General features: G+C 38.6%; 1 protein-coding gene across 1 annotated transcript; it reads right to left on the bottom strand.

The window, feature by feature from the left end:
- Positions 1–25,166: 25,166 nt before the first annotated feature.
- On the bottom strand, positions 25,167–54,444 carry SLC17A6 (solute carrier family 17 member 6). Its single transcript, XM_017826801.1, has 12 exons — positions 54,178–54,444; positions 50,968–51,220; positions 49,660–49,778; positions 37,038–37,152; positions 35,407–35,494; positions 35,216–35,302; positions 34,146–34,288; positions 31,947–32,096; positions 29,733–29,865; positions 28,923–29,033; positions 27,624–27,751; positions 25,167–27,297 (listed from the first exon to the last, which is right to left on the bottom strand). The coding sequence occupies exons 1-12, from the start codon at positions 54,261–54,263 to the stop codon at positions 26,965–26,967; spliced, it is 1,746 nt and encodes a 581-aa protein (XP_017682290.1). The 5' UTR covers positions 54,264–54,444; the 3' UTR covers positions 25,167–26,964.
- Positions 54,445–67,869: the final 13,425 nt, after the last annotated feature.

Raw genomic sequence — 67,869 nt, 5'->3', positions numbered from 1 at the left:
TTTTTTTTTTTTGCCTTTTTTTGATGGGTGTGCAGCACCTTTCCTCCAAAAGCTGTACAGAAAATCAGATGGAAATTTTTTTATCTCCTGTATAACTTAGGATTCCACAACTGAGAGCAACTGAGTCTTCACTGGAAGATTTTTGTCTTTTTTTTTTTTTCCCAGCTACTCCAATCTTTACAGTAAAAGAAAATGCCAAAAGTTACATGCCTACAAGGGTATCTGCTGTGCTGCCTGATGCAGACAGGCACTGCCATGCAATGCATGTATATTGGGGCATGCAATGGCAAACACAGAATTATTTTCATAAATACATGAGGTAAAACATTCTCGTTCAATGATGCTATCAGCACCTGTAATGGTCAGGGATGTGGCACTTGAGGACCCTGAAGGCCAGATAGGTTGTGCCTGAAGGGCTTTCTGGGAAGAGGGAATTGGAGATCAGGTATTGAACTACATTGGTGAGTCAGATCCAGCCCAGAGACAGAGTGTGGACATCCATATATTGCCAAATTTACCCGTAAATGTTGCACTACTCATTTAAGTAAAGTTACACAAATATATGTCTGAGCAGTCACATTATTTTTTTCTTTTTTTCCTACAGTGGTCAACTTCTAAGAGTTTTGTTTTCTTAAGTAAACATTTTAATAACCAAATGCCTCCTGCAACACCCAATTCTGTGTACAAAGGCACATATTTTTCAAATTCATAATGAATTCATTTTTTTTAGAGCTTCTGGTTGCATAGACCATTGGAATTCTTGGTCCATACTCTCTAAAATAGACCCAGTTGGGCAAAAGCAGAGAAGCAATCATGCATGGATACACAATCAGATTTTTAAAGTGTTGGCCAGGATATGCTTAACAGAAATACCATAAACCTGTAAAAGACTTACAGCTATTCCTGGTAGCAACAGTAAAACTTCAAAAGCCTTTAGTCTACCCTTGTCCTACGATTTCATCTTCTGTTTTTCCTTTGTGTATATTTCTCAGACAAAATGCTAACAGTGAAATCATTCCAGACATGTGTCTTCTATTAACTTGTTGAACTCAAGAAACTTATAACACTCCATTAGAATGATTTCCCCTCTCCCTAAGATGCCCTGCCACAAATCGTGGAGCAACTTTAAGCATTACTTGCTCATACACGAAAATACTGTAGTCCTGAAAAAAAAAATTGAAAATCCCTTTCTAAAAAGAGAAATTCAATTCTGAACTGCGGCCCAGAGGCACTGCAGGCTTCTGCTCCGAATTATGGCAGATGAATTCCATAGCCTGGGGTTGTGTTGGTTGTGATTGATTGAAACATCAGTTGGGTTTAATCCTGCTGCTTGGGAGAAAGGAATATAAATTGCAGGCAGAATGGTAGCCCGGAATGAGATGATCAATACATAAGCTCTCCAAAAAATCTGAGGTATTACGTTTTACATTAAATTATTTAATAGAATCTGTGCTAAAATTACTATGATCCGTATCAGGAGGGAACGATTCATATTTTTATGACTTTATTAGAGTAAGTTTAAGTTCATTTTTCAGAACCACGATCACACTTGCTATTTTTATATGGCTCCTTGAAAGTGTTTCCTCAGAATGAACCCCATGAATTTTCTTTTGTGTGAATGGAAATGGGCCTTCTAGTTAAAAAATGATGAACAGTAATTAGAACATAAATTATTTAAAGGTCTTGTAGTTTAAGCAGACATAAAAACTGGCAGGCAATTAAATTCGTGGCAAACTCTAGGGGATACTGGTGGAAACAGGTGGAAGCAAGTATTTTATGAGATCTCAGGACAAGCTTGAGGGCTCAGGAGATGGTGATGTGTGGATGAAAACTGGCATTTTTCAATCTAATGCTGGCTTAACAAGATGTATGGGAAACCTTATTGCACTGGTGTGAATGTCCCCTGTGGGCCAGAGCCAGGCTAAAGCTCCACATTTCGAACTCCAGATGGGAACAGCCAGCCCCCCCCCTTTGCAAGCTTTCCCTTGCTTCCATCCCTTTATATGCATAAATATCCGTGGTGTGCATAGGCTTTGGGACCAGTTTCACAGCTACTGTGCGATCAAGCGGAGCAAGGAGCGCTCTGACAAACGAGCCAGGCTCGCCAGCATCCAGGAATTTAGAAGAGTAGATGCTGAGGGCTCTAAGTCATTGTACCTACCCTGCCCCCACGGCAGCAGGAAACTCGGGATAAGTAAATATTGCCAAAATCTCTCTGCCTAATGGAAAACAAACCCAATTAAATTTTCAGCAGCAGAAAAAGTTGTTTAGTATTCATTTGCCTTTTTATGCTACAACCAGCTATTATTTATAGTTTTGTAGAAAATGTTTGCAGACCTAACCTATATTTCTTTTGAAGAAATGTGTGACCATTACGTTGAACCACAAATCTCTTTTCATTAGCTGCGTGAACATGCAGTATGTACAAATCTATATGTCTTCATTCTCCTTACATATGTTTTACATTTTTTTGTAGTAAGTAGCATGAACTCATAGGTGTGGTCAGACAAGCTAGTTTAATAAATGTATATGTATTTAGTATTTTCTTTGTACATTGAGACAAAGATTTCCTTTCATCACCTTATGCTACCTGAGCAAGCTGAAGACACAGAAGAACTAACTACAGGGCTATCATGAGGCCATAAAATGATTCTCTTCAGGTTGCTGAGTCTGTCTTGTTATTTTAATATATCTCAAGACACCATTGCTTGGTAGGTCTGTTTGTTTGTTTTTATTCTCTGAGCTTTGGGCCTGCCAAACAACAAGCAGTCATCTAATATAACATGGCAAAGATCTTATGGCTACCTAATGTGATAGCATTTTTTAAGCATTATCAAGACTCTATTGGATGTGTTACTGCCTTGATGCAGTTTTTTTTTCATTCTCCCAGGAGAGTGAAAATTGCAGCTCAATAATACAGGTTTTAATTGCTTCTCAGCACACCAATCCAGTGAGGCTGTAGACCAAAGATGGGTTTTTTTGAGAAGGTGGAACACTTTGAATGCTACACAGAAGACAGAAAAAATAGGTAGAAAACCAAGAAGATTTCGGTAGTTATTCTTGTTCCATTTAAGGGAAAACCATCTAAAATTTGGATTTTCTAAAGTGAAAAACACAAGACACAGGTGTTTGGAAACGCTCTATTCCGCGTCCACTCTGTGTGTAAAAAAACCTACAGACTTTCAGTTCAGACCTGCCAAAACAGGTTGCTTTATTCTTGACACCTCTTTTGATTTTCAACCGAATGATACATCAACAATACCAGAGTGTTCCAGATTTTGCAGAGAGAAATGCACTGTTATGCAGCATATTTCAATTTTTTTTCTTTTTCTAAAAAGCAATTTCATTTTTATTTGGTTTAGTTGCCCTTGCCAAAAATTCCCTTCTCTTCAATGCCAGGACTCTGCCGCTAGAAGCAACCTGAAAAAAGCTTTGGCTCCATGGAAGGTGTCTTCACTGGACAGCATTAATTTTTCTGTATTGCTTCTGCTTCCCTGCCTACCCAGAGCTGGAGTCCTGAATCATCTGTGAGTAACTCTTTGCAAAGAGTGAGCTTTTCCTTTGTAAAAACATTTTCCCAGCACGTCTACAGATTACTGTATATCAGATATCCACACCAGGGGCAGACTTGACAGTACATCACAGGCTTTAGACTCAGCTCTGTGATCACCTCTGTGAGAATCCCAAACTTTTGTTGAAAACAAAATACCGATTTCAGGTCCTCCTACACCTGGAAGGAAGCTGGTCAACATCATGTAATAACGTTGTTATGATCCAGAAAATAAAAAGCAAACAATAAATAAAAGGTGAACAGCTGATTAAACTAATCTTTGGCTCATGAAAATTATTACTTTTTCTTTTCTTTTGCCTCCGAACCCCCTGTTTTTGAGGCTTGACTAATGCTTCGTGAATGTTAAAGGGGAGATATTAAATTCTGGATCCTCAGGTTCCACACACTTAAATGTTGCACTAAAATATAGTGATCCTTAATTTGGTGGGGATTTCTTGGGAGTAGTAATCCCTCCCTTAGTAGAATGGCCCTGGTTCAATTCCAGGAGGCCTCTACACTTTTGGAACCAAAGGTGTACTTGGCCCGTGTGAAAAACCTGCTGTGTTGCACAGAATATGCTAATACTGGACATGTCATTAAAGTATTCTGTAGCCTGAAAATTTTTACAATAGCTTTCTTTATGTTTTGAGCTATTTCAATAATGTTAAATCAACAAGGACACATAGAAGGGGCAGATTTTGGCACTCTGTTATGGAGTGTGCACATTGAATCGTACAATTTCATGATGTAAAATAATACTGGAAGCTATTAGGGCACTGTTTTCTGTTTATAATCCACATCAGATTTCTGTACTACAGAAACAGACTTAAAAGCTCCAGAACTCCCTTTAGAATTGATTATTTTTAGGTCTTTGGAGGGTTCGTGCTCTTTAAATCCAGCCATGTTTCTTTAACTAAATCTGGTTGTGTGTAACCGTTAGTAATAAGGAACTATTTTAAATACCTAAAAAAAGCTTTTAGTTTGCATTACAGCTTAGCAGAGAATCCACAGCATATAGCTGAGCAAAAGTAGTTTTACCACTAATGAAAACAATCCTATATTTGACAGGAATGCTAAAAGATGAAGTCTCCAGGCTTACCAATATTTTTTTTCTTTGCTGAAGAATGAACATACAGCTAAATACAGAGATAAATAATGCACATTATTGCTGGGGGAAACAATTTCCTTTTCAGCTTTTTGGACGTTGTCATAAATCTTAAGATACACTTTTCAGAGTTGCACAGGGTATTTGACTATTTCCTTTTTATTTATTATGGGAAATGAACATATAAATGCCACAGGCCTGGATTTTCAAAGCACCTTGAGGGACTGCTGATTTTATTCATGTTTCTTCTTCCCATTTGTGGAAGAAAATATTTGAAGTGAGTATGCTAGCAGTGGCATCCAGAAATGCCACAATTTACAAGTAAGGCAGAAAAACATCATAAAAATGGTGGTGACTAAAAAAGCTCATATGTAGATAAAACAGGTGGTCATTACACTGCCAATGTTTCTACAGCCTATAACCATGATTAGGACCCCACTACAGTAATTGCACATACAGTGCAAAATAATCCATATCCCAAAAAAAAGCATGAAATCCACACAGAAATGCAGCATGAATGAAAGCATCACCATAATAAACTATACATGTGGGAAAACTGTGTGGAGACTCTTAAAACACTATATATTAGAAGTACTTATTAGGACTTCATCCTTTTTTCCAATATTTACTTCATCTGGGAATTTCCCATGTTAAAAAATTATTTCCTTTAAAAATAACGAGCCATTTTATTTCTGTTTAGTAAGAGTCTAATAATTCTGACTTCTCTGTTCAACCAAAATCCATAGGATTTTCAGTTCCATTTGGAGACTGCAGGGGCAAGGGGACCTTGGGTCTCCTAATGCCACACCTGGCAGATCAAACTCATTTGCTTTGCCACTGTGGGGACACCAAGTCCCTTGGGCCTGGCACAACACAAACACAGCCAGGCTTAGTGATGATATGTTGAGCAAAGGCAGGAGTTCTGACCAAGGAACTGTAAAAGGCCAAGAGGAAATCATTATGAGAAAGGCATAGCTTGAACTCATCCCCTTTGCAGGAATTAAAAAGCTGACAGTCACACTGATCCATTGCTTCTCTCAGTTCAGTCCCAAACTCTCCCTGGGAATCAACCATTTCCACTTTTTTTTCTGAGGTGAGGCCAATCTTCTTTCAAAAGAGAGCAGGAGCAGGTGCTCCAAAATTTATCTAATAACTTAGTAGTACAAAGACTAATGTGAACTTACAGCCTTTAATTCAGCTCCCTCTTTTGTCTAATAAATATTAACTTCTCCCTTCTTTTCCTATTCCCTGCCTCCTTCCCTCCCACCTCTCCTGCCCCCTTTTTTGTTTCTCTCTCCCTCCTTTCCTTCTGGTTTTAGTCATCAGCCAGTAAAATACTGTAGAATAATACATTGTCAGTCCCTCCTGCCTGAGCTGCCCCACACTGTGTTAACAATTAAATATTCATGAAGGTCTGCAAAAGAGAAGGCATGTTTGAGACAAGGGACAGAGCCTACAGCCTGGGGAGAGCATTCACTCAGGAAGGGTGAGGTATGCTTCTTCTTTCCAATCAATAAGTAATATAAGAATTTAATTATTTAGTGAAGTAGGTATTTGGAATCTGATCTCTCTCTTCCACGTGACACCGATGTGTTACTATTTCTGGTTCTCATTTCTGGGGTAAATTATTTATATATAAACTATGCGTGAGATTTTCAGTTTATTTGTGTGTAATGGGTTGCAGAGGGGAAGATTGTCCTACCTTCATATATAGTATGGTGGGCTATGAGATGAGCATTATTATTTAGGAAACAGGCATTGAAATCATAGCATAGAGATGTATGCTAGGTCCAGCACTCAGCAAAGGTCAAAAAGAAAATAAAACATTAGGAATCACTAGAATAGGAAAAGATAATGAAAGAAAACTGCATTATACCACTGAATACATCCATAATTCACTGACACCAGAAATGTCATGGACAGTTATGGTTCTCTGAGCTCACAAAATATATATAGTGGAACTAGAAAACTTTCAGAGATAAGGAATTCAAAAGAATGGAATGAGTGTTACACAGAGAAAGATGGCATAGGCTACCAATCTTCAACATGGAATTAGAGACAAGTTAATCAAGACAGAAGTCTTGATCATCAGTAGGACAGTGAGCAGTCGTTTGTCTTACCCAGCTCAAGAAATCAGGACTATCAAATTAGGGTAGGAGGGGCTGACAGAAAAAAACCAAAACCAAATAAAAAAACCAGCCCAACAGAAAAAGAACTTCACTCAAAACCAAACCATAAAAAACAAAAGGGAAGTTGTGTTAGGCCTGTGGAATTTGTTGCTTCAAGGCATCTGGGAATCTCGGATGACAAAATATATTGTGCCAAGAGGGGACTAACAGATATTTGGAAGAGAGATTCGTCAATTATTACTTAGTAGACAAATACCAGAAGGCTTTGGGAATTTTCCAAGCTGAAAATTGTTGGAAGCTTGAAGTGTTAACAGGAAACTCCGCATATTTCTACCTTGTCTGTGCTCTTCCATAGGTGCTCGCTTTTTTTCATTGTTGGGGTCAAAGCAGTAAGCTGTGGTCTGACAAGTGTGGTGATTCTGTCATCCTTCCTTGCATGTGGAAGTGCTTCAGCTGTAAAGATGAGAAAACTGGAAACAAATATCCTCACACAGAGGAGAAAGCATAGATATCCTGCACCACATTTGAATGGCTTTTCTGAACACGCACAAGAACACACAAGAAGCCTGTATGATAACATGGGCCTCAATTTCAATCTTTCAAATCTCAGAATAATTCTCTACTCACTGCCCAACAGAGTTTGTTAGTGAAACTTCTGTGAAATCAAGGACATAATGTTGTTACCTGCTAATTTCATAGCCATGAAAGTTAGAAGTGAAACTTCCTGGCATCCACCCACGTGTTCATTGAAATGTGTGTGTGTGTGTGTGTCAAATGATTCATCTTGATCCTCACAGACCTTTTGATATTCTTGAAAGTTAGAAGATGCATTTGGCTATTTAGACAACAAAACTTTTTTTTTTTTTTCCCCACAACCAGAAAACGTACGGGGGAAGAAGAGAACAGATAGTGTTGTACCTGTCAGCCTGGAACAGCAGTTATGGAAAGCTGCCTGGTGCTACCACGCTTGATCTAGAGCTGAAATCCAAATGGACACATATATGTTACCTCCAAGGCACTAGCAGACCCACTTAACAGCATTTTAATAATGGTCAGTAACGTTTAGAGCAAGCCTTATTCAGTCTGAAGATTAATTTATATCAATTCTGCCGCAGAAATCTGCTGTAAAAGAAAAACAAAGGCTGTTATCTCTATAACAGAATCCAGCTTACTAAAGAAAATAATAATAATAGCCTGATATCGTGGATATGAAGTGCTGTTTAGGCCTGCGCTAAGAATATTTCCCAAAGGCATCTTTTTTCCCTTTAAAAGTAATCTTACATGTTGTTGCAAGGACCAGAGACAAACTTGTGAATCCAAATATGTACTCTGCTGCTATTCAGGCAAACACATTGCATACACACTTCCATAACATGATCAAGTTTCGTCTTAAAAGTATTAGGGTTTCTTCCCCTCAACAACTGTGCAGAAAGTTGTTTTAGGATCTTGTTGGTCAGATAGCTGGACAACTGGTACTCTAAGTTTTATAAATTATGAGTTTGTAATTTAGTCCTTATCTTACATTGTCCCAGGCTTCAGACATTCCCCGGATTCTGGTGATCTCACTTGGGGATATTGATATAAGACAGATTTTCAGGTTTCTACAACAATAGAATATATTCCTAAACATCAGTGAGTGATGAATGGAGGGTCCCATTTATGCTCATTTTTAACATAAATATTTCACCACTTTTTCCCCACAGTCTTTAGCACCTTAATGTTCACTGTGGCTCATTTTAATGTCTTCATATGATAGTTTTATCGTATAGTTTAATCTAGAGGGTGTTTAGAACCTCTGTAGAGATTCCCAGATATATCTCTGTAGAGTTCTGGCTAATATATGATTTTTTTTTCCCATTCTTTAAGTTTTAATTTTGCTTTAGGTGTAAACCAGTTACTGTCAACATACAGAATCAACAGGCAATTCGAAAAAGAAAATATTTCAAACTTTCTGACATGCCTTCTGTTAGTTTTTATCACTTTCCCACTAGCTTGTAGCTTAATCATAACCTTACTTTTTATTCTGGTAAGCTGTGGCTCTCTATCTTTCAAAGAGCTAGAATGAAGTACTGATTATATCTGACAGGTCAGTGGCTTTTCCTCTTTCTGCAGGGTTCTCAGGATTGGAGTTCACAATGGAGGACCTCAGAAGCTTTTTTTTTAGATTCTGCTCAGGTTTTAGACCCACCATTTATTCTAATACCTTCAAAATTATCCTCGGGCATGTCATTACAATAATAAATACTTTACACTGTCGTCATCAACATTACTATATTCCATTTCTTTCACAATCTGCTTTGTGGTAAAGAAAGAAAGGGGTAAATCCCCACCCCTTTTTGGTGTTTTTCAGGAGTAAAGCTGGTTTTCCACATTGTCAGCTGGCGCTGACATTGTGCAGTGCTTTAGGAGGTGTTCTTTTTATGGACAATCCCCTGGTGACACACCCCAGCAGCAGCAGAAGCAGCTGAGGTGGTAGCACATTTTTTAGTGGATGAAACAGAAGAACTTGCCAAACCTGTGAGAATGTGACCCATAGGAGAACTTGTTGCCAGCTTTCTCTCTTTTTTATAACTTTTCCTCTTTCTTTCTCATTATATTTGACATTTTCCTGAGACTGAATTCTGTAACTCCAAGTGCCTTATGGCAGCTAACAGGGGAAATGGGGCCTGCTCTGATATGGAAAATAGAAAAAGAAAATATGCCCAAAAAAAAAGTTTCAATTGTTGGAAAAAGCATTTGTGAGGTGCTTATGGCCCCTCCTTGTCTTCAGATATTGGTAGAAGCTGAAGTTCCCCGTTCCTTGCACAGTTGCTTGTACAAAGAATCAAATATCCATAATTTCTATCCCTAATTTTTTTGTTTTTCTTTCTCAACCCTTACTTGACAAAGTGTGTCAAACCAGTGTTGGTTTTGAAATCACCTGCACTGTTTCAGCTGGACTCCACTGATTTGTAGGTATTTTTCCTTAAAATTAACTAAAAGTTCTGTAAAAGTGAAAAAAATTAATTACTGAGCAGTGCTTTTACACCAAACTTGTGTTCATTACATGTGCTGGCTTAAATCCAGGTGCTAACTTTCGCTTAAGTGGCCTTGAAGAGTCTAATAGGGGGTGTCTAACAGACTAGGCATGTAATATTAGTTCCACTTTGGGAGAAAACCAAAATTTTTTTAGTCTTTTATGGTGATGGGATCTGATCAACAGCAGTAGATCCATGTGGAATGCACAAATGCAGTGTATAGTGTTGTGTGTAAGATTTTAGTGGCTTTGAAAATAATTTTAATAATTTTCCTTCTTAAAATATGTTCCAAAGTGTTATAGAGATGCTGCTAGATCTTGAGATGCTCTAGGATGCAGATTATGAGATGGGTTCAGACATCAGATGCAGAGAAGTGATATATTTAGATAAATTGGCTTTGGGATTAAAAGGCAACCATTGGATCATCAGGAGATCAGAGATCATTTAGTACTTTTAAAACTGTGATAAATCCTGGTGGCAGCTGATAGTGGCAATACCACTTCAGCTGTTTTGTATTAAATTGTTTCTGTATCATTTGTAACTGAGAAGAGGCCAGACCTTTCTACCAAGGACATCTCTCTACTCTTTTTTGTATGTCTGGCCCAATGTGCAGAAAGGTTCTGGGAAATACCACAGTCACAGGTTGTAATTGATGTGAAGTAGAAAAAAGAAGGAGCCCTGTTTGCCTCTGTACTGCAGAGAACAGCAACAAGGCTGCCTAATGGGCTTTGCTGCTCTCCATGTTATGAGTCACATAAAAATCCAGTATTTGCATTAGTGAAACAGAAAAAGGATAAATCCGTGGCCTCCTTCATCTTCTCCCCTTGTTACCCCCACAGATGTAAGCAAAACTTACAAAGAAGCTCTTTGCATTTTTTCCATCCTTTTGTGTCCTTCCCTGGTCACACACCAGGAGTTGCCTCAGGTGAACCCAAATGAGAATTTCAGAGCTGCTTCAAAAGCAACAAGAGCTCTGTTCTCAGATGTTGGAGATAAGGCAAGGACATAATCCTAAGATTGAAATGCTTTTTTCTGCTTGAGTAACTGGGATATTTTCTTCACCCATTTCCCTTTAGGTTGTGCCCAAAGACTAAAACACATGTTAATTAATGGAAATTATTACTTTCATATTTGAAAAAAATCCCAGAATTTCAAAATCAGATTTATTCTGCTTCTTCTCTGTGACTGAATGAGTTTAATTTAACACATGCAGATACCTTCTTATCATGTCTATCAAGTGCTTTCAGGACTTTTTTACAAAGGAAATAATAGGTTATTTTTGTTACATTTATTTTCAAGGTATTTGCAACAATTGCGTGCAGTGTTGAACAAAAATTTTCTGTCCTCAAGTTGTAAAATCTAATCATTCATCTGTGCCCACTGAACTAGTCATGGGCAAGTATGTTTTCACTGTTATAGGTGTACAGCTTGGGAAATCTTGACATGATTTTTTTTTCTGTGGTAACATTTTCACACCTGATCTGATTTAAGGTGTACTGTACAACAACGTTTACCTGAAGATTTTTACCTGTTACCTACGTGCACTTCTGCATGCTTCTTTAAGAAGATGCTCTATAGCTCTGCAACAGTTTATGGCTATCATGTGATGCAGGAATTGCCATGGTAACTACCTGTGTGCATTTTTTATTGAACAGCACAAGGAGAAGGTAAGAAGAGCCATGAAAGTTGTTGGCAACACAAGTTACCCTCGATTTGTGTAGCTCAGTCACTCACTGGGATAAAAGCATTGTCATTGTCTTAGGATTGAATGTCTGTGTTTTAGACACATCCAAAGGATGCACATTTTATTGGAAAATTCATTTGATTCTTTGTATATTTGGGACTTATGGCACAGAGAAATACATTTTCTCACATTTAGGACAGAAAGTAAAGAAACCTTTTGCTCATTTATCTCAAGAATAAACTATTGGGCATTCTGTATTCTTCTTTCACGTTTGTGCAGAAAGGAACATAGTTCTCAAAGAAAGAAATTCACAGACTGACACTCCTTGAGGAAAATATATAATTCGTGTTTAATTCTTTTTAAGGAGTATGAATTCAGAAAATTCAGTAAAAATGCATTTCCTCACATAGGATTACTGGGCTTGTTAATGCTTTTTTCTTTGAAATGCTACGTTTTGAGAGGTGGAGGACCTGAAATGCAGATGTTGTTTTTTAGGAGATAATAGTTGTATTTAGAAATGTACACGGCCTTAGTAATATAATTCTAATATCTTCCTCTAAACTTCCTCTGAATGCTACCAAGACAGACAGCAGCAGTCTGTGGCATGTACTCTCATTCCCTGGCATTGGCTCTCATCCTTCAAGAAGCACTTGTTACTCATTCACTGCATGTCTGCAAAGCTAAGAAGCTTTTCAAAGTGGTTTATTGAAGTGCCCAGTAAACTTTTGTTTCTTGCAATTCCCTGCTTCCAGAGGAACAATAGAAAATAAGTAGAAAAACAAGTCTGTGCCCTTGAAGGGAGCCTTCAAAAGCAAGATAGAGAAACATTTTTTTCCCATCAAATTATTTAGAACTAGTTTTAAATCCTGTAAATTGCTGAACATCATAAGCACTCACAGCCTGATGTTACAGAAGTCCCACTTGCAGAAACGAAGGTAGAGAATTGTTAAGTGTAATTCCCAGCAGTTCAGACACAATTCCCAGACTCTGATGAGTAAAGATCAGAATCAATAATTAAATTGTGCTGAAATTAATCAATCCAATTAATCCAAGTATGTGTCTATTTTTAATTCTTCACCAAAAAGGAGCAGAGTTCAACAGTACATTGAGGATAGAAACTGGGTTCTGTTCCTAGCTCTGCCAGGAGCAAACATGTCCTGCTCTTTTCAATTTGCTGTCCTTGGATTTTCCTACCTGTAAGAGAGCACAATGCTTTCTGTTCTTTGTGAAGATCTCTCTGAGATCACTCAGGTAACACATAAACAATCAGTAGCTTTGCTGACATCCTGAAAAAAAAATATTAGATCAGCTGTATTGCAGCCCCATCTTTCTTCTTTGCTCTCTGCACTTCTGCTCACCATGGTGGACCCAAAGAGGTGAATCAGCCATTCTGCACTGTCACAGAAGTGAGATTGTTGAACCTTTGATGATCTCTCTGCCCAGCACATTCCACATCCTTTCTCCAAAATGTGTGCCAAGTGACCAGCCATTTCACATAACGGGAGAGGTGCCAAAGGAACGCGTTCCAAAAGCAACACAAAGAAATAAAAACTGTTTATATTTTTTCCAATATTCTTTTGAGGAAAAACATTATGATAAGTGCTGCATTCACAGTGATTTGTGCTTGTACTGGTGGTTTTTTTCTCAGGTTTATCACAATTTCATGTCTGCAACTTGAAAGAAATTATAATAATAAAATTTAAATATCCCAGGTTCCAGAGCTGCCACACCTGAACCTAGAAAAATTGCCTCCCTGTAAATTCCAAACTGGCTGAGGGCAAAGGAAACAAAATAAGAAAATATTACATCTTCCTGAGTTTGAACAGAGAATTCTGACTTTAAAAATGAACTAGCTTTTGCTTCTAGTCTTTCTCCTTGTCAACATGCCAGTCTGCCACCTGCTAGATTAAAAAGGCTGCATTATTTTCCAGAACTGAGACATGGTCTGCTGTCACTCCTTATATAAGACCACAATCAACTGAGTTTTCTCTTGAGGTAGCTCCAGTAGTGAAATTAGCTGTGCTGACAGTGCCCACTGCACACGTAGCTACCTCTACTCAGGGGTCTCTAATATGCATTTCTTTCTATGTATTTCTCTAACAAGTATTTCTTTTTCCAAACTTGCATTGAATTTTCTTTAGAGAAAAAGATATTACTACTAATTAATTATTTTTTACCTTCTGCTCCCACTCAAGAATTGTCAGAAATCGTGACATTGTGGGAATTTTTCAAGCATTAGGTTACGTACACCATGTGCTAGTGCTTTAAGGAGAAGAAACAAGTGAGATGTGTCTGATGTTTTCTACAGTATTGATCATCCTCTGAGTGCTGCAGGGACCTCTTGGCAGGCTCAGAGTGATAAAAGCATGTTTCTCTGGATGAAAAAGCTTTTACTGAATATCAATATAAAATATTGCAAAAAAAAAGCATGGAAAAATGTATTAAAAATGCCATTTAAGTAGAGAATAAGTTAGGTCTTCAAATATTTTAAAAAGCAGAATTTGAAACAGCTTTTGAGCTCTTAGCAATGTTGTCTTTCTGTACATTTTTTGTATAAAATAAATGCAAAATGTGTCAACTGATCCTTGAAAAATATTACCATACACGTACAGAAAGATATACAAATTGAAATTTCAGAAGCATCTATAACTCACATACTTCCCAAATGTCGAGTTCTCAGTTAAAATGCTCTTTCAAGAATATTTCCATTACATATTTACTTGATATCAGGTACCTTTAAGAGGAAACAGTAAAACTCAATTATATTGCGTGAGATTTTAGCAGACCTTGGGCGGGGTCAGGGGTGTGTAAACCCTTGGACAGTACATGGCTGCCACTAAAAATTATATGTGTTGAATGTTGCTATCCTGAAAGGGGCTCAGCCTGAGCAAAGAGGGACTCAGCTTTCTTCTTCTCTTGCTAAAGGAACCGTGTTCTGCTGGGCACAATGGAATTGTTTCTTGGTGATATCAGAGCATAACCCATTTCCCAGTCTTGACAGAGGCTCCCAGCAGTTTCCACAGGTTCTGTGTATCTGATGCTGCTGGGATGAGAGTGCAGATCTATTCCTAGGCTGTCCATGTAGTAAAATTAGTTGGCTAATTATTACTGGTGGTTGCCAATGTTTGACTACAGCAGAAAAATTAAGATTTTATAACAGTGAGTGATTTGGGTAAATATGAAAATAATTTATGAACAGAAGAAAGAAAACTTGTCTAAAGATTTTCCTCTCCATGTAATTAATGCACCATCTAATTATAATACTTAATATTAACGGCATTTTCTTTATTATGTTTCATAATCTTTTCTAAAGATTGCTAAATGCTATTTCAGGTCTATCATGTATATGATGACTATGTTATCTGTATTTTTATATATACTCTGCATTAAAGAGCACCCAACTCCAGAACTAAAACAGTGATGTTCACATAACAGCAGAGCCACGTGGTAAAGATCTGTGAAGATACATTTTGGAGACCCATCTCAAGCTAATAACCTTTCACCTCTCCCCATTTCATCTGCACTTTGGCCTCTCATCTGCCTCCCCTGGGACCAGTATTCATATTCCAAACCATGGGGCAGCTGTCAGAGAGGGCCTATTATTATAATTTTATCTTTAAAAAGGCAACTTGCCATTAAACAAGCCAAGTATTTTTGAATCCTCATGTGAAAGGAGTGATGAGTAGCAGACACAAGGTTTGAAGGCACTTCTTTTCTGAGGAATCCTTAGTTCTCCCTCGCTGCTCCAGTGACTAATCCTTTCCCTTCCAAATGCCAAATTTGTTAGCAGAGCATACGATTGGTGGGATGGAGAGGAAGTCAAGCATGCATACTTAATTTTGATGGTGAAGATTAAAAAATAGGTTGCTATCTATTTGCAAGGTCTTTTTATGCCAGAGTCCTGACAGTCAGATTTTGAAATGGAGGAAAGGGAGGAAGATTTAGTGTCACAAATTTTTACAATTCAGGGGAAACAAGTGCTTGTGAGAGAATAAAAGTGAAACTCAACACACTTTCCATATTTGATGTTGAATGGTGTTTAAAATTTTTGATCAGGAAATTATTCCTCTTCATAGCAACGTAGCCTATCTGAAAACCTTGAAAGTGATTCATCTCGCTGAAAGGAACATCCTAACAGTTGTCATCACATCAGGTTCCTACCGTAGAATCATGGAGTGGTTTGGATTGGAAGGGACCTTAAATATCACCCAGTTCCAAGTCCCCTGCCATGGTGCTTGTTCTTGGGGTATATGATCCTATATCTAATCAACTTGACGTAGGGTGGGTGGACCGGCCACTTCCAGGAATGAGAGATACAGGATGTGGGACACATGTCAGAAGTGTGCAACAGTAGGAGTAGGTAGAAGTTGAAGAGTTTGAAGATAACAGCTCATTTTTGCTGTTTTCTAATACAGTAGCCACACTGGTAGTTTTTGTATTCTCAAGAAATGGAGCTAATTTTCTCTTTAAAAGTAGTTGTTTGGAGAAACAGATATTATTAACCAAAAGACAGAGAGGCAACTCAGAAATACCAAAGACAGATAGATGACATAATTCATGCCTCTAGCAAGCAATTCATTCTCTATGTAAATAAAGGACTACATCTTCAAACTATGTACTTCACCACTAGACTGGCAGCTGCGAGATAGAAAATTATTTTTGTATTCTCAGTTGCTATTTATTTTATATTCAGTAGTTTTCTTAGTATTTGGATGCCAAAATGTTCTTTGTCAGTTGTACAGTTTGTACAATTTCCCCCTTTTTCTCAGAACCATTCACTGCCTGGATTTGACTAACTATATTTCTCATGAATTTACAAATAACTGAAATTTCTTATACTCTAGTGGCTCCTTGTGGAGTTGCCTTTTTTAGACTGAACTGCACATGATTCACTGTTTGTTCAAGGGTTTTTTTTCCTGCATTTGCTTTAATGTGCATAAAGGTTTTGATTTCTAAGTAAATAGCTAGGAAAATTCTCCCAAATATTTGAAGACAGAAGTCTTTTATAAAGTAGTTTGGCAGTTTCATTATATGCATTTTCAAACTGATTTGTTACTTGGTTTTTTGCCTGACCTTTTATTCAATGTGTGTTAACTCATAAAAAATGGGCATAACTGAAATCTTCCAAAATTTAAATGGCAGATGTACAGGGGACACACTTACTTTTATTGAACTGGTCTGAATCACCTGAAGACAGCAGAGCTGCTCTCCCAGAGTTGTATGACTATCTCTTTGCAACCCTGTTGCTTTGTTTCTATCAACATGTCCCATTTTGTTTTATCTCTTTCTGCAATACACATGAAAAAATGACGACATTCTTTCACAGATTAAGAAACAAACCTCTCAGAAATTGGTAATTACTTATTTAGACAATTAAATCAACATGCAATACTTAAAACCTTGAAGCTTTTGAAAGCATGCTTTGAGGTATTTTGGCTCCAGAGCAGCATGTACAATCATTTGTCTACTGAAATTCAGGAAAAGTGCCCCACTTCATTGTACTCAAATGCAGGAGTATTTATCTGCTTGCAGAGTTCCAGCTCAGGGGGAATCCCTGTGAAAAAGATTCCATGAGTGATGTAGACCTTTATGGCTGCTCTTACCAACCACAAGGAAAGACTGGGTAGATAAGAGACAAAAATTTTGCTGTCCTTAACCTCCGGGTTAAGGAATCAAATGAAATTAAGGTCGTAGATTTGCACTGGTCGTTGCAGTTTACAGATTTGGGCTGATGGATGGTGAGTCAAGGAACACAGACTGGGTGTTGGGCACTGCTGTTCTCATAAGATCATTGATGGATTACACAGAAAATGGTTTCTGTAGGTGAAAAAAAAGCAACTTGTTGCATCAGTTGAAAAACGTGTGGTGACTGAGGCAGAGGATTGTTAGCCACTTACTAGGAAGGGGAGATGATGTTTTACTTGTGGCTGTTGAATGCCACTCCAGTGAAGTGATTTCCTTCTTTCTTATTCCAAAACTTCTAGACTGAAAATAAACAAGCTATTAAACAAAAAGAAGCAGAACATATTATAGATATTAAATATTCGAGGAGGATAGAGAAGAAACAGTCTGATTATGCTCAGATGATGCATCTGATTGATGGCATCAGAGAATTTGTAACTGCAGATGATATGGAGGCTATATTATAAACTTTGGTAGTTTCATTTATCACCAATTGCTCTTAAAAATCAGGATTAAAAACTCCCCAATTAGTGCCCTGTAAATTAATTATAATTTTCAGGGTTTGATCTTGTTTCCTATTAAGTATGCAATCAAAGCCCTCATATTACACAGGTGCTGAGGACATGGGGATCAATGTCTGGAGCACCAGGACACTGCAGTGATGAGTCCTACTGAAGAGTAATCAAGGAAAATAATCATTCTGTCTTCAAATCAGGACTTAAATGGGGTGATAACACTGAAGAAGGAGAAGAAAACAGCATATTCAATAGCTGCTTATTAGGTTATCTTATTAATTTGTGTATTGACATGGAGCTCTCCTGGAAAAATACATTAGTCCATTGTGCAGTTTCACAGTGTGTGTGGAGAAGGATTGTACATGCAGATTTTAATTATGATGTCTCCCAACTGCTGGTACTTGTTTTTGCAATCTTCAGACTTTACATACACACACACATGTATAAATATATAAACACAGAGTGTAGCAATCATAATTTTTGGAAAGTGTTTGTTGCACATGCTCGGTTTGAGGTCTGAGCATCGTCTGGAGGCAGCAGAAGGCAGGAGGAATCACAAGGAGAGTTTATTCTTCTGTCTGTGGACTTAAACCTGCTTCAAAGCCTCAAGAGAAAAAGGAGAGATGATTTTCTGATTTTCTGTTCTTTAAGTTATAATAAATCCAAAAACATTAAGTAGTGAGGTAATAGTGAATGTTAATGCAAAAACCATAAGATGAATTTGGTTAGCATAAATAGAACTTTAAAAGTTGCAAAGAAATTAGAACTGTTATTTCATGACAACCTTCATTTCTTCTGTTTAATGGGTAGATTATGTCACACTTTGGATGTCATATCATCTAAAATACGTTGCTTTTAAAAATAATATATAAATGAATTACAGAATCACAGAATCAATTCAGCTGGAAAAGATCTCTGAGACCACTGAGTCCAGCCTTGGACTGAGCAACACCATGTCAACTAGACCATGGCACTTAGTGTCACATCCAGTCTTTCCTTAAGCACCTCCAGGGAGATTTAGGATTAAGATTAGTAAGAGGATCCTGCTGACAGATGACTCGCTGTAAAATCTAGGTTTGCTTGCTTGGTAATGTGGCACTGTTACAGGTTACTCAACACCTGAGATCAAGTCCTAGTGGTAAAGTGTGACTGTATTTTCTTAGTAAAGCATTTTATCTACTGCAAATCTAATATTAGTCTATTGCTAAATTTACCCCAAACCCTGACTGCTGTCAAAGTTGTTACTGACAACCTCTGCTCCTTTTACAGATACAGACTAAGGAGGAGGATGCCTGCAATCCAAAATGTCCATTCTTAAATGCCTTATTAGGAATATGATGCTGGTTTGTTGTCATACATTCAATAAATCACAAGAACAACAGAAGACTAATTAAATTTGTTTTTCTTATTGCATGCAAGACAAAGAGTGCTTTAGAGATTAACTGTAAACCTGTTCTAATTAGTGCCCAAAAGTAGATCAATAATTCATCTCTGTTTCTTCCTGGACTTTGTTATTAATCTCAAATTAATGGCCACACACAGCAAATGAAATTATGGACTCCAGCATTTTTCCCTGGGAGATGAACACCATTTCACTTTAGATGACACAGGGTCTTGGTGGCTCCTGCACTGTCTATTCAGGCAACAGAAGCAAAGCCACACTTAATGGGATGTCAGGCTTCAAGCCACTCTGTAAACACTTTTTGTCCATATAAACTCTAACATATTTACTTAAAAAAAAGCTTTTTAAGGAAATCCTAACTCCTAAAGAAAATTACATAGACTTTTTATTCTGAAAGCGAATGAGGTTGCCCAAAAGTGTTTGAAGACATAACATGTTCATACTCTGTTATTAAGATAGTTAACTTTCACACATCAGCACTTTTGCTAATTGAGCTTATTGTATTTTCTGCTGTTTGGTTTTGCAGCCTGTGTTGATGGTGACCTTTAAATCTCTCCCCATAGTCAGCTGGAGGATTGTCTTCCGTCTCATTCTTTCTCACACCTTTCTTTTTCTGTATGCCTTTGGGATTATTTTTGTGAGATTATTCCAGGATGAATCACATGTTTTGTGATTTCATTGCAGAGCAAAGAAAGCCAAAGTTGCTCGAAATGAAAGAAGCAAGAGAGGAAATAGCAATCCCACAGGGAATGGTTGAAACATGCTACCAAAATACTGCTGTAAATCAACCTACATATGATACACTGTTTTATTTTTATAACACAATTGAAAGTCATATATTCACAAGATTAAATCAATCAATAGCTAAAAAGAAAATAAGCATTTCCAAGCAGTGCCTTCAGGTTTGCTTATTAGTCATCTCAGGGGTTTTTTTCCTCACATGCCTCTAGGCTGTTTAATTAGTTATTTCGTGAGAATGTCTTTCTTGTGTGACTAACCTTTTTCACGACTGACAGCAACTTAAGTGAGCATTCAGGTGTATTACTTAACTGATGCTGGAGCCAAAACATCTGGAACATCTGCTGTGTGGGCACCAAGGCAGGCAGACACGGACACATCCCTCGGTGAGCAGGAACCACGTCTTGCCCTGTCTGCCCTGTGTCACAAAGACTTCTCTTTTCTTTGCTTCAAATACTCTCACCAGCTCATGCTAAGTAAACAGTAGAGATCAGGAGATTGTAGGAGATCAATCCAGCGGCAGAAGGATTTGAACGTTTTGCTGGGATGTGAGAGACTCGTTCCCTGCAGCCTCAGCCGTGGCCCAGGACTCCTCCCAGGCTGACCCGCTTCACTGTGAAGTCCCGTGTAGGTACAGCTTTCATTCTGACAGAGAACTAACAAATCCAGGACCTCTGAGTCTGAGGAAAACATAGTAAGGGCCTTCCCTCTGCTTCAGCCCTTCCATCCTTTTAAGTGGGGATATAGGCTGAAATCCAGTGAGAAGAAGCACTGTGGGTAAGGTCCTGCCTGGTGGTGGCTGTTCCAGAGCAGAATCGCGGTGCTTGCAGAGGGGCTGTCACACAGCAGTGGTCAGCCACAGGCATGACAGTGACAATTTTGAGGAACTTGGTTTGTCTTCATTGTAGTAACATCAGTGTCTTCCCAACACATTGCCTCACAGGGAGCAGAACTGGGTGTTTTCATAGAGGATAGCACACAATTCTCCAAAGTATCACGGTCTGAGCATCGAAGTATCACTTAGGGAATAGATCTTAAAAGAGTGCCAGTTGTTAAATGCTAAATAGTACTGGTATTTCAATACCACAAAAATTATTTCAGCTTGTATGTTTTCTGCTAAGTAGTTTTTGGGTCCTCTCAAGTCAAATTGATGCACAAGAACAAATAAACCACAGATAATCCCAAAAGATTTTATTCTAAATAAAACATGGAGTACTTACATTCAGTGATACAAAGAGTAAATGATGGTTTGGCATTGTATAAACAAGTTTCTAGGCTAATAAAGATATTCCAAGGACAAAAAAAATGAACTAGAAAATGCTTTAAAAAAACCCCCAACCTTGTATTTTTATTCATATGAAACACAGACACACACGAAATGTCCTTTGAAGAAATTGGACCAATGAGGTTGTTCTGATTTCTTAGATTTTAATTTGTCTCATTCATTGCTGAATGTGTTTGTTATATAAAAATGAGAGAGAAATGGTTTTAATTGGGAAATATGATTGAGTTATACTGAGAAATGTGGGAAAAAAATCAAAAGTATGTTTCCTGAAACACATATTTTAAAATGACATGTAATGTATGTAATTAATTTTTTAATGTATTTCATTTTCAGGTTCTTTAAAATGAGCTGAAAAGTTTTTGGAGGATGTATTCAAACATGTTATATGAATTAGCCCTTTTTTAGATTTTTGCTGCGATTATTATTATTCTTTTGTTATTAAAGGGTATATGTCAGTAGTAACTGGGATTTGCATGTTCATGCAATGGAGAATACCGACTCATAAAGCACAGACAATCCACTTCATCACAGTCCCACCACATCTCCAGTCAAGAAATAACCATTGTGAACCCCCACCTTTAGGACTCCCAAGGCAGAATTAGATGGGCAGTGCTGCCTTGTGATTTGCTCTGTGAGACTTGTGCATGCCAACAAATACCTTTTCCAACACCACGTTTAATTTGGTGCTTCACCTGTGCAGGGTAAACAGTTTGTGCTTTATTGACCCCACGACCAGACACAATTGCACAGAAAAACACGACTGAGAAAAAAAGTTGACGTTTTCTGTATTTGATTCAATTTTAATTCCACAAAGCAACACTTACAAAAAAGAAGATGACACGGGAACACTTCAGATTAAAACTGAAAGCACTTAACAGTTTTGTTTGTTGTTCTGATGTTTGCCTTGAAGAAAATTATCATGCCTTCCTCACAGACTCATTTAGTCAGGGCCATTGGTGGCACCTAGCCAGGGCTGGCACATTTAATTGATTATACAACACAAACTCTAATTAAAAGGCAGCCATCCAACTTTAACAATGCAATACTTTATTGTTTAAATGCTTTCTTATCTAGTTCATTTTCTGCTTCCAAGCATCATTGTTGTTGGGGGTGCAAGTGGGGGGTCCCAGAGCAGGAGGCTCAGGGCAATGAAGGCCTGTAAGTGTTTTTCTGTTCTCACTGTCCCTTCCAATCCAAACCTCACTACATGGAAAAGTGAGATTTATCAGCTCTTCTGTAAGCTTTTCCTTAGATTTCCTAAAATGCTTTATTTCCTGTAATTTCTAACTTAGTCATATATTTTATGTCTGACATTACATCTGTTTCATACTTATTCTCTACCTGCTTTCCTACAGATAAGAGCCTTCCACAGGTTGAATTCTTACTCAAAATCTGATTTTTTATTGTTTTCTAATGTCTCACCTATGGTGTTCGAGAGAATGTGGCTTCATCTAAAACAAAAATTGCAAGAACTATATGTTTATTATGTTAAAAGTCTTACCAAGGAGGCATTTGCCAACAATCATTTTGTGACAGTAATTCCCAAACATGAAAGATGCTGCCTAAGCACTTGACCTCAGTATAAGTAAGTACACAGGCTTCTGTAGTGGTTCATAAGCAAATATATAATACCTTTCATGCTTTGCTGTGCTTTGGTTTACAGCTGAGTGAGGAGGTGTTAAGCAAAGCTAGAATAGTGACATCAGACACACTAGCTGGGTAGAGAGGATATACATAGATATCTAATTAAAATATCTGACTCTAGTTCTAGGTCCTTTGATTATTTACTCTTAAAACTCCCAGTGCAGTGAAAATTGTTCCACCAAAAAACACAGACAATTTCCAAATAAGTACAAAAGAATCTGCTGTTAAGTAGTTAATCTAGACTGAGACTAGCCTTTAAATTCTTTCACAGCTTATCATGAAAGGAACAAAACATTTCATCTTTCAGAGGCAGCAACTGAGACTGTGATGTTATCTTTCTCACAGTACAGCTTTGAACTGTGACATTTATTCTGACTTCCACCTTCATTCCTATTCCTAGCTTCACGCTGAAATAGAATTTCATTCATATTTGCAGATATTCTTTTGTAACTTTTATTCAGCCTTTACCTTGAGGCTTTCTTTTTCCCCATAGAAAAGTGTTTTTATGAAATTTGGTCAATTGAATTTCATGATCACCTCTGAAAGCAAAGAGCACTTTGTGATGGCTTTATCTCTGCAACAAAGAGTATGTGTTAATAGAAGGGATCCCACTGATGGAGATTCAAATATTTTAAAAATTGTCACCATTTGACTGGTCCTGTCTATATGGAATCATTTGAGGACATAAAGGTGAACATCTGAGGTATTATTCTAGCTCATCTGACTGCAAAGCTTTTCCAACAGTTTTAGTGGAGCCTGGATTCAGCTCCTTCCTTTTACTTACGGTTCTTCACTGAAAAGATAAGTAACCAATAAATAAAAATGTGAATAACAATTCTCTTCCTTTTTTTTCAATGTAGCAAGTGAGCAGGGAGTACCAGACAGTGGAACAGGACAGAAATCGGTGACAGGACAAAACCACCAAGTGCCTCTGAACACAGTCTGATAAACGGAGGTGATTTGAGCTGCTGAGAGTCCCAAAAAGGGAACACGGCACTGGACAAGTGCAACACGCTTGCAGAGCAAGTCTTTGAGTCTGAGTGCAGAAAGGGCACAGCTCAGAAGAGGCTTAACAGGTATATTTTAGCAATGCTGCTTTATAAAACTGAAGAAGCAAGGCAGAATCATAAAACCTCTTTACTGAGAAGAAATGAAGGAGTTTAGATGAAGGGTCAGGTCCCCTCAACTCTCCTTTTCCCTGAAGCAGATCCAGCTGTTGCTTCTTGTCTTTGAAGAACCCAATTATTTTCTTCATTTCCCCCTCCTTCTTTCTCAGTCATGTTCCTGATGATTTCTTGCTGTATTTTCACACGAATAGGAGTTGGTGAAAAAGTAAAAAAACCTATCAGGCTCCTATTCCTTCCCAGAAGAATGGACTCTTCTGCTCTGCCAATGAAAGAGGAAGCAAAAGAGTAAAAGCAGAGAGTTAAAAAGAGGATGTGGAGGTTCCTAGAGTAGTATAGCATTTACAGGCAAGTGTTGAGTTCTCACTGAGTGGCAGATGCTGAACAGTGCAGTGTCTGATGCCTGGGTTAAAGTCTCTCCTTTGTTCTAAGTGATTAAAAGGTGTCAGGCTAATAAGAAAAAAAAAATTACCTGCACTTAATGAAAGGAAATTATTGAAACAATTCTAAAATTAACAGTAATTAATTCCAAGACTCTAAGATTAGACTGAAAATTAAGACGAATGGATTTTAATTTAGTTTGCATTTTCTGAGCTGTCCACTCACCACAATAAATACGAGTAATTTTACAGCCCCTATTTATCCCACTTTTGAGTCTTTCAGCAATCTCCATGGCAACATGACACCAGCCCAGCAAAAGAATTAGCAGTAACTTTGCCTGTTAACTGACTCAGCATCTCCTGATAATCAGCCTACGGGTGAAAAACGCTGGGCCTGGCTTTGGCTGGAGTTTTGAAGCCTTCTGTTCAGTTTGGTGTTTTCACATTGTTCTACTTGGTGAAAGAAAATCATTGAAAAGAAGAAATTTTAGTAGAAAAATACTCACTTTTGCTACAGGATTTCTTAGTCACTGAGTGCTGTAGTCTTTATCTAAAAATGGATGGAAAGTAACACTTTTCAGTTAAGGAGTCTTGTTGCACCATCAAGAAAAGGGAAAAATTCCAAGAGCAGTGGTCTGTGCTGGTTTTCTTTTTCTTTAGAGAGTGCTGATCTATGCCAGCTCTTTAGCTAACACAGACTAGTCTGTCTTTCCCAATTTCATTGCACTGTCTGTCACACTGATCCCCTTCCTCCTTTCTCTTCCACACCTGGGCCAAGCCTTCCTCACAAGAGGAGGAACAAGCAGAATTTGATATTTGATGGAATCTGATAGCAGAATTTGTTCTGCAGTGACTATCACTTTGATCATCATTAAAACGCATTTAAAAATTACAAGAAACCATGGTGGTCCTTTTTATATAAAAGGATAAATAGAGCATTTTATTAACACTTTTTGCAGCAACGAAAGTGACACAGTCCACATCTTTTTCATTAAACACAGCAAAAGCTATGGTCACGTTTTACATCACTTTGAGGCACAAAGCAAAATACTTTTTTTTATTTTTCTTAAGGTCAAGGTATGGTTTGCATTTTTAAAAAAAAAAAAGGAGAAGAAACAATCCTCAAGTTGTATATTGCGGTAGCAGGGTTTCCAATCACTAGCACAATACAATGAACAGACCAAGAATCCAGAATGGATTATTACATACAATAATAATCATTTGATTGAATTAAGAAATGGATCATTGTTGTCATTTTAGAGTATTAAGAAGTGGTCTGGTGTTGCTAACTTCAGTTGGTTCAGTTTGGTTCAATCCCAACAACCCCAAATATATACAACAAGCTAAATGAAGGTTAATATATAGTCTAGAAGATTATGCACTTCGTAATGCATTGCACTTATTGCTTGGTACACTAATGTTGCAGTCACTGTTGAGTTATGATAAAAAGACAAGCGTGATGCTTGTTGGCTTCTTTCAACCCAACACTAGTTATTTACCACTTTGGTTTATTGTGAGTTTATAGGTTACTCATATTCAGTGTCCATTATTATTAGGTTTAATCGAAAGACAAATACATCTTTTATTTCAGGGATTTCTAAAATAACAACATTTTCTATAATTACAGTATCTTCAATAAACTTATATCTATGTATACAACTGTGGCACGATGTGTAAAAATATGAAAGCTATTAAGGGAAAGATAAGGGTTAAATTATTCTCTGTTTCTTCTATTGGCTTCAAAATATTCTGCAAAACAAATGCATTCATAGGGCTACTTGCTCATAGTAAATTTCTCTTTGGAATTTTGTAAAAGACTATATTTTTTGCTATGTTATATTGATTTTTTTCTCTCTCTAAAGACACCAGTACAAATTTGGAATATACTGCAAAGAATAGAATCATAAAGCTTGTTTTTTGATAGAGGGATTTGACGGTCTGCCTGAAAAGTCAGGCTTAATATTATATATTGTTTTTATATTACTTGATAAATGCAGGGAAGAACATGACAGTATCTATAATTTCACAAGGTTCTGTAAACAACAGAAATAAGAATTTGTGCCCAAACATTCAGTATAAAACTCCTAAATAATTCCTTTATTCATCACGGAGTAGCCTGCAGCATGTAATCACGACAAACATACAATATGCCCTATTTGTTCTTTAGGCTTGATACAATCACCACGAAGGGAACTGGATCAATCCTTGTAAATGCCTAGGACTCAACCTTTCTTCTTTGAGAAAGTTCTTGTCCTGGGCTGAACACACAATTCCTACATTGCACTGAGTAAATGTGTGTCTTTAACACAATCTCTTTCAATACAGTGTAACAAATATATAAGTGCATTTTTAATGGTCAAGTAATTTTGGCTTGCTAAAAGAGCATTAGATGTGCCAACTTGGTTGCTTAGTTGTGCTTTAATCTTTAGTTATGAGTTTTAGCTCTTGTATACTGTAAGTATCTAATTGCCTCTATAGTTTTGACCAGTAAACCCTTAAAACTCTAATGTTTATAGAACAAATATAACCTAATGAAAGTGATAACATGTCACAACTCATACAGATTGCACTTTGATGTACTTTTTTTACAGTAAGACCTTCCTGTTTGATATGTGTTTACATGTTTATACCACATTTTATTTCCGTGTGCAAACAATCACAATGAATTTAATCACAAACACTACAAAATATACCAAATATTTAGGTTTGTTATGAATAATCTCCTTCCTTGTAGTTGTATGAGTCTTGTACTTCCTCTTGTACAAATTCCTCCTTCTTCTCCCAACCATTAGGCCAGCCACTGTTGACTTGGGTTGTAGCACCATAAGACTTGGTGGTACCATAATTTACATAATTCTGGGTAATGTCCCCTGTCTCTTCAGCAAGTTCATCTTCGTGAATAAAGCCACATTTCTCCTCACTTGTCTGTTCAGGGTCTGCCCAGGGTTGTTTCTCTCCTGAAGCAAATATGCCATAGAAGATTACACCTCCATAATGAACTAAAGCAGCAATGAGGAAGACATACTGCCATTCTTCACGTGTCTGTAAAGAGGAAATTCTCTCCATTAGATCAGCACATAGATCTATCTAACTCTTCTGAGTCAAAAGATTTAAATTAGGGATTGAGACTGTGTGAGTCAGCACAACTAAAGCATTTGAGTGTCTGGATTCCAATTATTTATATCCGCCTTTCTTAGAAAAATTTATTACTTCACAAAAGCATCGACCTGCATGCTTCAAATTTGCATCCCTGGATGCAAGTCCCAGGCTCTAATATGGATATCCTGGCAAGCTGAATTATAGGAAGGTCTTTTTCTTGAAAGCAATGGTATTAAGCTGGAAGATTTGAAAACTGTATTTCCATTTACCTTGTTCTTTGTCATTGCTCCAACAATTATAGGGCAAACCATTCCAGACAAGGTCCCGACTCCATTAGAAATCCCCATTAAGATGCTGGCATACCTTGGGGCAATGTCTAAATGGTTGACATTGAATCCTGCAATAGAAAGGTCAGTGAACATTCACACCAAGAGCAGAGCATTACTTCACTTGTGGAAAGTAGTGCTATCACTTCACAATTTTACTATGACATATTTGGGCTGCTTAATTGCATTTCTTTTTCTTTAGAAGACTTATAATACTTAAATATTCCTATAGAGTCACACAGACCAGCAGAAGGGAGTTCCCTTCTGTTCTTCAGTGGTAAAATGCATGGAGTAAAAAGACAGTATCTACAACTGAATTATTAATTAATTTTTATAAATGTTTGTTTGTTCTCTTTCATCTCCAGCAGCATAATTCTATTGAAAACACAGGCAGTAACTTTTTAAATAAGCTAAAGAGACAGAACTAATTGTTACCAAAATAAGCACCAAAGCAAGTGAAAACAGAAAACAAATCTTTGGATTCAGAAAGGGAAAAGGGAAAAAAGCAGGCAGTATGATATGGACAACTTGGAGAAAAAGTGAAACACACTTCCCAAGGTGTGAAAAACAGGAATGATACCTTGAAGAATACGTGGGATTAAGGACGGATTTGATTAAGGAGAGTTTAGGTGTTTGGCACAAAATGAAAGAGAGCCCATTTGAGACATAAGGAACCAGCATGGGAGAGGATACTAAGATCACAGTGGGAAAACAATGGAAGGTCAGGTGACTTGTGTTTGGGAAAGGCAAAGGCAAAGGGATGATGAATCAGCAGAAAAGGGAAACAGCTGAATTTTAATTCAGAAAAAAAATCCAGTACTTAGGCCCCAAATTAATAAAATAATACAAAACTAACGAGGTATTAACCAATATACAATGGAAAAAATGGTGAAAGACCTATATTTAAACAAAGATGTGTAAATTCCGGTATCACTGCGTAATATCAGTCCATTTGTCTTCTATATTTAATTTCAAGAAAAATCTATAGCACACATTAGCATCTTAATGAGAAGAAAGTCTAATTTGCTGCAATGAATATGAAAAAGACTGAAGTATTTGTACAGAAATAATCTAATGTAAAAGATGTAATACTGAATGTACTTTCTTTTATAGGGACCACAAATAATATCCTTTGAGAATTCCAGAGCAAGGGAGCTTTTTAATCACTATCCATCAATAAAAACAAAGAGGTTCTATCTCTTAGGATAAAATAATTTAGTAATAACAGTAATAAAATCTTACCAGATATGGCAAATCCACTAAAGCCTACAGCAAGAACTAAGAATGAAATAGCCACTCCTTTGCTGTGTGAATATCCCACCACGAGAAGAAGAGTTGCTTCCATACCAAAACCTGGGGAAATAATAAATAAACACAGGCATCAGATTTAATTCCCTCTCAAATACTGAAGGCCTTAGGATATGGTGATATTTCTCAGGAATACAAACAAAATGTTACCTCAGAGTAGAATATAATCAGGTATTTCTTCCATCCCTAAAAACGTGTTCTTCCTATCTCAAATAATCCTTATCTTACTCTTTGTATGCTAATTTATTGCTACTTCCTGTCAGTTTTGAAATGAAAATAAATACTTGTGATGTGGTTAGGTCATTCCAGCCACCTCTCACGGGAATATACACTGAACCTGCTTATGAATTTTCCAGCCCTTGTCACAGCAAGGATACAGCTCATGTGGCTTCAACATCTCAGAAGTCAGGGCTGTAACTTCAGGTAGACTGGGCTGTTTTAGTGCAGAGGGTGTTTAGATGAGGAGCTAAGACTGAGTAAATAGCTAAAGGCGGGCAAATTACCCAAAGCTCATCTGTTTCTTTGACAACCTAAATGCTCTTTCCACTACCAAATAATTATATTGAAACTGGGAATGAGAACAACTATGTTTTCCTTTGTTTAGTAACAGCATCTGCCCTACATAAAAAAATGCAGAAAGTATTGCTTCCTAAGTACGTAAAACTGTGCAGTTTGTTTGTTCTATGCAGAACACAATATGGACATCAAATCTGTGCAACTTTTAAATAAAACAGGAAGACTCACCTCCACAGTTCATTATCTTTCTCACATTAGTGGTTGAAAGAATCTGCCTGGTTCTTAAAAAGTCTGCAATTTGTCCCCCAATAGGAACAATAATTGTCATCACTAAATGTGGCACAGCAGATAAGATACCCACCTAAAATAATAATTAGAATTAGCAAAGTATAAACCATAAGAAAACATTGATTCTTCATTTCCTGAAGCATTCAGCAACTAATTAATTATTTATTATTTTTTTAATGTCAGGCTATGTGCTAAAAAAAGTTTTAACTTGGTTTATCAACTGAACAACACCAGTGACCTGAAATGATTTTAAGAATGTCTGATGACATGACACTTCTTGTTTATAGATTGTTTACACAGTTTATATTTAAGCTAAAGCCTTTTCTCTCTTGTTTATAGATTGTTTACACAGTTTATATTTAAGCTAAAGCCTTTTCTCTCCCTCACTTATAGTTCCTCTGTCCTTTCATTTCAGAAAATTTATGATCAAACCTGTTAAACTGAATTGCTACATTTCTGCTGGTGTTCAGCACAGCTTTGCAGCAAACCTCACATGCTTAGACAGATTCCTTATGGATCAACGTCACGTGCACAGTTGCCATTTGCCTTTGATTTTTGACCATTCCTCAAGCTCCAAAGTTCACATGGGCAAAAGGTCTATCTGAAAAACTCTGTACATAGTGAAAGATAAAATATCCACTGTTGATTTTCGAAGTGCTATACACACTAGCAAAATGAGACCTAGTAATTTTGTGATAGCTGTTCCAATACATAATAATAGATTTATAGGGAATTCATTGTGCATACCTGTAAGAGTGCTTCAGCACAGGGGGTTTTGCATGATTCCTGTCTGAGCAGTGCATCAGCTGACCTGACACCTCACTTGAGCTGCACCAGCGTGCAGAGCAGACAGACTCCACAAGAACAAAAAGAAAACAAGTTTTCTCTACTCTTCAATTAAAGTTGTGAAATTGTGTATTTCACTGCAGTTCATATATATGGCATATATATATATATGTGTGTGGGAGCTTCCTTCATCTGAATAAATGCTTCTCTGAATAAGCCAGATATTAACTATGAAGAAACTGTGGTACTACAGTTACTGAGGTGTTGCTGACTAAATTATAACTATTCAGTTATGAGCATCCATATCCACAGCAGATGTCAGAAAACTGACTTTCCTCTCATTGTTTACGAAGCTTCAACTTTGAATCCACTCCAAGAAAAATCTTTTGGAACAAAATGATCAAATTAATTCTATAGAACAGTGCCATTCTTATTGCATGCAGGACAGATGATGTTTCAAGCACAGCAAAGCTTTTTAAAGTGACTCCAGCTAAAAAGGGAAGCCCATCTTTAAAAGCAGGATGGCATTGTGTGATTTTGACAATATTCCAAAATATGGCAACACTTCAGAAGATACTCTTCTCACTGTCACTTGAACCTCATGGAACTAAATCAAAAGAATACAGTTCTCTCAAAGGCACAAGCCCTCAGCACTTTCACAAGCAGGAAATCTGTGTTAGTGGAAAGCTTACTGTACATGCTGAAGGCTTGTTTGCATGTATTTATATTTACCTCCCCAGATCTTCGTTTGCAAAGCCTAGCCTTGATGATGAGGTCTGAGCCCAACTTCATATGAATCTTGTGGGACCTTTGATCATCCCTGTATCTCATATTTTTTTTCACTGTCTCTTCTGCTTTCCAAGTGAAAAAGGGGAAGCAGTTCTCACCACATTAAAGGGGGATATAGAAAAGTGATAAATTGTGCTATCCTTCCTAGAATTAGATGGTCCTGCTTTTTAAAGTGCAAGAAAAAAACACTTGTCAGTGCTTTCTTTAGTTTCACAACTTCAATGGGACTCTGCAACCCCTGGGGCACCAGGGATGGAAGTACAATGGGTCTCTAGATACCTTTCTAATACCTGTCTAACTAGGCATGGTCTGGGTTTGAGCACTTAACTCACAATGTAGCCCCAAATGGATCATCACTAAATCTCATCCTGCCTCCACCTTCCCCTATCCCATCCTTTGTCCTTGTTACTTCACTTATTTGTGCTGGTCAAGGAAACAGGAACTGGGAAGAATAAGATTTAAGACTTAAATCCATGATAAAGATGCAGAACACTTTTCTCCTCCTAATAAATACCACAGGTACAGCTCTGGTATTTACTCAGTTAAGATAAAAGCTTTATGTTTTTTTTTTTTACATACCTTGCTTATTTCAAATCCAAACACTTCCTCAAAGTAAGCAGGCTGACTAATGAGCAGCAAATAAAAAGTCCAGCTTCTACAGAAGTTTGCAACTATTATTGCATAGACTGGCATAGATGTAAAAAATTTTCTCCATGGAGTTTTGTATTTCTGAAACATAGAAAGGGGGATCCAGTTACCGTGTTGATCATTACCAACTACCCATCTTCTCTTTTCTTACCCTTGTTTTACCTACACTCCAACAAGTGCACATAAGCACAGCTTTATGTCTCTGAATTCCAATGACTTCATTTACCATAAAGGGTAAAGGAAGTTTTTATACTTAAAAACATAAGTAAAAATTACTACAAAATGCACAGGCAGAGAAACTCTATTCAATTTTATCACAACCCTCATGTTCAAATGTTATTATCTCAGTCATGTAAACATGAACATACTATGCCCAAAACAGTAATAATAGGTCTTCAAAAGGCAATGTTGCTCTGTCTAAGGCAACAGTACAGAACTAAGATTTTACACTGTAACTATACGATTTCATCCTGATGTTTTATAAGCATGTACTTTGGCATTTAAATTCTAATTCCGGTATTCTAAGTAATTTTTTTTAAAGCCTCAGCTGAAACTGCTTGCTTGCTCAATATATTTTGTTTGTTTGTTTTATTGTATTTTTAAAATGAATTGCATAATGACCAAAAAAAAAAAAAAAAAAAGACAGATGGGCAGAAGTACAATCCTGCTGAGTCCCAGCACCTCTCCAGGAGTTCAGGGTTCTGCCCATCTGTGTTGATGCAAATACAGGATCCAGACCCAGACAAGTGCTTGAATATCACTTCACGCTGAATTTAGATTGCTATTGATTAGAATTATGGCTTTTCTTCAAAGAAAAACAGCCCATAGATGGGCATATGCAACACCTTGTACATCTGTTAAACTGCACCTAAGTCAGAGCTAAGGATTAAGTGGGACTTAAATAATGAGAAGCCAGCCAGCAAATCTAACTTGATGCTATGGGGAAAATTTTGGATTAAATATTTTAGAAGCAAATGAGTTATTGATACAAGATCATCGCTTCCAAAACAATGTTTAGTTAAAAAGCAACAATGAAAAATAGACAGAAATTTATACAGCCCAAATTAGAATTGTATGGACATCCTTTGAAGTAGCTCATTTCACATCAGATTTTCAAAACCATGAATGCTACTGAATGTTATTGAATATCAGCTCAGACCGTCCCTCAAGAACACCTAAAACTGCCAGCTATCAAAGAAATTACTTTGTAATATTTTCAGTTCCTTATTTAATCTGGAACAAAGTTTTTTTACTAAGACAAAAATGATATATCCCCGAGTTCAATCAATCTGACCAAATAGAAAAAATAATGAAGAGTGGTAGTGAGGGTTTACTGGGAATGGATGGTGTAAAAATTGGAGCAGATGAAGTGAGGCTTAAAATTTTTTTTTAATTTTCTTGAGTGAGTAAACACTCTAAAGCTTTTCAGCAGTTATAGAAATAAGAAAATTCCTATTTAACATGATAGGAGTATTAATGGCTGGAAAATTCTCAGAATTTTAACAGTTCTTGAGAACTAAAGCAGTACAGAACTAAGATTATGAGAGGTTTGATAACGTGTGCAGCAATATTATCACAATAATGGGGAATGTTCTTAAGGGTCTCCCAGCACACTCTGTTGCAACTCGCAGTCTTTCTGGCAAACAAAACACAAAGTAGTCATGATTTGTATTTTCTCATGTTCTGGGGACCTTAAAAGACACTCAGGAGTGCTTTTCCCCCAGTTCACTTTTAGGAAGAGGAAAACCCTTCCAGAAATTACTGTACAGGAAGGAAACTAGCTGCCTGAACTCAAGATACTGTAAAAGTCTAAATGAAGCTGCACTTTCAAATGTGGCTGTATCTCTTTTTTACACTTTGGAGCAGAAAAATAGGGCTAAATTCCATGAGTCACCTACTAGGAGATGGAACCTGTGTTCTCTTAGTGCAAAAGCAATATCTACTCAGAAGTCCACCAGCAGATTTCAGATCTTCCCACCCCCAAAAAAATGCAATTATTCGAAATGTGCTTTTGTGTCTTTTAGGAGGGTGTTTGATTTTTTTGTTGTTGTCTTCATTTGGGTGGTGAGGGGAGACGTTTGTTTTTCTTACTATCTCATAGGAAAACCAGTGTCTGAGTAATATTCTTACTTCCATTGCACCTAGGAGGTTGGCACTCTCTCCAATGCTTTCTTCTATGTATCTCCTTTCTTCATCTGTGATCGTAGGATGCTTTGCAGGACTCTCATATGAAACCAAAAGCCAAAACATGTACCAGACTATACCAAAGCTCCCTTTGGAATGGAAAGAAAGACTTTAAAAAGAAATGCACAGTAAAGCAGCAAACAAGGGGAAAAAAAAAATCTGTGAAGAATTATAACAAATTTAAGTGGCAATTGTTGTTAGTGCTTCTTTACTGAGTTATCTCAGTAGAGATAACTCTCCAACAGAAAGTTGGATTCTGTAAATAATATTTGTGCAAAATACATGCAGAGCTGGAGCACAATGAAGTAGTCTTTGCTTCATTTACAGAATGCTTTCACTGTAAGTGAATATTCACTGATCTTAACATCAATTTGTACAATGCAATGCAATGAAACAGCTCCCATTTCATTTCACCAAACTGCAGGTGAAGTTCCATTCTGCTTTAGGCCACTGCTGTTTGACTACTGCACTAAATCTTTTACCTGCAAAATGGGGCATTTTTTTCAACATAACAATGCACTTCCTGAGTAGTTTATCAAATTTCTCTAAGGTTTCCCCCTCATCCACATCAATGTGGACATACTTTTCCATCAGTGTAAGATAACGTGGCACAACTAGTGTGAATAAAGTTTTGCAGGTCTTCAGATAAAAATCAGGACAACTTATTCAGGGCAGGTGCTCTAAATTTGCAGTTTTATAAATGTAAGGGCAACGTTACTGTGAGCAGAGATCCTATAGATCTGCATAGCAGTTTGCACTGCTTGTGCTAAAAGTGACGAAGGTTTCACTATGAACTAGCTTGTCTTCTTACTGAGAATGTTACTTTCCTACTTATTCTTTCCTTTAAATTCTGTTCTTTCCTTGTTCTATTCTTTCATTGTTAAAAAATCTGTATTTTTAGATTTACAGTCCCACTTGCCTGGGTTTTTTTTGCCTCTTAACAGTAGCTTTGACATTTTTAGAAAGGGCAGAGTAAGGTCATACCATAGTGGAGTGAAAGGAGCAAAAATGCCTACCATACACATAGAACACAGAAGACCACCCCGTATATTGCACTAGAATCCCAGCTAAAGGCATTGCAATGACAGCTCCTGCATAGGAACCTACAAAACAAGACACGTGGGGATGAAAAGGGGAGAAAAATTCCGTTTCAAAGCACTTGTAACACGACAAATGAAAGGAAGACAAAGTTGCAAAAGTTACTTACCACAAAAGGAGGTGGTTGCTAACCTACTTCTTTCTAATGGGGGGGCCCACTTGCTCCAAATGCCGTGGCAGGCAGGGTAGGTGACCCCCTGGGGAATGGGGGTGCCACAGGTTAGCTGATGCTGATCAGTCCCTCAGTTAATTGTCTTTTATGAGGTTTAATTTTTAATTACTATGAACAAGATCAGAATGCTTTGCATTCCTATAGCAAAGTCTGAGCACAGCCACAGAAAAAACTTCAACATCTATTCCAACTGAAATGAGTTTTGTGTATCACTCCAAATCGTTAAAGAGGCTTTATGGAACAGACATAAAACATGTTTCCTTGTGCTCCCCCCCCTTCCAGGACAGAAGAGCAAATAATTAAAGAGAAAGAATATTAGTGCACAAGAACCAAAGCCAAAGAAAAGATGAAAACACACACACTCTGGAGTCTTTCAAGTACTGGGTTGATTTCTCCAACTCTCATTTTTTTTATCAAACATTTAAAATATAATTTAGGAAGTACAGATTAAAAGTTCCACTGCTTTAAAACTAGAAAATAAGAGCTTAGAAATATAATTTTAAGAGAGAAGTTTTTCTATCTCTTTGTCTTTAATGAACCTTCTTGAGCATGTAAAGAAAATCAATGAATGCTATTATTTGACTTGATTTTAAACCAGCTACCTTTTTAGGTCTCTCTTCAAAATCAGCCTTTAACCAACAACAGAAAAGCTAAATCTGTGGTGTTGAAATTTTAGAAAATGTATTATGAAATGTACAATAATTATCTATGAAATTCCTGATTAAGAATTATGATGTACACATAGTTATATATATATATATATATGAGTCACTTTTCTCTTAATCTGGTATTTTGTTTCCTATGCAAAAATTAGAAAAAATTTAATAACTATTTGCAAATATCGGGGGTATCATAAATGTTGAGCTGATCAGCTGCAATATGTAGAAGGTTATAAAACACCTTCTGTTTTGGAAGAAGATCCTGTAACCAGTTTCATGCTCATTTCAGTATTTTATCCAGGAAAGAAAGAAAGAAAGAAAGAAAGAGAGAGAGAAAGAAAGAAAGAGAGAAAGAAAGAGAGAGAGAAAGAGAGAGAGAAAGAAAGAAAGAGAAAAAGAAAGAAAGAAAGAAAGAAAGAAAGAAAGAAAGAAAGAGAAAAAGAAAGAAAGAAAGAAAGAAAGAAAGAAAAAGAAAGAAAGAAAGAAAGAAAGAAAGGCTACTTTTTTTTCTTTTTTAAATTACAGTAAATCTCGCATTCATTCCAATAAAAGCATGGTCGGGACTTATGATAGAACCTTAGTTTTTTATTATATATTTATTCTGTGAGGCTGGCCAGCAACTAGCTGTTGGGAATTACACCAGTAGAAGCCTTATGCAGGATAAGGGTTTAGTGAAACTTCAGTGCTAAATACATATCCCAGTGGCTTCTTAGCCAGAGAAAACATTGCTGTGTACTTTTATAGCTGAGAGAAAATCAAATGGCTGTAATTCACATTTTGAAATCTTTTACGCTCAAAATCAGTAATAAATTGAAAACAATTTTTATTTTCCTTCTAAAGCTTCGATTGCTAGTTGAAGGCTAACAACCACCTATCACATTTACTAGTTATTTTATAATTTTTCCATACCTCTACAAGGCCCTGCAAGATCCTAACGAAGATGACACATCCATAGTGCACCCTGGCTGCAGAGGGTATTAGCATGTTGAGGGAGGACGTCAGCAGTATAGCAGCACCAAACACTCTGCAAAGGTGGGACAGAAAAGGGAAAGTAAGTAACTTCAGTGTTCTCCAACTGAATTATTCCACATATGCTCATATATCAATACAGATGTTCCCTCCACATGTTCTTTAGGTAAGGAATATACTTACTGCTGGACTGCATTAATGTCTGCTTCCATCTAGTGTGATAACCTGTCTGATAAGACCTAGGCCAAACATGGATATATGTGTCTATGTAGCGTAATTTCCTAAGGAAATAAATCTTATGCAAGCCCAGGTATAGATCTTTCTTTCCCTATAACCCCACACTTTCCTTTAATTTTTGCATTTATTTCAACCAAATTTGATTGAATTCTCACCCTCTGGAAACAAAGTTAGAAATTGTCTCCAAATGGTTTGCTCAAACAGGTGGCCAATAAAGAGAGTTTCTCACTAGTGCTTAAATTTTAAGACAGTGACACCATGCATTCGCTCCTTATAAAGCAGAAGTGAGTCCACTTTTATAGATGCCAAAAGCAGCAGAAAGAATTTCAAACAGAGCTGAGATTTTCTTAGACACAAGAGTTAATCAATCTGGTAACACATCTCCATAGAAAACAGATCATTCTTTCTGCTGTTTTTTCAGAGGCTACTCATGGAACATTGCTCATTTTGATTCCACAGCATCCTAGGAAGTGCTTCAAATAAAGTACATTTCAAAGTCTAAATAAGTGTGTGAAGTGCTGATTCATTTTCAAAATTCCACTGCTTTGACTGAATTTCGATTTGAGTCAATTAATATCCAACCCCTGTAGGAGGAAACCTTTTCTCTAATATTATTATATCTTATTTTAGTGTTCATCCGTTCCTTTATTGTGGAGACAATCCTTTCTTCCTCCCATTTTCCTTTCAGTGGAACTATGCAAAGGAATGAAGCCAGCAGCAACGACTGGGCACTTTGTAAAAAGCAATGTAATGCAAAGAGAAATCCTGGAGATGTCTTAACATAGGACACCACAGTATCTGCTGTGGAACTGATCTGACAGAAACCTTTAACCTTAGCAGGTGTTCTTCAGAAATTGGCCCAGTGCCATAAGTTGGAGAGAAGCGGGCCAAAGATGCAGGGTGCTTGGGCTAAAGCAGCAGGGTGAAAACTCTCCTCAAAGACATTCTGTTCCACATTCTGTATTTAGAATTGCAGCCTGAAGCAAATCTGTAAACAGCAAACCGAGTATGCGCCACTTCTCTTTAAAGAGCGTGATAAGGGAGCGTTGTTAAACAGCTCCAGATCTGCTCTCCTCGTTATGTTCCCCATGATCTCCATCTCAAGTTAACAACGTGTAACTGCCTGTGCAGCACATTTTGGGCTTTGCTTTGTCAGCATGTCCAGTGCACTCGCTGGGACTGACTGAAGCACATGTTTGTGTTGCACTGTGGGGACTATTTTGACCTGAGTTCTGTCTCTACTCCCTATTTTTTTTTGTGTATGTTTCTACTCCAAAAGTACATTCAGTTCATTTCCCTACAATCTAATACCTCCTAAAATAATACCTTTATGCTCACATAAACCTCAGTGGTGTCTTGGATTTCATTTGATTTTTTTCTTTCTTTATTAATGAGAAGAGTTTGGGATGTATAGGAGTTTTGCTTGTGATTTTTACAAATCCTTTTTAAAAAGTTAGATCTTCCTGTTAGCAGTCTTTGAAGCTCCGTGGTCAGTAACTGTTCTAAAGGTTCATCAAGAAAATCCCTATTTGCTTGTGAGGGGGAAGAAAGGACTGTTTGGTTTTTAGCCCTTCCTTTATTTTCTGAATAGCTGTTTAACTAAATGCCTAATGCAGTGATATGTTTTTAAATTTTTTGATTGAGCACAGGCTTGCTGGAGCAGATTCTTAGCAAGTGAATCAGTGCAACCATTCTAAATCAACATTCTATTGATTTGTCAATGGAATTTATTCCATTGGTAATCAAAATCACTCTAAGATAGAACATTAAAAAATTCTGTCTCTAGATAAGGATGAGATTTACAAACTGTTACGGTAGGTAACTGTTTCTTCAGGGAAATTTACTCTAGTTTGTTAATTCTGTGTCTGAAATCAGCTTCTGTTTTCCACAACTGAAAGCTGCATTTCCTAGATTTGCCTCTCTTCTCATGTTCACTAAAGAGAAGCTGTTTCCTTGAGTCTATTCCTTCTAGAAGAGAAAGGAAGATGTCATTGAAGGAACGATCAGACATGCTTCTTCCAGGTTAAACTCTTGCCTGTATTTAGACATACAAGTACCAGTGAATATTTGGTTACATCAGGGAACAGAGGATGAAATAATTCCACAGTGTCACTTGTGAGTCAGTTTTCTGAACTATGCTTTATAGAAAACATCCTTTTCAAAAACAGAAATATTTCTCCAAACCTCCCACCAAAAAAAAAATAAAAATCTAAATATTTAAAGGTAGAATAAATTCAAGTTAAATTATGATTCTTCCAAGCAATGGCTTTTTTATCCTTTTTCTTCAATACATATTAAAAGTGGCACCATGTACTTAGTGCACAGCTATTTTAGTGAGTTCATTTCCTCTATAATTCTTAATCAAGAGCAAATAAATCTTCCTACATTTGCTTTGCATCCCTCAATGCACATTCACAAACATCATCAATATTTCTCCTTTGCGCACTTTTATCTTGTTGTATTTATATCACCTCCATAAATACTAAATTCTACCTAACAGAATATTCTGATATAGTGCTGGTTTTTGTATAAACTTACTGTTTATACAAAATATTTATTTTATATTTAATAGCTTTAAATGTCTCAGCCAACAGTATTTATTACAATTTAGATCAAATAAGAATGACTTTGAGCTCCAGTCAGTCAAAATATTTGAATATTTGAATGCAGCATGCATTTGAATATATTTAATTGGGAAATGGAACATTCTGATTGTTCCCAAGGCATTTCTGAAGCATTTAACTGACCTGCACATCAAACCCTCAAATTGAATAATTCTTTTTGTTTTGTGCTTAGATTTTTTGTTCTGTTTATTAAGCTACTGATTTTATGATCCCTTATGTTCAATTTCTACCTCTCAAACAATTCTTTTTTGCTTAACTTTGCTACAATGTTAACTCCAACAAATGGGCTGGAAAGCCTGTTTTTCTTGAAATCCTTACGTTTTCATGCCAAATTCACAGCCTGTGGGGTTCCAGAGTGGTATTTATTGTATGCATTGTAACTGTTTCATGCTGGGCACACTCCAACCCCCACAGAACATATTCTAATTCCATGGTAAAAATTAAGAGCTTTAAAAGATAGAAGGTAAACTCTGGAGAAACTACAGTATATCACAGAGACCAAGCAGGAGAGGCCAGTGACACTGCCACCACTCTTGGTCCTGGCACTAGGATGGAATTAAAATGCCCTGACATGACTTCAGGACCCCATGTCTTGGGGGAAAATTCCTTTCTGACCCAAAATCAGCAACTGTGCAACTATATCTAGAAGAAAATAACCACATACAGAAGAAGACAAATCAATAAACACAGTAGTAGTATGCCAAGGGGGGGAAGGATAAATCCTGTCTGGTCCTCGTAAGTGACCAGAAGCAGTCCTGAAAAAAAGAATTATGCTTTACTTCTCTATTTCTATTTCTAGACTCGGCAGACTCAGTCCCAAAAGGCAGAATCTAACACTGATCTTCACTGTTTTACTGACATTGGCCTTACATCAAGGTCATGAACTGTGACTTAGTCCTCCTGTAGTACAAGAAGTAATGACAGTAAAATCATATTTGACTATGAGGAGCTTGGGATGGGAGCAGAGGAAGAAAATTACTCTGAAAATTCAGGAAAAATGCTTAAAATGGAATGAGGTTGCAGGGGGAATTAATCTGTTTGGGTTTCAAGCCAACTGGCTCATTTTTCTCTTTGGGGAAAAAGTAAAGAGAAAGGAATGTATTTATTTTTCATCTCTGGATCTCTAATCTCTACATCTGTGCAGCAGCACCGTTCCCATCTACCTTTGCCAGGCAATGCACGTGACATGAACATTCTGCACGGGGTGCATTACAGAGATTATCACCCAGCTGGAAGCAGGGGCAGCTCAGAAAGTGAGCTGAGCACAGTGGGAGCACAGATGCAGGTCAGACACCCAGTGCCAGATGGGTGACATACTGAGTTACAGAGAGGATGTCTGAAAGCAAGGGATCACCTGTGTATTTATGTGAATTTTTAGTATAATTGACAAATTCCATGATTATCTATGTCTCTATTCCCTGAATGAGTGATCCCACCTTCAGAAAATTAAACTGTTATGGATACCAAATAACGTGGTTTTTCTAAAAACCTTAACTAACTTCATCCTGTAAAAAAAAATAAAATTAAAATTAACAAGTAACTCTCTATGTTCAAAATAGGATTTTTTAATACTTGTTTAAACAAGAAAATGCTGTAGTTTTAAGATGCTGTATCAGTGAATTAGGAATGCCATTTAACTAAAATCCAAAATAATTAAAGAATAATGAGTCCTGATCACCAACAGGACATATACAATATTGCATATATTGCAATGGATTTACATTAAGAAATATGAAGGCATAGAAAATATTCAATGCCTTGCATAGAAAATTCATTCAGAACTCTAACTGAACTGGTTTTACTTCCAAAGTGCCACTGATCATCAATTGATGGAAGATCTATTTACTGAATAGGAAAGTTTGATTTTTTTGCTGTTTTTCTAGGAAATCATAGTGGGTGTGGGTGTTTGAAAGCATTTCACACCACTACAGTAAATTAAATCAAAATATTATAAGGCAGTTTATTCTGACTGTAAAGGGGAACCTATGGAAAATGTAGCTCACGTTCTTTTCTGAGATATAGAACCTCTGGGTTTGACAATTTTACAGTAATACTGATAATATTCTAGAGAACATTATTTTCATTGGATAAAAATTATGTATTGAACAGGTATTTTATTTTTAAGCAGTGATAAAACATTTTTCCTAATCTTAGATAACAGTCTGTTAGGTAAGGGTGGAAACCAAAGAGGAGTGAAAACATGAGTTTTCTTGTGAAGTTTTCCCAACTTAGTTTGAGGATAGAAAAAATTCTGTCATTATAAGAAAATTAAATTTATTTGGATTCCAGTTGGTGGGATGGTTTGCCACTCCTTTTCCTTACAGCAACCACATAAAATATGTTGAACAAAGACTTATTTTATCAAATATATATAAAAAAATTAAACTAGTTTTTGACTCTCCTTCAATGTTCTTTCTTGAACAGTGCTTGCTTGGAAGAGTCCTAATGCAGCAGCAGCTCTGAGCAGCTGAACATGTATTGCATAATGTGACTTTTTAGACCATTCTGTCAGCCCAAGATTTCTAAAATTTATTATCTTTGACTCTACCTACTGTCTTTCATCTCTGACACACCTACTCCTGCAAAGGGCCAGCAACACAACATAGAATTGATTATGACATATTTTTATACAACCTGAAGAATTCCTTGTCTGAGAGCTGCAAGGCTCAATGCTGGATTAAATGTTTATTTTTTCCAGTAAGACATAATGTCTAGGGAGAAACAGAACAGGAGCTAGTTGGGATGTCTGTGGTCATACAGCAGCTTTTCAGAATCATTTTTTCAGCAAAAGTTCCCGGCAGGGACAGTTTGTGATCAAGTTTTTAACCTAGTTTTCTCTTTGGATGTATAGACATTTCAGAGGTTTAGCTGCTGGTTAACAATTCCTTTCTTACAAACAGGTGTGTTCCCTTCTTACACACCAGGTGTGATGAGGGCCTTCTAAGACTTCAATACAGAAAACATTTTAACAACCTGAACTTGCTGTGATTCGATCTGCCAGGTTTGAAGATAAATAAATCCCAAATATTCCTGAGTCTTTTAGCAAAACAGACCATGCAAGGTCTGGACAAAGCACCAGTGTGAACTTCCAAGCAGAGGCTAATTCAATGTGTATCAGTAACTCCAAGTCCCTGGAGCTTTCTGCCCTCTTCGAACCCCACTAATGCCACTGATTCATACCAGGACCCCAAACAATTTTTAGGCTGCACCTTCCATTTCTTGTTCACATCCCTGGTTTTGGTGTGTCAATGTGTATTTCATGCAGACCTTGGGCACTGCTGGATATCAATATCATTGTAAATGGTGCCGAATGCAAAAGACTCCTGGGTCATTAAATTCAGATTGTTGCTCTTACCAGCAAGTGCATTACATCATCCTTTCACGAGCAGATCAAGTTCCATCTCAGAAGTAATAAGCATTTGCCCTACTTAGCAGCAGTTTTGCCTTTCCAGCTTTTCACTTCGTATATCTCATATATGTCTTCTACCCATGTTTTATTTTAAGAGTTTTAATCTCTGCAGTTTACCCCAACAGCAATCCTAACTTCTTTTTTTTGCATCATTAAGCAACCCAGGGCCTCTTCACCTTGTCTGCTTTTTTTTTCTTCATTCATTAGCTCACTCTGCCAGTCCTCCCTCTTTCCTGTTTGAATTCAGCTGGGGAATCTCTCAAACCTGCGGTTTCGTTTTACAACTCATTATATCCATATATGTCTAGATAAAGCTCTGACTCATTCCTTCTAGCTCATTAGCTCTGGGACAGCTTGCTCTTTAAATATGTAATCTGCGAGATAATGTTTCAAACCAAGACTGTCTCATTCAAATTACCTTACCAACATCCAGGGCTTCAATGTGATTCCACTGTCTCTGTTGATTTAGAGATATATAATACACTTATCAGAGGAATCATCTGTGGTTTTAATTTTAAACTGTTTTGTGGAGCTGTTTGGGAGGATAACTGCTATGTGTTGGACTCAAAAGCTGCAGCTGTACTGCTTTTTTGGAGTGTTTTCTGACATATGGGCCACATGTTACAACTGATTGTATCAGGACTGCTCAGAGCAAAGGCAGATTCCTTCAGAGCAAAGTGACAGTGGCATTACTGGTTTTATGCAACCAACCCGAACAGCATTTTGTTGCAATAAATCCAGTGAACAAATTGCTTTGGGGTGAAGTATGGAGGCAGGCAGAGGTTATTAAGGATACCTGTTGGATACAGTGCCTGTAATTAATCATATCAGAAGCACACATGGGTTTTGTTTCAGAGACGGGTTTTTTTTTAGACATCACTGCTCATGCAGGAAGGATTCCTGGAAGCTCAGGAGTAGGAGAGAACTGGGAGCAAAGACGTTTGGCAGCATTGAGATATCTGGATGATATAATCCCAATAAATAATAAGTTTCTTTATCAGCTTGTTCTCAAAGGCAGTGGGGTTGGAACTAGATGATCTTTAAGGTCTCTTCCAAACCAGACCAGTATAGGGTTCTACGAAAGCATCTGGTGTAATTTTATGTTAACTGTGTAGCAATTTTTCTACAGATATTGATTTAAGGGATTTGGATCACTGGAGGATAGAATGCAAAAATAAGTCCAAATTTCAGACATAACACTACTCTTGCAGTTATATCTGAACAAGCAGGGCCAAATTCTGAATTTTTTTATATTTAGTCCTGAAATAATTAGTCATAATAAATCTAGTTCTCTGCATTTAGTATCTTGAGGGTTACTGCCATTCTTTATTCAAGTAGTTGCAAAATTCCATGTTTGTCAATGTAGAGTTATACAGCTGCTTCTCAGTAACAGAGAAAATAGTATTTTCCCCTATAATGTTCTTGCCTTAGGTGCCTTTGAAGATAAAAATTAAACACCATTAATGATGGTTTACTTGCTCCCAATTTATGTCAATATAAACAAACGGTGCTCTTACTGACTCTGGAAAGATTATTTTTGCTCAGTAATATAGTTGACTTTTTTTTTTAAGTTTTTCAGCTGTTCTCCATGTTCACCTACAAACTGTGACTTGCCACTCATTTTGAATATTTACATTACCTATACTGATATTTTTTTAAATTATACACCTATCATGTCAGTTGGTCATCTCCTTTGTAACCTAAATACTCCTTTTTTTCTTAGTCTAGTTGTCTTTTCAATCTGCAATCACACTGATAACCCTTCTTAAGATAGCTTTTATTTATGTTTCTGTATTAATGGACTGGAAATTAACCCAGTATGGGGAGACACTCTTTAGCTATTCAGTGACATATATAATCATTCTGACTTTTATCTAGTACAGGCTAGTTTCCTGATGACCTTGTTGACCCCTCTACTGTAAACATATTCCTGTGAAATGCTGGCCCTGACAATTTATGGCTTCATAAATGATTGACAGAATGTAGTGGTTTTTTCTGATTTGGGCCCTTAATCTGCATGACATGGCATAGGGCTAACAAAGCTGGGATTATGCCATGAATATTAGAGTGGTAGACGAACTCAGCTGCCCAACAAAACAGAGAGAATAATCTACCTTTGCCATTAGAGAGGAACACTTATTCCCAAACATTGCCTTAGGGTGAATGTGCTTCATGACAGAATCGCCTAAACCCAATCCTATTTAGTAATAGTCTGTGGCCAGAAGCTGTAGTATAACAGCTTTATTTGGCTTTTTTAAATCGTGATAAAACAGGTTATTTTCATTCATATGTGTATAAGGGAGGAGGGGGAAGTGTCTCTGTGCTCTTCATACTAAATCCTATTATAAGCCCTTCATGAAGCATTAATATGTAAAAGTCGACCTCCCGCCACCTAATCTAGTTTAATAAGGGCTTGGGTACATTATTAATTTTTGTCACACATCTGAGGCCCCCTTTTATCAGCCAAAACCCCCATCTAAATCCCTTGTTGCATCATTAAATTGCGAAAACAGCTTCATCATTCGTGACAGAAAAATGGAAGGAGCCTGAGCCATATGGCAGAGGGAGCAGCAGTACCAGCCACCAGCTTCTCCAGTCCCCCTCTTGTAGTGACTGGTACTTCAAAGAACCTGCAATGCAGCAGGGTGACAAAATCATCTTGGGGTTTTTTGTGCAATACTGGCTTCTTTGCCTGGAGACAGACGAGCCCAGCACCAGTGCCTGGGATCAGAGCCCAGTTCAACCTGCAGGATTTTGAACTGAACATGAAAGGTGTGCATGGCAAAGTGCAACCTCAGGGGCTTCTCCCTCAGTGCACGGTCAGCTCATGTTCTCAGAAGTTCAGAAGTTGGCTCTTGTCTAAACATCCACAAATCCCCTGCTCGTGCTGTGAATTAATAATTGTTTGCAAATCAGAAAACTCACAGTGTGTCTTCCTGCTAAAGGAATGGAACCATTTCTCCTTTGAAAACAGAAAAACGTAAAGATGTAAACTTGTAGGAAATCTTTCTACTTGTATTTCTAACCCAATCCTTTACCTTACATCTCTATGCTCGTTGTCATTAGAGCTGAATTACAGAGAAGTGTTCTGATTTCACTGACAGTTTCAGTGAAAATCTGTGGGACTTTGAGACAAGAAGCACTGACAGACAGTTGTCTGAAATACCAGTCAGTTTATTCATGCAAATAATCCTATTGGATTACTTGCTGGGAAGAAGGATTTAGCCCTTAATAACAAGAAGAATGGCACTCAAAAAACAAAGATGGATTTGAAGTGAAAGGTTGATTTGTATATTTTCATTCAGATTAGAATGACAATGACAAAGAGTCCGACATAGATGAGAGATAATTGCATTGTAGAGAAATGTAATATCGTTATGTAGTTCCAATTTTTAATGTGAATAGTGCCAGGATTTGAGGTTTCACAGAAATAGGAAATATTACCCTAGAATTGTAAGGTGGCTTTAATATTTTTAAAAATTGTCACTCTGTTCTGCCCTTTCTGTTTCTTTGTGTAAGAAAGTTCTAATGTTTGAGTATACACAGATGAGCTAAAATGGTCACTCAGCTTTGTTTTATAAAAAAAAGTCTCTGATTATTGCAGACCTATTTTTGAAACAGTGCTTGGCACATACAGTCAAAACCTGCATTTCTATTTTAAATATCTAACTGCAAAACTGTGAATTAATTTTCTGTTGTGTAATCTAAAAATACCCTATTAATTTCAAAGAATTTTTCACGATTTACAGTAAATATTTAAACTGTTCACTTAGGACATCAGTGAGGAAATACTGCCACAGCACCTTGGTAATGTTTTTGGTAGGGAAAGGGCTTTGTTATAGGTTTCCAACATAAAGAATACTTAAAGAGTGTATTAGAAGTTTAAAGGGTGTGTCAGAAGCTTAAAATATAATGACATTTAAATTATCTTGGGATGAGGTGGTAAAAACCAGTACAGTTTCACACCTTTCCATATGCGTGTGACAGCACAGCAGGAAGTTTATTCAGAGACAGCTGCAGTAGCATTAATGTGGAAAAGGGATTAATAATTTGAATAAAATTATTATATTTCTATCTTAAAAACAAAATGTGCTTAGTTATAGGGCCACCTAGCCTGAAATTCGCTGTTAACCCTTAACACTTGATTATGGCTTATATTTTGTTCAATTATCCCTCTACTGCGAATATTTCACAATAGCTAAAATATAACTTCCAATATAGGAATTTAAAACCCAGTGAAAAAGAATCTACCATCATTTCTCTGGTTGGACTAGTGGTAGATAGTCAGTATTGTTAATATTTAAGCTTTTGTGCTGATTCTTGTTATAGCTTTCCAGAGGACTAAAGCATACACTTATACCCAGCAATTTTTTTCAGTGGAATTTTGTGCATACTTAGTAATCAGATTGCCTCCTAGTAATCTTATTTATATACTAATATCCTAAATACATAGTTCTTCCTATTTCTTTCACTAAGCATCATTTTACACTATCCTTTCTGAAGCAATTAAAGATCTCTAAATCAATCTCTAATTTTTCAACACTCATATTAATATACATGTGTCCAAATTGACCACAACAATCCTAAGTCTAGGATTGTCATTGACCCAAATAAACTCACTGCACTAAATAAAGAAAAATAAATATCCTAGGGTTACACCAACTTCCTTAGTAGAGCATCATGTTGGAAGCTTGTGATGTGTTTCTAGTCCTGCATGGCTTAAGATTCCTCTTAGTGTGACTGATTTCCAGAATAGGGAACCACTCTCTGATGCTACTTTATATTTAATATACCATTTGACTGTCTGGACCTTTTTGTACCCACAGGTTTATCAGCACTTATACATATTCCCAAAATGGCTGGTTTCATCACACCATGTGATGACCAGGGTGAATACCTGGGCTCCCTGTAGAATACACAGGCAGAGAGATGAATATTCTGGGAATGACTCAATACACCTGAGGTATGAAGTACTTTCACAGGAGTAGTAACTAAAATACACGCAGCTTAACTAGGACTAGTCCTCATTTGCTGCCATAAATGTAAATGTTTGTGAAGAGGAGGAAAATTTCATTCACATATGCCAGCTTGTGTGTTTCTACTACTGAGTTTTCTTGGCAATGTCCTTGCCATTGTCTTGCAGATCTTTGTAGTTGCATCACTTTAAATCTGAATTGGTTCAATTGGCTTTACTAATGTTTTTTCATTCTCTGGGTCAAATTCTGCAGCCTTTACTCAAGCAATACTCCAGTTAATCCTGAGGAGTTACAGACTGTGTAGATGCAAAAATGATCAAAAGAGGAAGAAAAGGTAATCTTTTAAATGGCTGTTAATTGTTATTTCAAATAACCTTTACATTTCTAAACCATTATCAGAAAGATGGCACTTGTAAACAGAGACATGGATACCTCAATTTAAAAAATGTTATATTTTGATTTATCTGCCCTAAAGTGTGGGATTTTAGTGTCTTCTCAGTTACAGAACATCTCTCCATTCGTAAATACTCATAATTTCCAGGGTAGGTCTGTCTAAAAGGTATATACCTTGAGGAGAGCATTTCTGCAGTAGCTCCTCTCTCTTTCATACTCAAGTCAGCTTGGTCGACAGGCAAAGCCCTTCTGGCCATCCAGCCCTGCCTTTGATGTTACCCACTCCCGAGAGGAGTTAAAGGTATATATTGCTGAGTTTAGGATCCATTTGCACTTAGTATGGTACTGTTTTGAAGAGTGGCACTAGGACCTTTGCTCCTGCTAACGATGAGCCCTGTGGCATTAAGCGCGGATGTGAAAGCCTCATGTGTCTCCAATACTCAGTGGATCTAATTAACAGGTAGAATCGCACCCTGGGTGCTTGAAAAATTGCCAGACACCATAGAAACGAGTCCTTAAGTCCCTGGACCATCTGCACTTTCTTTTCACTGTGGAAGTCTCATTGAAACGTGTTTTTCGACCATTCTAAATTCATTTGTGCGCTAATGAAAAATTCCCGCTGATGGTTTTCCTTTCCATTAAAAAAAAAAAAATCACAAAATTCTTCTGTTCAGTCACGGGAAAAAAAAAAAATATCTCAAGCTTTAATGAAATAATGAATCTTTGAATTTGTCTCTGAATACGTGTTGTTTGAGTATCATTGCCACAACCTCCCAAGCGACTGTTTAAAGGAAAAGAAGACCAGCATGGGATACCCCCCCGCAAAACCTGAGGTAGTTCGGAGGAGGGTGAGCAATGCACCGTCACAGCCGCGTTCGCGGGTCGCGTACAGGCGGTCCTTCCTTTTTTTGAGGCGCTGTTACCTGTTCGCTGCCAGCCGGGATGAGATGTACCCGCCGGGGATCTGGGTGATTATGTATCCCCAGAAAAAGGAGCCGTGGATCATGCCAACTGTTTCGGGATCCCAATTAAACTTCGCTTTCTTCCAATGCAAGGGACCGGGAGAGAAGGAGATAAAGAGAAGAGGAAAGCTGTAATTGTGCCACTTTAGAGCTTTCACCCGCAGCAGCTTCACACGGGGCAATTGAGGGGGTTCTAATGCCGCTGTCGGCGCCGGGCTCTGCCCTCCGCGCTCCGCGGCAAACGCTCCGCCCGCCCGCCGGATGAATAAACAGCAAAACAAAACCAGTAACAGCGATGGAAATAGCACCGCCCGTGCCTCCCAGGGACACGAGAGGGGCAAGGTCTCCCTGAGTGACCGGAGCCCCGTGTGCCCTGAGCTGCTCGACCGAGGCACGGGCCTCCTGCGGGACCCCCGGGCAGGGCAGACCCGGGGACGCGGGACCGCCGGACCCCCGAGCTCAGACACCCGGGGACCTGGGACCCCCTACCTGGGGACCCGGGACCGCCGGACCGCCGGACAGGGCAGACCCGGGGACCCGGGGCCGTGTTGGGGACCCCCGGAGAGGGCAGACCCGGGGACCCGGGGCCGTGTCTGGGACCCTCGGCTCACAGACACAGCCCTGCGCGGTCCGGGGGCCGGAGGCGTGGCCCGCCATCCCTGCCCGCACTTACCTCTTGCCTGTGCAGGGAGCAAGCCGAGAGGGGTTTGCCTCTCGACTTGTATATTCAACACTCATCTCTATTCATCGTTCGCCTCTTCCTCTCCACATTATAACTCGCTTTAAAACCGCTTTTTTCGTTTAACGCCTTTTATCAAAGCAAATTCACCCCGGTGTTTCCAAACCTTCCTGCCAAACCTTCCCGCCTCCTTTACTGCGCGGGGCACCCGCTGGCAGCTCCTTATTCGACGCCTTCCTTCCCCTACTTTTATTTTACGAGATATCTGCGTTTTTCAAGGTTGTGTGGAAAAGGGAGAAGTGGGGGGTGAAGTGTCCGCAAATTAGCACCGCAAACTGGGGCTGGGAATCGAAAAGAAATAATAGAAATAATTGGTAGAAAATGTTTCTGCTTCAAGAACGGGATTTCCGTCCTACGAAGGGCAGTGGCCGGGCCGGGCAGGGCGAGGGGGCCGCTCGCCCCGGGACCGGGGAGTGTCGGGGCTCGAGAAATGCCGTGAAAGCATCAGGAGCCCGTCCCGCCTGCGCTAAGGTGCGTGACCTGGGAGTTGTACTGGGAGGACATGGGATTAACGAGGGAAGGGTTCCCACCTCTTTAATAATTTTTCCTCCTCGGTGTATGGTGCTGTTATTGACCATATCCACGATGGCCACTCCCAAGTTACATCGGATTCCGAAGGAAATGCAGAAACCCAGTCCACTCATGATGGCAATGATGTACCTCCGGGGCAGCCCGAAGCAGGTACAGTCGCACAGCGGGGCTTTCTTTTCGTGCACTTCCATGGGCTTCCCATCTTCCGTCAGCTCGATGGTGTCCCCGGGCTTCTGCCTCTTCTCTAGGACTCTGCCCGGCACAAGAAGGGAAAATCAAGCCCTGGCCGCCTGAAGGCACAACCATTTCGGATAGCTGGAAGGCTTAAACTGACCGCTCCCCCCCGCTCCTTTGGCTCGGTTTGGGTTGGTTTGAGGATTTATTCCTTGTTTTCCATTCACCTTCAACTGTTCTTTAGCAATGACCTGTGGGAGTCACGATTAGTCATCCCCAACTCCCCCCCGCCACCCCGCCGCAGCAGCCCAGGGAGGAGCTCTAGCTGAGAATTGCTCATCTATCATTAAAGACTTCTGCTTAGATATGTAGGACGCACCAAGAAGACATCATCTGTAACCACTGCAGAGGCGCCATGTTGGGCAGCCCAAGGCGTGTAGTGTGGAAACAGAGACGGTCTTTTGGAGGTTTTTATTCCCTCCTTGCAGTATTAGAAACACCAAGGGGGACGATCTTGGTGTGCATCTCGCTTAAGGTCTGGGAACAAAAGAAATGTTAACAGAAAGGGGGGGGGAGTTGAGGGGTGGGGAAGGAGGAGGAGAAGGAGGAGAGGGCGATACTGCTACTTATTTTAGATTTGCAAAATGGCTGTCACAAGCAGTGAAAGAAAACATGACCGTCTTCAGAGAACGGGCATCTCCGGAGAAGGCTTTCCCAAAGATCTCAGCTGCTCAGCTACGCGTTGTGAGCGTGCGATCACTTAGCAGGTTCAACCCAGAGCAGCTTTGAGCCCTCTCTCACTGCCTCCACTCGTTTGGTTTTAGGTTTTACGTGAAACCCCTGTCTCCTAGAAAACAATCTGCAGGAATCTGAAGAGAAATAGTTATTTGTAGCTATTTCGAATCAACAGAAAAATACCATGAAAGGTGATTTGGAACTTTTCTTTTTTTCGGTGGAAAAGCTTTTAAAACGCTGTGTCGGTATCAAGAAAAATCAGGTTTATCAAGCAAATGTCCCACGCTGAATCCCTAAATCTTCCTCTGTAGTCACTGAGATTTTTTAAAGACAGGAAAACTAACCAATTATATCGTCTTGAGAAGAAAATATGCGACCATTTCCCGACACTCTGGACTCTCCTACCACTGCCCTCACCTCTGCTCTGGGAGTGTTTTCTCAAGTCAGAAATTCTTCTCGGAGGATCATCTTTTTCAGGTTAATTCATCCGGCTGATGGGGCAGTAACGATTAGCAGAATAAAGCTCAAAAGATTACCCGTGTTTTGGGGAAAATACAGGGATTTTCTCCAAAAGCTATTCAGCTGAAATTCTCCTGATTTTTCCTTTTTTTTTTTTTTTTAATTTTATTTTCCGTGCCTTTTATTTTTTTTGGTTCGTTTGTCTTTTGTATTTCCATGCTTAAAAACCGCGGCACTAAGAAATGTTTTAAAGTTGTGAATAAAATAAACCACCGTGGTTTTATGTTAAAAATTCGTTCGTGCGGATAAAGGATAATGTAGAAGTGTTTTCTCCCTGAATGGGTGCCTTGTCTGGAAATCAATGTGTAAGGGACAAGAAAAGTGTTTTAATTCTAAGAATCGGAAACAAAGTACTTAATTCCCCTACACTGAAAAAGATTAGCAAATCGCGAGTTAATAGAGGTGTGAATTGAAACGGAGTTTTGCTGGAAAATGCAAACACCGTTTCTCAATTATTCACCATGTGACTATATAAAAAGCAGTAGAAATAACCGTTTTATTTGTATGTTGTGGACTCTTTTAGGACGAAAAGACAAAAAAGAGGTTTATTTCCTTAATTATATTGCAGCAGTTATTCTGGATTATCCTTTTTTAAAAAAATATTATTATTTTTCGCCCATTGAAAATGACTGAAACATGACCAATAACTGCAGGTAATTCTTTGTGTTGTTGATGACTTTAATTTTGCGTTTGGCTTTTCTTAATGGTACGCTTCCTGCGAAAATTGAAATCTTCATCTTGTCTTTATCACTTCATTGGTATGTCCCCTTTCCTTAAAATGGCAGCAGAAGTTGTGACTCATGCTGTGAAACAGCCTTGTGCCTGTGCCCAGCACTGCCGCATAGGTATGGAAAAAAAGACTTTTACGTGACCTACCCTGGGCAGACAAATCCGCAGTTACCTTCCAACTGTAATTCGGAAAAAAAGGAAAAAAGCAACACCAAAGCAAACAAACAAAAAGCAACACTTCGGGGTAATTTCTAGCAGACGGTACAATTGAAAATATATTGGAATTTCGCAGACTATTCTCAAACGTTCTGGAGGTCACCAAAGTCGCCAGATTGGATGGAGCGCTTGTGTGAACTTTAGTGCATACACATCTTAGGTATGCAAGAATTTGGGCTTGGTTATCTGGGTGCACAGGGCTCGAAGACGGTAGAAGTGTTCTTTACACACAGAAACATACAGGAGTGATGCTTTTGAGTTTAGCAATTGCAGTTCTGTATCGCTTATAGGACAAGCAGATGCTTCTCAAGGCAGATGGATAAATAATTAAACACGTTCTTCTATATGTTTCAGCTTCAGGAGGAAAAAAATCGTTCAGATATCAATTATTTATATATCTCCATCTTCCTCTGACGACGAATTACACAAAAGACAATATTAATCAAAACCAGAATTGTTTTTGTTTTAAGCTTTGTTAAGTGCAGGGGGAAAGATCCTGTGACCGCATTGCAAAATTAAGACAGAAGAAAAATACAGGTGCTACCCTCTCCTGATTATGATTTCAAGATGGGATCCTGTTTTTGTGGGAGAAAGATGGGGTAATCTTTCGCTACATATTTACTGACACCATCTACGAATCAGATAGACAAGTTACGAGGGTGCCATATTGAGCAGCTTCAGCACTAGTTTCCTGGATCCAGATTATATCCAGCAGTATCTCAGCAGCTCCCACCCTAACCTCCCCAAACCATTCGACCTCCTTCAGCAGCGGGCAGTTAAGTAAAGCTTCCAATTTTCTCTAGGAAGTAGAGTCCTTTAAGAGATCTCAGTCTTACCTGTAGAGTTGACCAAGCGATTTACCAGCAAAATTCTTCAATCCCTCCTTGCCAGGGGTCAAAATCCTTTGTTTTACCGACTCCATTCCTGCGGGGATGCTCGCTGGATTCTGCTCTGCTCTGTGTAGGGCACCGCTACGAGCAACGATGGTTCATATTGGTTTAATCCCTCAACTTTTCTCCCTCATTCGGCGGCTATCGGTGCGGCTACGGGAGAAGGCGGAATGAGAGGCAGCGTGCGCGCGTGTGTGAGCGGGGGGAGCCGGGGGGGCGAGGGCGAGGGAGCGCGCCCGTGTGCGCGGAGCCGGAGCGCGCCGCAGGCAGCGCGGGGGCGCCGGGAGCGGTCACAAAGTCTCCCCGGCCCCGCAGGGTCCGGGGGTGGCGGGCGGAGGCAGAGCCATGCCCGGCTGGGAGGGGACGGAGCGGGGGCTCTGCGGAGCGCTCGGCGGCGGTGCGGGCTCTGCGCTGGCGGGGGCGGGGTGCGCGGAGCCGCCGCGGGCACACGCGGGGCCGAGCCCCGAGAGCCGCCGGGAGAAGCCCACGGGCGGCGCGGAGCCCCGGCGTGTCCGCGCTGCCGCTGCCCCCGGCGCGGCGGCGGCTCCCGGGGCGAGCCGGCCCTTCAGCACCGCGGCCAGCGCCGCACCCTCAGAACACACCGGCCGCGCCCTCAGCACCGGGGGGGCCTCGCCGTCAGCGCCGGGGGGGCCTCGCCCTCCACCCGGGGCGGCTTCCCCGTCAGCCCCGGGGGCCGCGCCCTCGGGCTCCGTCCCGGCGCGGTGCCGCCGACCCGCGGGTGCTGCCGGTGCGGGGGGAAGGACGCGGCTTCGGAGCAGCCAGTCCCGCTTCCCGGTGAAACGGGGCATGGCTGCAAACAATGCTGCTGCAGCGCCTGTGAACAGATAACACCTATTGCAGGGGTGTGTTTATCCTCTATGTCCGTGTTTGCCCGCACAGCTTACTTTGTGTCATGTTAAGAATCCATGTTAAGACCGCTTTCTCTCAAGCATTTAATGTTTCCCATCTCTTTCGTGCCCTCTGTTGTCATGCCTCTGAGTAGGCCAGTGTGACACTCAACCTTGATTTGTGGTATTTACAGCACTGCAATGAACGTAATTTTTCACCTTTTATCACATCGAAGCAAATTGAAGATTCAAAACGTGGTATTTCTTTTTAAGTCATAACCATTATATTTCTCCTAGGTTTCCTGTTAATCTTAAAGTTCCTGTGTTACTTAAAAATTCTAACTTGTGCTCTAAACAAATCCTTCTAAAATCATTAAGATCTTTCACTTGCCCAGTTGGTGACTAAATGTAAATGGTGTATTTTCGAAGCAAGATTCCTTGATGAAAAGGTGCGTTGTGGCTGCAATAGCCTAAAAGCAACTGCTCTTTGGATTTACATAAATATTTTTTTCACATGTTGCCCTCTGCTGGAGGGTTAATGAAGCTTTACAGCGTCAAAGCACATCTATGCAAGACCAACTATTTTAATATTGAAATTCCCCTAACGACTGATCCATGTAGAATTTCAATGTTTCCTTTCAAAGTTGTAAAAGAACTACAAATAGAAAATAAATTAAAACAATAGGTAATTAAAATGTTGCTAATTACCATCATATCACAGACCTGATTTATAAATCATGGTAGGCACTGAATGTGGTTTACAGCATCTTCACTACCATCACAAACCTGAAAGGGATTTTTCCCAGAAGAAGAAAAGCTGCACAGTTATATAAGCCCGTCTTCCCAGTGTTTCATGGCTCCAGTGTGCCATTGCAGATGCTCAAAGGAAACCCATATTAATAGACTTTTCTGAGAGGCAGCGGGAACAGAATATTGTTTTGCAGGGATGGATGAAATGGGATTGGATTCTGTAACTCAAGCCTTTCAGAAAGGTACTGAGCTCTTTTCTGAGCTGGAATTTGAGACTGTAAAGCCTGCAGGGCAAGGGTGCCTTGTTTATCTAAACACACTGCAGGGAGCTCTAGCCTCTTTTTCAGAAAGCTCAGCACTGATGCTATGGCCACTAAGTAGCAGCAATAATTATTAGTAAAATAATGGCATTTAAGAAATAAATGGTGATTGATTTGGGAAAGATAAATAATTTATCATATCACATCACACAAAAATGGTCTGAAAGTCCAGGTGAGACATTCCTGTAGGCTCTTGCTAGAGGAGAATTAGCTAGTCCTTAATTGGATAAAATATGCAAAAGAGCAAACAACCCTGGTACAGTAAAATCCTACAGTGACTAAGCTGCTGCTGTAGCTATCTGAAATAGAAACTTTATGTCTATCAAATGTTCTATCCAGACATTACTGAGTCACACCCTGATCAAGCTCAGCTGCTTTGGTTTCACATGAGGCACTAAGAAGAGCAGTAGAGAGCGAATCTCATTAGTATTACAAAATATGTACAGTCTTGTAAGCTTTTTTAACATAATATATTAAGTACTTAATGTTGGTAGAATGAGCCATTTCTAGAAGAAACAACACATAACAGTAACTAAAATGATCAATAATTATTTTTATAATAAATACCTGTCACAGACAGACTTCACTCACGGAAGGCCTAATTCAAACTTCAGTGAAATCATTGTGAGCTCTTTCCACTGGTGTCAGTGGAAATAGGAAGTTATGCAGAACATTCTAGCCCAGATAATCACTGCTAAATGTATTGACCGGGGGAAAGAGGAGATTCAGCCCAAAGTTGCCCAGTAAAAAATGCAGCTCTGAAAAGGCTCTAACAATATCTGGAGGATGATATGGTGTGATGCAGGATGCTGCATATGACTCTGTTTTTTTTCCACACAGAGCAGAAAGCTTATTGTTTCATCCTGAAATCTTGCCATTAAATACCATTTTCTTCACCTCGTGAGATTTTCTTTTCCTTTTGCTCATGTGAAGGCTTAAGGATTGAGTCCTGGCCTGCCCTTTTATTTCTATAAATAGCTCCTTTTTACAAATCTCTAATTGAGATATTTCAACTAGTAATCTCTTTCAGAGATGAAGAATTACAGATGTGGTTCTTAGGTAACTTTTTTATTATTGTTAAATATCTAATCTCAAAATCTTCCACAATTACCCTCAGAATAGTGCCTAAATATACTATAATTTTTTTAAAGGACTACAAAGTCAATACACCGATAAAAATTTTTTTTTCTCTAAGTTTTAGTCTTTCTGAAGAAAACTACACCTCAGTCTAAAATTTTCACCATGATACATACCAGTGGTTTAAAAATACTAATTATTTAAATTCCTTTTTTGATCTTATCTTTGCTGCTGATAGACTGTAAAATGGATTTTCTCCTTCCCAAGTGTCATGCATTCAGAACTTACAAATGAATATGTATTTTGTGATCCATTTTGAAAAATAATCGTATGTTACTTTAAACTCATATCATCATACATATAAAATCTAAGACATTTTGTTATCCCTGTCTACTCAAAGGTGACAAAATACTGCTCTTAATGCTCTTAGTCATCTTCATTAAAAAAAAAAAAAGTGCTTAAAATCTTAGTTATGCCATGAAATGCATGTCTGTAATACAGAGTGTTTTGGGACTGAGGATAGCATAAATATGCCACAAAAATTGTGATCTAATTCTCACTCCTATTTATGGTAGCTGTCCATTAAATCCAAAGTAATTTGGTGTCACCTTAAGAACAAATTTTTCATCTTTTTTGGGACTATGAAAGTGCAAAATCACACAGCAATGCCAAAATAATGATCGTCCTTGCCAAGCCACCAGGAAGAAGGTTGTCTGGAAGAAGCAATGGCTTTGTAAACTCTTTTTTTAAAGTAAACTATTGAAAAAATTATTCAATAATAAAAATTATTGAAATAAACCCTTATGCCATACCTTGACTTAAGAGGCAGAAATATGTGACAAACAGATTGTTTTAAACCAGGAGCTTCCCCATTCTCCCTGAGAGTTTGCAAGGGTCACTTCTTGAAAAGCTTAGGTTGGCTTTTGATTTATTCTCCAGAGTCATGATGATTCAGAGCACCAACTCGACAAGTCTCCTGAAAAATCACACAATCCATCAATTTGAGGATTTAGATGTAGTGTCCATGTGTAGACACATCAAAGATCTGTCTACGTCAAATTCTGCACACCAACCTGTAAAGATTCTTCAGTCCCAGTTAAAACCACATGAGGCTGGGTTGAGAATATTTTACAGATTATTTTGCCTTTTGGAGGTCTGTCCAGCAGTGTCCAAACATGTGTTTTGTGAAGTGGCCTTGCTTTTTTCTGTGCACATATCTCCAGACAGGTTGTGTGCCCAGTGTGGTTGTTATGTCCAGTTGAGAAGTGTTATTCCCCACTGGTGTTGAAGGGAATAGCTGTAATGTGCTGCAACGCTAGAAGTTCACACAATGTCTTGCTGCTTCCTCAGGACACATCTTGAGTGGTATTTTAATTTCCTGAACTGTGGCCCAGATCAGTAATTTATATGTTATAAAACAAACATGGCAGAAATTGAACTGTTGGATCAGATTCTTGGCTCTGTATCTCCACAACAACCCAAAAACTGTTCATCCTTCTTCTTTTGTGTCCCCAAGAGAACATGCTCCAACCGAAACCTGCTGAAGAATGCATCTCTCAGGGCAGGACATACACATTCAGATGATCCCTCTCAACCAGCTTGTGCTTTTTTGGAAACAGAAATTTGGAACTTTGGGCTGAGATCACGGGGACAAATGAAAAAACCTAGCAGGAAAGTTGGCCACAGATTCAATATAGACTGTGGTCGTGGATTTTGTCAAGCAGAGTTGTGCAGCTTTTCCACTACTTCAGCTAAGTGGGATACATGGCAGCTTAGAGCTTGTAAATTGGGCTACTCTTCCAGATGCCCTTATCTAGTTGCTAGAATGTTATTACATTGCTTTGCCAACAGCCCGATAAGCACAAGGAATGAAATGTGGTTGAGTACAGAGGTTGCACACTCATTTTTCTAGTTTTAAGCTGAACTGGAGGTAATTTGCTCAGGGATCTCTCCACTAACATATATGATGGAATACTCTAAAGACTTGCTACAGACTCCAGTATTTGCAAGTTGTTATTGCCTTTTGAGAGGGTAACAAGAGTAATTTAAAAAACAAAACAAAACAAAACAGCATAGAATTATCTGGAAACTGCATTTTTTTTTATTAAGGAATATTTTCTTTTTAAGCATGTAGATTTTTATTATTAACTCTGATGCCAATGCCTAATTTTCAGATAATCCAGCTCCCGTTGAAGCTGTTCCTTCAGCCCTCTAGTGGTAAAAGCCACTAAAGCACTAGAATTGCAGTTAATTGTTATGTTCTATTGATATTGTGGATTTCACTGTGAAAACAGCCCAAATCACTAGATGATTTGCAGTTACTACATAGGACTACTCCACGGCTGGAAATTTTCCTGTTATGTTACAGAAAGATTTATTTATTTCTTCCATCCTCCCCTTCCTGTCTAAAATCTAGTTTGTTTTTAATATTAGCAGATAGATTAAATAAAACCACAAACCAAATAGTAAAAATCCACCCAATGGCAAATGCCTTTTAAATCATGGAAGCAATGGTATTAATTTTTTTTTTTAAATATCTCTGGGGAAATTTAACAGCCTTGAATACATTTATCTTAGAAGTAAATGGAGATGCTTATATTCTTCCCAGATATTACAGGAACATCTGTTCCTTTGAATTCCAGTACTGCTCCATGAGTTACATGCAAAGTGTCCCAGAGGACTTGAAGCCATCTGTCATGTTACACAGGCAGAAATGTACCTACCTCTGGGGCTGTGACACAGTGACAATTCTCTCAGCACCCAGGACAGCCATGCAACACTTGGTGAGTGGGATGCAATTACCCATAACGAAATTTAGCCAAGGATTTGTGGCTGCAGCACATTATCCTACCTTTTATTAATACAATGATTAATGATCTTTTTTATATCATTAATCTGTCGTTACTTTATTATTCCAGGATGTCCATCACTGGATTGTTTAACAGCTTAGAAAAGGCTTTTACACAAGAGGTGGTTTGGTCCTAGTGACAGTCAGGTCTCTTTTCACTGTGTGAGAAACCTTGTGAGAAACATAGAAATTGAAGACTGTGCTGTGGTGCCTTTTTATTGCTGGAATTAGAAAATTGGAGGCTGATTTTATGAAGCTGCAGTGGTCATTTCTTTTCTGTTGACTTGTCTCTCAGCATTATTTTGAAATGTATTAAGAGAAGTTCGGGGAGGAATTTCTGTTGTTTTAGATCACAGGTTGCAGTGATTTGAAGAGGGCTGAAATCTATTGCAGGCATTCATTTGCTAGGAGAACACTTAAAGAGGGACCAAATGTAATATCAGATATGTCATTTGGTCAGGAAAGTATTCCTAGTGGGGAGAAACAACCCAACACAACTCATAACAGATATTTGGAAAATCATTGTTCTTAGTACAACAGCAGACTAACATCTGAATTGGTGGTGTGGGCTCTTGGACTATGGTATTGGGTCTGGGACTGACATTACAGCCTAAATTTGTCACTCAGTTTTAATATGCCTCAGGTTTTTATTATGACAGAGGGAGAATTATCCACCTTTAGCACAAATGTTGACTTTTCAATAGACCAAATGAACACAAAATACATTAATGCTGTATGTAGATTCTATTACATGTGAAGTGATTTCTCTAAGGAGAAAAATATACATAAAACTGCAATTCAAATCTACCTCCACAAAGTATAATTTGCTAGTGATACAAAGACCTGAGACACTGTGCCTTCACCACTACTCTGCCAGGACAGGTTCCAGTGATCTAAGGATACCTGAGTATTTTCAAGTGCTGTACCATAGCTTTTCTATGGATATTGAGACAATGAGTATATCTGTAGCCAAAAGTAAATAAGGAGGAAGCCTGTGTTTAGTTGATGTTTGGGGTTAGTGGAGTCTGTAGAATGTGATTCTTGTGCTTTCCCAAGGAAGAACTATGCTTTGCATGGCTCTCATTCATCCCATAGTCCATAGTTTCATTTCTTGACAAGCTGACAACCATCATATGAATTCAAGGCAATATAATCTATTTAACATCTTAAATTTCCTTCGAATTAGCCTAATAGCATTGTCTCTAGTGTGGATCCAAAATAGGAAAATGAGGAGTCTGGGCAGGTTTCTTATGTCAGACATTTGTATCTGCATCAGGTGACACTAATCCAAGCTAGCAATGCTGGCATGTCCTCAAAAGACGAGTATTTCAATCAAAATACTCCCAGAATTTTATTTATAATATAAAATCAAATATTGCTTGTTCTGTGAGCATCAGAAACACAGAATCATAGAATCATTAAGGTTGGAAAAGACCTCAAAGATAATTGAGTCCAACTGTTACTGAATGCATCTGACTCTCCAAGGCTTCCTGTCCTCAGCAACCCTAGTTTCCTATTACCCTCTCCTTACACCAGGCCCTGGTCAGGATCTATGAGAAATCAAGTCCTCCTTTGCATGTTCTCTCATGCTTTCCTGTCAGCATCTTTAGTCTTTTTCCTTCTCCCTTATTGTGCCTCTTTTATTTTCCTTTACAAAACTGCTTCTGGTAAACTATTTTTCTGAAAATTTTAGGGAACTCATAACTCCAGAAAATTTAGGTTTCTGTTAAATTGGACAAAAATGGGTTCAAAAGTGATTGTAAAGGGAAATGAACACACACACAAAAAGAAACATAACTCTCATTTTGTTAGAAAACACTGAAACAGTGTTAGATGTTGTTGGTTTCATTAATTGAAGAAGTTATCTTTAATACTACTGTATCTTTGAGAAACAATTTCTCTGCCTTTTATCAACCACAAAGGTCTTGCTTCTTTTATAAATACTTAGGAAGTGCTAGATTCCTTCTCTGGAGAACATGTCCATGGGTTTGAAGGTAGAAAAGTATTCTTGTTCTTACCACAAGATGCAAAGGAAAACCAAAGACTGTAAAAGGTTTTGAGGGAATCAAAAGACAGAAATGCTATTCTTGTTGATTTGTGGAATACATTAGATGTTTCTTCTCCCCTGGAAATACTAGAGCAGCACATAATTTAAGATGACAGGAGAATCTCTGCTTTAATTTAGGGCACTGCTAATGATCTTGATGGTGATTGTGCTGTGTTCCACAGGGGAGGGGGGAAGATCAGGGTATCACATAGATAGATCACTTCAGGCCAAAGCACTCAACTCAACCTGTCCATTTAAAAATATCTGTGATCTCTAAATGCAAATAAAAATATCAAGTTATTGATTCAGATCCCTTTCCTGTTCCACAGGGAGCATCCTTGGAGCTTAGGCTTCGCACGCATTTCATTTTAGAATCTGCTGCTTACGTGTAAATATTTTATATCTATTTTTTCTTATGGTTTGCTATAAATAAATCATCACAGATCTGGTGGATCAACTAATTGGTTCCACTAGAGGAAGCTGTGGCTCCAAATGCACTGTGTATTGCCACGGGATGATACAGTGCCATGTAGTGTAGCTTGTCAGGAATGCACCTGGCTTACTCAGTTCCATCTGGGTCAAACTGACCCAGTGCCTGACTCAGTCTCTGTGTGGCCAGTTCTGAAGTCTTTAGCTATTCCAGGGTTTCTCCTGTGGGGGGAGGTGAATTTTAATTACATAATTGGTGGTCTCTTTGCAAGACTTGGAAGTTCAAAGAGTTCAAAAGACTTACGCTGAACCTTCTGCCCTTACCAGGCTCAGGGTTTCCTTGTCCATTTCTTAAATTGGCATTTTCATCATGAAAGCCGGGACAACCTTTTCTGTCTTTTAGTTTTCTTTCCAACAGCCCTCATCATAATAGTTGATACCTTCACCATGGACTTTTATGGATTATGTCTGATTATTACAACTCATTCTGTAGTTGAGTAACTTTCTGGCTCCCTTTGTGGCAAAGATTTGCTGGCTGTTTCCTTTTTATACCCAAAGGGTGATGTTTTATGGGCAGTTTTACCTGGATTTTTTTTTCCAGAGCTGGAGAAGTGATCAGTATTACTGCTAGTGCTGTCTCTGTGTGCTGTGAGAAGTGATCAGTGTCACCATCAGTGCTGTCTCTGCATGCTGTGGTGTATGATCTGGGAATCCCACTCTGTTTGCCAAAGCCAAATACTAAGGTGTAGATAGAAAGCTCTTGTAAGACAATGCTATTTATTCTGTTCTACTGCTACAGAAACTTCTCAATCTATCAGAAAAATAACAGCTGAAAGGAGGAAAGAGACAAATGCCAAAGTCTCTGCTTGGGCTGTATTCCTACCTAACTCAGCAAGAGGCAAATCTCTGCAGAACATCAAGAAAGGAATTCAGGATTTACCCTTCTGTATGGAACTAATTTTAATGTGCACATGGCATTTTACCAGCTGAGAATCATTCCATACACATTTCACATCCTCTGTACTCTCCTTTCTGAAGTGATGCTGCTTTCTCAAAAATCGTCTTACTGTTTGTTCTGAAGCCCTGTTGAGAAGCAGGCATTTCTTAGCTATTAAGCCTGCTTTGTCCATGAAAAATATCCATTATGCTACAGCCAAGCAAAGATTAAAGACTGAGATATGTGTAAATATGTAAGAAAAGGGAGGCTACAAGCACGCTTCTGTTGCTGTTTGCCAGATGCCCTGAGCTCACACTCTGGGGGCTGCAGCAAGGTAATTATTGTCTGCAACACATAACTTGTTAAATTTAGTTGTTTGTTTTCTAGTTCTCTCTCACGTAATATTTTCCTACAGTTCCACACTGTAGGTCTCTGTATATCATTCCAATGAAATCACTGGGCCTATTTCCACAAAAAAGGACCTAAATTTTCTTACAGTGATCTGAATGGGGTTTTTTTATGCAGGTCCTTTTTTTCTCCTTACCATCGTAGATTGAAATTTAATTTAATAAGGAAGGTACTAGTTGTCCCTACTTTTGTTTTGTTTTAATGTGTCCAGTAATTGGTCTGAGACTGTCAATCCATTCATACCTACCATGATGTCATATATTCCTTTTTTTTTTTAATTTTGGATATCTTCTGCCTTCTAAAGGACTGAACACATCAGAAGCATTACAAAGGCTAAATTTGGTGCCTTTAGAACAACAGGGTTCATGGTTTTTTGACTTTCTGTTAGGAATAATCATATAATAATCAAAGCTCTGAAATAAGTACAAGTCCCCAAACTGAGTGGCTGGAAAGCAAGTCTTTCCTAAAAATCCATTCTGTCAGTCATGTCTTTTTCACATCCAAATTCTTCTTTACTATGAGGCCTCCCTGGCTTATGAAAACACCTTTCCCTGGAGGGATCTTATCTTTAATAAAAATCTCCACCGACTCCATGTGTTCAATCAGTCTCATATTACTGAGTCACTCCTGGTGCACTGAATTGTTCTTCTGCTTTCACAGACAAATTTCTCTGGCAGGGTGCCCATTTCTTTCCACTTATGACAAGAATATTAATCACCCTCTGATTGGTGTGTGCTCCATCATGGGGCACACCATAAATCACCAAGAGGTCCTTTCCCAGCTGGTTAACATCACACCTCAGGGCTGAGCCCAGCTCAGGCTTTCCCAGTCTACGTGGGCATCTTTCCTTCACTCGTGTCTTGTACCTTGAGTAGTGTTCTCCAAAAGGCTGCATAAATTTTGTCTTTCAAAAGCTGCCCTATACTCTCCAACACTTCCAATAGATTTCAAAATGATCCTCATTAATTCCTCTTCACTGAAAGGATGGGTGACCAGTCGTACAGCCTGAAGGAGATGGAAAAATATGACCAGTGGGGGAAAGAGAGGGCAGGATTCTCTCTCAAATCCATGTGGGTCACAGAGGTGGTCAGATAGTAAAAACATCAGCCCAGGTTTCTCTCCTCGAACTCAGTCTCAAGGAATATGATTTAAGTACAACAGGAGTTTTCTCGTGAGTGCCAGCATTTTTTCAGAAAATCTCACAACTATTCATGTTGTGGAATTCCTTTCCCATACCACAGGCAGGTTATCAGCCTGAGAGCAGACACTAACTAGGCCTTTTAGGAGGGCTGAAGGCAGTTTCTGTTTCACATTTATATTCCCTGTTTTCCAAAATACTCCGTGCCTCACCAACCCATTTCCCTGCAGTAGGACAACAGGCAGTTTACAGACACAGTAGTTCCAAACATTTGAAGGAATGTTCCTTTACCAGCAGAAGTCGGGTGGCAGGTGTACAGGACAGCTGTCTCACCTTCTTCTCCATGATTTTTCTTGTTTTGATCCTCGTTATTTCACAAAAGGTTAGGGAAACATAAAGAGCAAAATATAATCTTCAAAATTAAAGTAATTCTAAACAGTTGATAATGTTGCTAAACATTTGGGCCCAATTCTAAACCCCTTAATAAGTACTCGACCAAAGTGTAACTTAATTCATTTTTTTGCTAGCAGCTGCTCCAAGAGAAATCAGGTTCAGAAGTTCTTTGTGCATCAGGAGGAAAGACTGTGCAAACTGAGCATGTGTCAGAACTTTTTCTTCTTGTATTCAAAATACCAGATACTTCTCAGGAATCTATTTGTGAATTAGTCTGAGATTAGTTCTCCAGCTAATATGAATAAGCCCCTAATAATATATAATCTATCTGATGTTATGGTCACACAACAACTTGCACACACAAGTATCTGAAATGCAACTTGAGTGTGGGAACTGGTAACTCAGACTTGCAGAAAAAGATGGAAAATTGAGAACTGAAAGAAGTAGAAAACTTTTTGCCTTTGATGGTAACAAAAAATAGTGAAAACTCCTGTTCTTAGTATCTTAAAATACTCCCCAAACATACTTAATAAACCATTTAGAAAATTTTGTATAATTTAAAGGTTTTTCAGTTTGAAATTTTTCCGCATAGAGATTCGGTTTTAATGAAAAGTCCTACAGTGGAAAAATTTGTTAATAATCAGGAAATGAAATTAAGGGAATCATTCCATTTGCAAAAATGGTGAGTGAAAATGTGCTAACTTCTTTCACTGGCATTTTTAATTGTGTAGGTTAAAGCAATAAAAGAAAGAAACAAATTAATCCTGACAGAGATCAATCTAAAAACCAAAATTGCAAGCATAATTTCTGTCAAGGTTTTAGTTTTTCTGCCAGCTCCGTTCATTGCCCTCTTTGCTTCATTTGAAAGAAGAGAATATTCAGGGTTGGAGGTTGGCTCTTGCAGTCCTGAAGCCGTTTTATGTGATCCCTGTAGCTGCCCAAATTAGTGGTCCAGAATATAAGCATGGGTGTCAGCATATTTCCCACATGTATGGTATAACCCCATCTTGGGAAGCTGATGTGTCCTTGCTATTGATTTTGTAGGACCATGGAGTGGTTTGGCTTGGAAAGGACTGGTCAGGGTAGTCATTGTGCATATGGGGAGGTGGATCATGACCCATCTCTGTCTAACAGCCTCAAAGATGTCACTGGGTGCCTCAGGACCAGATAGTGATCCACACTGTGACATGTGACAAAACAGATGTTACTGTAGCAGGAAATATGGTGAACTGTCCTCATTGTCTTGCAAAAGACATCTCAAAAGATACAGTGCAGCTGGATCAAATGGCAATCAGAAAAGGAAGGTTTCAGCTCAGACCAGGCTGAAAGGGAAAATCCTCCTCTGAGTCCAGCAGTTCCCCTGGAAGAAAAAAATCTAGATAACAGAAATATTCAGTCAGCCCCACAGATGGGATAAGGAAAAGTCCCTGGAAGGAGAGTCCTGTGAACAGTGTCCGAGATGGCATCTGCATTTCCACCAAAATCTGGCTCTATTTGCCATCCAAATTTAGAGCCACGAAGCACTTTATGTGACAGATGTCTCCTCTCTGCCTTACAGTTAATGTGAACATCTTGTGACTGCCTGTACCATCATTGCCAGCTCTGACAAGAGATTCGTGGTGGGACTGTCTTCATTTTTTTTTGGTGTTTGACATTTTACTGACAAATCACTGAGGTCTGATCAAAGGCATTATAATCAGCTGAGAAATCCCTACCTACTGCTCCGGGCTGCCCTATCAGAACACCTCCAGGCCAGGCTGCTCTTCCAGCATGCTTTAAGGGGCGACAAGGAACTTGCCCTTCAAAGGCAATGATCTGATATCACTTCATCTTCTTATGCTAAATAATATCAACCCTTTTACAGGTTACAAGTTTAATTTTAAAGTTTCAGAACGACTGTGAATTTTGTGCATTTCTGTGCCAAATGTGCACCATGTAATTGGTGTTTGTTGCAGAATGAAGAAACTCACCGATTTAGCCGTATAGGAAGAGATATTTGTTCTCAGCACAACAGAAACTGAAGTTGCCTTGCTCAGCATTTGCTCCATCCTCATCAGACACCAAAGCTCTGTGGAAAAGCCTTGCTCCTGTGGCTGTGTTTGTGCCCAGGAATGAGTTTGGTCCCTGCAAGGACAGGTGCACATCAATCAGGGGTGAGCGGTGTGTGCACAGGAGGGGGGCTGCTCTGTGCACAGGGAAGTGTCTGGTTACTCTGGGAAGCAGAGTTCGTCCAGCACTGAAAGTGAAGCAAACACTCCAGAGGATTTTTTTGCAGTTAACTTCTTCCAGGTTTGCAAAAGCAAAGAAAATCCTGCTTTTTCCTTTGCCGCAGAATCAACCACTCAATTGCCCCATCTCAGTTCCTGTATTAACTGCTAATAAAATTGGCTCCCCTCTCCTAGGCAGGGGAGACTAGAACTTACATTCAAAGGCTTCTTCTACA

Source organism: Lepidothrix coronata, unplaced genomic scaffold (assembly GCF_001604755.1).
Source record: "Lepidothrix coronata isolate B3197 unplaced genomic scaffold, Lepidothrix_coronata-1.0 Scaffold130, whole genome shotgun sequence".
NCBI lineage: Eukaryota > Metazoa > Chordata > Aves > Passeriformes > Pipridae > Lepidothrix > Lepidothrix coronata.
Note: the sequence above shows the minus strand (reverse complement) of the source record. Positions and strands in the feature narration are given on the sequence as shown.

Coding starts and splice junctions, on each gene's coding strand:
- SLC17A6 (XM_017826801.1), bottom strand. CDS start 54,263: ATGGAGTCGGTAAAACAAAGGATTTTGACCCCTGGCAAGGAGGGATTG. Junction 29,866..31,946: donor TTGGATTTGAAATAAGCAAG/GTATGTAAAAAA, acceptor TTATTATTTTAG/GTGGGTATCTTATCTGCTGT. Junction 29,034..29,732: donor AAAGATAATGAACTGTGGAG/GTGAGTCTTCCT, acceptor TTATTTCCCCAG/GTTTTGGTATGGAAGCAACT.